Source organism: Apium graveolens, chromosome 2 (assembly GCF_009905375.1).
Source record: "Apium graveolens cultivar Ventura chromosome 2, ASM990537v1, whole genome shotgun sequence".
Classification (NCBI taxonomy): domain Eukaryota; kingdom Viridiplantae; phylum Streptophyta; class Magnoliopsida; order Apiales; family Apiaceae; genus Apium; species Apium graveolens.
In genome coordinates this window covers 236,201,637-236,273,725 of record NC_133648.1, presented here as the reverse complement: position 1 = coordinate 236,273,725, position 72,089 = coordinate 236,201,637, and positions in this window count along the sequence as shown.

The following is a 72,089-nucleotide window of genomic DNA, read 5'->3' as shown; positions in this document are numbered from 1 at the left end:
TTTACTTATCCAATTATCGGATTTATAAATGTTTTGGATTTTGAGAAAAGTTATTTGGTTGCGAATATTCCTACCTAAGAATTGGAGGAATAAAATTATTTCGGGTGTTGAATATTATGACCCCTTTTTCAATAAAATGTTTTAATATTGGATGGTTACTGATTGCGTAAGAGGCCGAGGCACCGGTCCAGCGTGAGCTATTATACAGAAGTGTAATACGGAAGTATAATATCTTACAAGGCTTGTTATGCCTTTTCTGGCGCCCTATAGGTACCGTATGGTTGCGGGATACGGGTAGTACCTATATTTACGGTATGGCTGCGGGATACCGGTGTTGTTTCGTGACTGATCATCAGGAACAGCATAGTGCATAATTGGTTCCAATCTAAATAGATATCTAAAATTCTTTATTGTTTTGATAATCATAGCATAAATGATTTATCAACTGATTCTGTTTTGGATTAAAAGTACTAATTTCGTTTTGGATTAAAAGTGAATTGTGGCTTTGATTCAGTTTCTGATTTTGTGGATACTTAGGTTGTTGTTAAATATCAAAGGTGGTATTAGTATAGATGATTGATGTTGACTTCAGTATGGGATGTTGTGAGCATTAAAGTTCGTAGTAATATCTAATTTGATATGACAGCAAAATAAGTATTAATTTGAAGAGTTCGGTTTGAGTAAAGTTTACGATTCAATCCATAATCATTGTTTCATGTTAGAATTGTTTACGATATTTCCGTAAACACTGTTTTACGAGTTTTATTCTCGTCAAGATTCAAAGTAGTGCTGAAGCATTTCGCTTGAAAATATCAAAAAGAGTTTTATGATTCAGCAATTATGATTTCGAAATGTTCTGCACTGATGCAGATGTCGGTTTTATATCAAACGACCCTATATTTACTATAATGATCTTGCTGAGCATTTCTTCCGCTCATACTTGCCTGTTTTTAAATTTAACCTCCAGTGAGGATTAGCTTGCTGTTTAGCCGCGTAATTCGAGGAAGCAAAGAAGAAGCTTTTGGAAGGTGGTTGGTCCAGGGTTTGCGGACTAGTGTAAGTTTTATTATGTAAAGTTGTTTATATTATATTATATATAGTTGTATATTTTATTTGGGCCTAGTATACTTCATTTTGAAGTTATACTAGTGGGTTTAGTTTTGAGTTGGAATTTATTGAAAAGAGTTTTAAAAGAAAGTGAAAAATTTATTTGTGGAATTTGGATTTCTTGTTTCTAGAACTGTAACCTTAAAAGATCTTGGGGTAGTTTGGGGTCATTTATGATAATTATCTTCCGCTGGCATTTGTTTATTAATTAAACAGGTTAATTTGGATTGAAGTTTTATAGTGACGACCAAATCCCCTGACCCCGGATTTGGGGGCGTTACATTTATGGTATGATCAAGACTCATGAACTTGAGATGGATCAAAAGAGCAAAAGGCATGGAAGAAAGTCAAAGACAGTTGCAATTAAAGTTGAGGAGGAATCTCCTAAAGTGGTTGCCTCAAAGAGGGGCAAAGGAAAGGCTCTCATCATACAGTCTAATTCAGAGTCATCATATTCTGATGATGATGATTCAATTATCTGAAAATTTATCTGAAGTGGATGTTGATGCAGAGATGATGCAACTGTGTGCTCTTATGGTGAAGGGTATCACAAAGATAGCCTACAAGAAATTCAGAAAGGGTAAGAAGTTTTCCAGGAAAGGTGGAAGTTCTGAAAAGAAAGGGTTCAGAAAGACTGAAGGCAAAGGAGGAAAGTCTGACAGAGGAGACAACTCAAATGTCAAATGCTACAATTATGGTGAAAGAGGCCACATCTGTCCTGACTGCAAGAAAGGAAAAGGTGATAAAAGCCTGGCACATATCACAACAAAGAAAATATGGGCAGACACTTCAGATTCCGAAGAAGAGGTGAACTATGTTTTGATGGCAAATGCTGATAGCAGTTCTGGAACTGCTGAATTGAAGGTACCTCATTCAACTCTTGCTTTTCATACTGATGATATTTCTGGGCTAAGATTATATCTTAAAACCATGTTCATTAGTTTTAGAGATCATACTTTAGAAAATAAAAGATTAAAATCTGAAAGTCTTGCTCTTAGAAACAGAAATGACTACTTAGAAAAAGAGTTAGTTATATTTCATCAAACTCAGAAAGAAAGAGATGAGGCTTTGTATGTTAAAGGTGAACTGCTAAAATTGAATAAATCTCTTAAATATGAACTAGAAAAGGAAAAGGAGATAATCATAACTTGGACTAACTCTGGAAAAACAACTCAGAAAATCTTAGAAAGTGGAAATTGGAAAGAAGGACTAGGTTACCTAGATGATAAAGAAGAAAAGGAAACTGTGTCTTCTAAACCAAACTTTACCAAGAAAGTTGAAAAGCCTAAAGTTAATCCTGTCAAGTTTGTGTCAAATTCAGACAAGTCAAAATCTGAAAAGATAAAAGACTCTAAAACAGAAGTCAAAGAAAAGTCAACTTCTGACAAATTAAAAGAGGATAAACCAGCTGTAGTAAACATTGGCTTAATGATAAAGAAACAGCTAAAGTATAAGCTGAAAGAGATTAGAAAAGTGAACAAGGTAGAGGAAGCTATGAAAAATAAGAATGGAAAGAAAGGTGTGAATAAAAGCAATAAATATATGCCTTTTCCTAATGCTCCTAGAAAGAAATGCTATAATTATGGAAACTCTAACCATCTTGCTTCTTTTTGCAGGAAAAATAAAGATATAAACTTTTTACCTCCTAGATCAGGAGTTAAGAGTCAGTCTGTAAGGTTTAAACCACAAAATCCTTGTTTTCATTGTGGTAGTTATGGCATTATATTTATACTTGTAAGGAATATCATAGTTTGTACTATGATTATTATCAAATAAAACATTCTTTAAAGAAAGTTAGTGTAATTCCTTCTAGTGTAAATTCTGATGCAAAGTCTAATATAAAGTCTGATAAAAAGCATGTTAGCATAAACTCTGAAACTAAATCCGCTGCAAATGCTAACAAACTTAATAAGGCCAAAGGATCCAAGCAAGTCTGGATCCTTAAAACTAACCAATAGTGGTCTTTGTGATTGCAGGGCAACAGGAAAAACATCCTGGTTCTGGACAGTGGATGTTCAGGACATATGACTGGAAATAAAGCCCTGCTATCAGACTTTGTGGAGAAAGCTGGCCCAGGAGTTTCTTATGGAGATGGCAACATGGGAAAGACTCTGGGATATGGAAATATCAATCTTGGGAATGTCATAATTGAATCAGTAGCTCTTGTCTCAGGACTTAAACACAATCTGCTAAGTGTGAGTCAAATATGTGACAGAGGTTATCATGTGGATTTCTTTGAAGAACACTGTGAAGTTGTAAGTAATTCTTCAGGCAAAGTAGTTCTGAAAGGTTACAGACATGGTAACATATATGAAGCCAAACTTTCAACAAATTCTAATGGTTCTGCAATCTGTTTGTTAAGCAGAGCATCAATTGAAGAAAGCTGGAATTGGCACAAGAGACTCTCTCATTTAAATTTCAACAACATAAATGAGCTAGTAAAGAAAGATCTTGTGAGAGGACTACACAAAATTAGTATTTGCTCCTTATGGTCTTTGTGACTCATATCAAAAGGTAAAACAAAAAAAATCTTCATTTAAGAGCAAAACTGAATCCTCAATTCTTGAGCCTTATCACTTACTGCATGTTGATCTATTTGGTCCAGTCAATGTCATGTCCATTGCAAAAAAAGACATATGATATGGTTATAGTGGATGAGTTCACAAGATACACTTGGGTGTATTTCTTGCACAAGAAGAATGAAACTGCATCTACTCTAACTAATCATGTCAGACAGCTGGATAAGTTAGTCAAAGAATTTGTTAAAATAATAAGAAGTGATAATGGCACCGAGTTCAAGAATTCAATCATGGAAGAGTTCTGCAAAGAGCATGTAATAAAGCAGGAATTTTCTGCACCTGGAACTCCACAGCAGAATGAAGTTGTAAAAAGAAAGAACAGGACTCTTATTGAAGCTGCACGAACTATGCTTGATGAAGTAAAGCTACCAACCTATTTTTGGGCTGAAGCTGTGCAGACTGCTTGTTTTACACAGAATGCTACACTCATTAACAAGCATGGAAAAACACCATATGAGATGGTGAATAAAAAGAAGCCAAATCTGAAATACTTTCATGTATTTGGATGCAAGTGTTTTGTTCTTAAGACTCATCCTGAACAGCTGTCAAAATTTGATCTAAAAGCTGATGAAGGAATTTTTGTTGGATATCCACTTTCCACAAAAGCCTTCAGAGTCTACAATTTAAGAACAAGGGTTGTCATGGAATCTATCAATGTATCTTTTGATGATAAAAAGATTATTGGACTTGAAGATTTCAATGATCATGATCAGCTGAGATTTAAAAATGAAGATATAAATTCTGGTTTTGTAAATTCTGATGACCTAAATCCTAATTCTGTAAGTTCTGACGGGTTAAATTCTGATGTCATTGAAACTGTGGTAACTACTCCAAAGGAAAATGCATCTATTCAGGGGGAGCAAGCTGATGAACATACCACATCTCAAGACTCTCAAGAAGCATCAGAACCAATCACTGGCTCTTCAAGTTCTGATTCATCAAGTGCTGATGAGCCAAATTCTGACAATTCTGGAAACTCTGATTCTTCAATTCCTGAAGGATCCAACTCAAATTCTGGAATCTCAGAGAGCATAACTTCAGGGGGAGCATCAGAAAATGCTGATAGAGATGTCATGGATCATGGGGGAGGATCCAGTTCTAGAGATCAACTTCCATCTGCAAGGAAGTGGACTAAATCACATACACCTGACTTAATAATTGGAGATCCTAAAGCAGGTTTCAGAACTAGAATAGCAACATCAAATGAATGTCTCTATCATTCCTTTCTATCTCAGACTGAATCAAAGAAAGTGGAAGAAGCTCTTAAAGATGCTGATTAGATGCAAGCAATGCAGGAAGAGTTAAATGAATTGGAAAGAAATAAAGTATGGACCCTAGTGCCAAGACCAAAGGACAGATCCATTGTTGGTATAAAATGGGTGTTCAGAAATAAAACTGACAGTGATGGCATAATTACAAGAAACAAAGCAAGGCTGGTTGCTAAAGGTTACTCTCAACAGGAGGGTATTGACTATGATGAAATATTTGCTCCAGTTGCTAGATTGGAAGCCATAAGAATCTTTTTGGTTTATGCTGCTCACAAGAAGTTCAAAGTCTTTCAAATGGATGTGAAAAGTGCTTTTCTCAATGGAGAATTAGAGGAAGAGGTATATGTTGAACAACATCCAGGATTTGTATATCCAAAATTTCCAAGTCATGTCTACAGGCTTGACAAAGCACTTTATGGCCTTAAGCAAGCTCCTAGAGCATGGTATGAGACTCTGACTCAATTCCTTCTGGATAGTGGATTTCACAGAGGCACAACTGACAAGACTTTATTATACCTCAACCATGGAAAGGACTTACTTTTGGTAAAGATATATGTTGATGATATCATCTTTGGCTCTAGAAATACAAAATTTTGTGAAAGATTTTCCAAATTAATGCAGTTAAGATATCAAATGAGTATGATAGGAGAACTTAGCTATTTTCTGGGACTTCAAGTCAAGCAAACTGAAGAAGGTGCTTTCATAAATCAATCAAAGTACACCAGAAATTTACTCAAGAAGTTTGGAATGCAAGACAGTTCTATTGCATCAACTCCCATGGCCACTGCCACCAAGTTAGATAAAGATACTGGAGCATCAGCAGATATTACTAACTATAGAGGTATGATTGGCTCTTTACTCTATTTAACTGTAAGTAGACCTGATATCATGTATGATACCTGTCTTTGTGCAAGATTTCAGGCTGATCCAAGAGAACCTCATCTAATAGCTGTGAAAAGAATTTTCAAGTACCTCAAGGGTATAGCTGATCTAGGATTGTGGTATCCTAGGGAATCAGATTTTAAGCTAATAGGTTACTCAGATGCAGATTTTGCAGGATGCAAAATAGACAGGAAAAACACCAGTGGAAGGTGCCAATTTCTTGGAGGCAGATTGGTTTCTTGGTTTAGCAAGAAACAGAAATCAATTTCCACATCAACTGCAGAAGTAGAATATATTGCTGTAGGAAGCTGTTGTGCACAGATTCTTTGGATGAAGAATCAACTACTAGACTATGGGTTAGAATTTTCTAAAATACCTATTTACTATGATAATCAAAGTGCTATTGCTATGACAGGAAATCCAGTTCAACACTCAATGAAAAAACACATCAGCATTGGGTACCATTTTATAAGGGAACATGTGATGGAAGGTACAGTGGAATTGCATTTTGTTCCAACAGATCAACAACTAGCAGATATCTTCACAAAACCACTATGTGAAGCTACTTTTACAAGACTGGTAAATGAACTTGGAATGGTTTCAGGTTCTTTCTCAAAATCTATTTAGTTTTTGTTCTCATACATCAGACTTTATGATCAGTGTTTACAGATTTTCTTATCTCAATATAATATGTGCTTAAATTGTTACATATTAAACACTGCTTGTTATCTGATGTGATTCTATAAACTCTGAAAGTGTTTTGAATGTTCTGTGACTATTCAATCCAGTGAGGATTATCTTTTAGATGCTGACTTAGTAGTCTTTAACAAACTATGTATCCCATGTTTGAATTAGTTGTTTATGTGGAAATCAATAACACAAGCAAACTTTGATTTTGATCTTAGTTAAATTTACTTTGTGTATCTTATTACTAAGTCACAAACTAGATTATTGCTTCTTATCTGTCAAATTCTGATGTCAGTAAATTTTAAGGATGAACTACATGCTTGATAAGCATCACTTATCTGAAGAAAACAAAAGAAAAGAAGAATTGAAATCAGGTACTCCTTTGAGATCTAGAGTAATTTATGTGAGAGGGAATATCCAATTGCATTGCTGGTATTAAGTTATATGCATTAGAAAAGCAAATTGATTTTTCTTGGTGACGTTTCAAATTCTCTGATTACTGGAGAAATATTCTGATAACAGCATAAATTCTGATGGAAGTTGTAACTCATTTACACTGAGAAGCCACTGTCTAAAGAATTTCAAAAGATGCATAAAATAAGCACAAACAGTTGATGTGGATTCTTGCATAACTTTATTCTACAGTAGACTTTACAATTCAAGATAGATTTTAAGCATTTTTCTTAGTTATGCCTTATTTCTAAGATATACTAAAGTTTATCAGACTTTAATCCTTATCCGATCATTTGCACATACACACAGTATCACTCCATATGAATGATGAAAATTACTGGGGTGATTAAGTTGTTTCTGATAAATAGTTAAGTATTATTTGCATAAATTCTGAGGACAAGTTCTGATTATGTTCTGTTGATTAAACTCTCAAGATACCAGTCAGTATTCGTGTGAAGAATCACAGAAATAATCATTCACTTTTTGAGTACAGAAGCCATGTTCTGATGACTGTTAAATTCTGATAAGAGTCAATTTCTGATGCAAACTCTGATGCTTACGTGTCACATTTTAATTACTTGACTTATTTTTTAGTATTTACTGTAACGGTTATATTTCACAAGAAAGTAATTAACTGGAGATAAAAACAATGATAGTCATTTGGTTAATGGGTTGCGTGTTTGTTTTGGTAACCACATGTGAGCAATAATTACTGCACGTTTACCATGCCCACTAATAATGTTTTGACTGTTTACATGCTGCCAGGTGTAAAATGTTGGTTTTACTTCCAAAAAGAGCCGTCGAGTGGAAAGAGTATAAATATTAGAGATAAAAGATTATCAAATATTTTAACTTCTCTCTTATCTTATCTTTTATTTCTTTTACTCTCTCTCTCTCTCTCTCTCTCTCTCTCTTTCTCTCTATTTTCTGACGGACTTTCTTACAGGCATTTTATCAAACACCTAGCAAACACACAACTTTTCACTTAGTTTCTCATAGAAATGGCACCAAAGGACCTTATCTATGATGGAGCCAAGTTTGTTCCCAACAACTACATGGCTATTCTCAACAAGGACGAGGCTCCTTCTGAACTTCACTTCATTCAAAATTTTCTTGCTCGAAGTGAAATTGGTTATTCTCTGACCCAACCACAGACTCTCTCAGGCAAGCAAATTCTAGAGTTTTGGAGGTCTGGAGTCTATGATGATGGTGGTGAAGTTGGGTCTCCAAGCATAATATTTACAACAGGGGAAGATGAGCACCTGGTTACCTTGTCAACTGTTCGACAAGCATTGCATCTACCAGAAAACTGTACTTACTGTTCACAAGTTGGAGAGTCAGTACTTCAAAACATGATGGCAAATATTGGCTATGAGAAATCTTTGTCCAAGCTGGGACAACTGAAGAGGCCCTACATCAGGAGGGAGTGGAGCTTCTTTTTCGACTGTATTACCAAAGCCTTTGCCAACAAATGCTCTAACTTTGATGTTATTCCAATCATGAGTCATCAAATTGGGTATGATCTTCTTAATAAAACTCATTTTGATTATGCTAGTGTTGTGCTAGGTTTTATTCGGGATAGGATGAAAGAGGACCCAAATACTGTTTATTTTGCTAGGTTCTGTCAGCTTATTTACAGTTTTGATAAGCCCCAAAACTTTAGTGAGACAATTGAACCCTTTAAACTTCATAAAAGGGCTTTCACAGACTTATTATCTGCTGATAATAAGAAGGATATACTAAGACCCCTCCAAATTCCTCAATCTGTAAAACAGTTCTTAGTAAATTCTGATCCTCACAAATACACAACCATATATCCTGATGTTGCACCTACACAGCTTTCTACTTCTCAACCTCCACCAACACAGCCTTCCAATACTCAACCACAACCTACTATCAGAACCTACTATCAACCAGCACAATCCTCTCCACCACAACCATCAGCACCTACTATCAGAACCTCACCTCTCAAATCCAAAACCAAATCAACCACTGGTACTTCTCAAAAGATGCCAGTTGTAAAATCTGACACATCCTCTAGGCCCAAAACCAAAAGGACTATCTTTGTGCCTAAATCTCCACCAAGGAGAAGAAGAAGGATGATTCTGAGAGATGAATCTGATGAGGATGAACAAGTCCAGGTTCCTGCATCAGAACCTGTGACAGTAGCAGCTGGAGAATCAACTCTTCAGAAGGAGAATGAAGCTGAGGGTTCTGGGATTTTGAAAAGGAAAATATCTTTAAATTCTGATACCGATCATATCACTCCACCATTTAGAAGATCAAGGAAGACTAGAGCATGTGTGAAAATTACACAATCTCAATATGAAGATGCTAAGGAAGGGGATCAGGAATCTCTGATATCATCAGAACCTATTGTAATTGAAGCCCTTCCAGTACCTGAAGACACTGTTCAAGACACAGTGATCACACCTCCTATCTCTACATTCAAAGAAACATCTACAGTTGAAGATTCAGGGTTAAGTCCTGAAATTGACATTCACAAGCTGAATATTCCAACTGTCTTGTATCTGGAAGCACCACCAGCAACAGAGTCAATTCCACCTGTTTCTCCAATGCTAAATGCTGAAGTTCCTACTACACCAATTCTGGATTTGGAACCTGAAACGGATGAAGTTGTTCCAGAATCTCCTTCAGTTACACACACTCTGGTGTTATCAGAAGATGATGAGATGTTATCAAATTCTGGAGAAAGTGCTTCAGCAAGTGCTCCAGTCAGTGCTCTAATTCTTGGAAAGGAGGCACTACTTAAGTTTGTTGAAGAAGATGCTCCTGTAACTTGGGAAGAGATCTTTAGAGGAGTTGAATGGACAAAGAAGTGGAATGAACCTGACTTCATTCCTAGCTCACATGTTATGTCAGAATATATTTCAAAAGATGATGAGTTGCTCACAAGTTCTGATTTCAAGCAACAACTTAAAGTCACTTGTCTCAGTACTAAAAATCTTCAAGGTCTACACTCCATGACTCATGAAAAGGTTGATAAACTTCAGGAAGATGTCGATAAGCTGGACCTGATGCTCAATCTAGACAAGAATAGGTTTATCAGACCAATTCATGAAAAAATGGAAGCTATTGAGAAAGTTCAAACCAAGCAGCAGGCTCAACTGGATGAGGTCTTGCAGAATCAAGCCTCTCAACAAACACAGCTCAATAAAATCCAATTTTCAGTGGAACTCCTTCTTTCTCTACTCCTGTCAGATGATGCCAAAAAGGGGGAGAAGGTAGTTAAGTCCAAATGCTCACCAAGCCAAACACTAAAGAAAAAGGATGATTCTGAAAATGACCAGGGAAACCCTAGCAAGGGCAAAGGTCAAGGTCAAGGCAAGAAAAGCAGCAAAGTTTCTTCAGAGAAACTAATTTCTGATTCTAGCAAATCTTCTACACAGAAGAATTCAAGTTCTGAAGCTGTGAATGCTCAAACTCTGATAGCAAGTTTTGATAATCAAATTCTGATGACAAATCTGATGTTCTGATTCAGTCTCGAAGTCAAGACTCTCGGAAGTTTTTATAAACTCTGAAGCTTAAGGGAAGGGAGACTACTGTCTACTATAACGATCCCAAGATTCAGATTCTTGATGAAGAAATTGCTAAAAGATTGTTTCTCAAGCATAATCCTGGAATGTATTTAGAGACTCTAAAGGAGGAAGAAGCTAGATTTGCTGCTGAAAAGACAAATCCTAAATCTAAAGCTTCTAATGCAAAGAAGCCTCCCAGACCTAAGGAGAAAGGTATAGTGATAAAATAAAGATCTGCCACAGAGATTCCTATATCAAGGACTGGATCTCAAACTATTAATGATCCCAAAGAAAAGGGAAAAAGAAAATTTGGGGAGACAATCAAGAAGCAGAAAATGAAGATTCCTCAAATTCTGATGGATCCTGTGTGTAAGATGGTTTAAGTCTTTGATGATACAGCTGCTGAAGATGAAAATGTTGAAACTCTGAAAAGAAGAAAGATGACATAAGAATCTAAGACAACCTCTGACATAGCTCAAGTTGTTCAGAGTGAAGATATTTCAGAACAGCAAGCTACAGAAGAATCTGCAAATCCTGAACAAAGTCATCAAGACATCAACCTCTGACAGAGCTCAAGTTGATTTGAACAAGATGATAGTTGCTGATATGAAGAAACTCCTATGAAAAAATGTTAAACCATCAGATCCTAAGAAAAGTCAACTGCTATATGATTTCATGACTGTTGGATTGAATGCCAGAAAAGCAAGGGACGGATCTGGGTTAGGATCAAGCGAACCCAAGATCAAAACATGAGTTGAAGTAATTATCAAAGATCCGTTTTTATTAACTGACAAACCACTTGAGGAAGTTACACAGAAACAACTTGACAAGGTTATATCTATTCAAGTGGTACTGGATATTCATGATAAGAGTAAATTCAAGGAAAAGCTGATTCTATTTCTTAAAGATGGAAGAACATACAGATTATCAGAATCAAATGTGCTAAACAAATCTCTTAAAGAACTTCAATTCTTTCATTATCTTTTGGAGATAAAGTCTGAGGTTACCAGAAGATGGTTAAATTTCATCATGAAGACCATAAGGGATAAAGCCAGAATCTCTGGATCAAAGGTTGTAGAATTTATTCCAAAGATGGTTGAAGATGATGGAAGAGAAATTCCAATGAAGAAGAATTCTGCTAAGATGGAAGTTATTATGAAAGAAAAATGTCTATGCTATAATGAAGACTCCTCTCATCCAAGGGTAATTAGACTTGGTGATGGATTGGAAAGAAATCACATTTTGGCACTTAGGATTGCCATCTACCAGATTGGAATTCAAGATGAAGAACTGAAGCAAGTCAAGGCTACATTAGCTCAAGTCCTGAGAAATACAGAAGAGAAGCTGATATCAAACTTTGTCAAGAATCATTTTGGATTCAGATTGATTCAGTAAGATTGGTAAAAGCTGCAAGGACTGTAAGTTGTAGTTAGTTGTCTAAATAAACTCTCATTGCAATTGTACTTAAATGTTTTTGACATCATCAAATCTATTAACTTGTATATTTTTCATAATTTACAAGTTGGGGGAGATTGTTAGATATATTTGTGATGTCATGACTAATCTGATGTATTTAGTTTCAGAACTTAATATCAGGACTTATCAGGACTCAGCTAGAAATCAGGATTTACTAAAGACAGGAAGATATCAGAACTTAAGGTATCAGAACTTGTGATATCAGAACTTAAGGAAGATATGCTTCAGAAGTAAAGTGCGGCTGATTTCTAGGAGAGAATCTGGACTAAACAAAAGAAGATATGCATGGAGAGTTGGACGATTAGAAGACTTGTAAAAAGATAATATCTTATTGATATATTATAGGAAGATATATATTTCATATCAATTAGAAGATATCTTGTAACTGTGTACTATATAAACACAGCTTAGGGTTTACACTATATGTGTTATCATTCACGAGGATATTATACTTTGTAACCCTAGCAGCTCTTAGTGATATCGTTCATCACTGAGAGAGTACTTTAACCTACTGTAACAGAGTTTATTACGATTGAATAAACTACTACTTTGTGTTCTAAATCAATTTGATTGTATAAACACTATATTCAACCCCTTTCTATAGTGTTGTGTGACCTAACACCGTGCTCATCTTTTCTACAGTTTTCTTATATTGACTCACATTTAAATCAATAGTGGTGAGAGTTGGTACATGTGATTTTCATGAGGATGACTCTCCTTGCTCCAAAGCCATTAGTGTATAATTTCCAACTTCCTCATCTTTATCATTATCAGAATCATCCCAACTCTTTCCCTTTACAATATAAGCTTTGCTTTGTTATTTCTTCCGAAGAGCTTCATACTTTGCTTCCAATTCAAGATAAGCTTTGTCTTTCTTTTCTTTCTTGGGTTTCCTGCATTCTGTAGCAAAATGGCTTAGTTCATCACAGTTGTAGCATATTATCTTTGATCCATCAACAGATCCAGATTTGTAACCATTTTTGCTATCAGATGTGTACTTCCCTTTTCCTTTCCAGCTGTTGTCTTTGTTGAATGATTGTCCTTTACCCTTGAAGAATCTTCGCTTCTTTACTCTAATGTTAGAGAACTTTCTTGCCAGATAGGCCATTTACTGATCAAGCTCATCAAGTTCATCCAGGGTGTAGAACTCATCTTCTTCCAATTCCAATAAGACTTGTTCCTATGAATCATTATTTATTTGCTCACTTGTTGAGGCAACTGGAGTCTGGGATCTTGGCTCATCATTAGAGGTCTGGCTTTCGCTGACAATTAGAGCACTTGAGCCATCTACAACATGCCCTTGACCAGCTCTGAATGATTTCCTTTGAATCATCTCTAATTCATATATTTTTAAGATTCCATATAGAACTTCCAGATTTATTCAGCTCAAGTCTCTCCCTTCTCTGATTGCTGAAATTTTATGTTCCAAATGGTCAGGGAGTGTAAGCAAAAACTTCAAGTTCACTTCTTCAGCTTTATAGTATTTGTCATGCAGCTGCAAATCATTTATCAGCTTGTTGAACCTTTCAAACACATCAATGATGTTTTCTTTTGGCTTAGCCATGAAGCCATCATACTGTGAAATCAGTATCCTTATTTAATTAGATCTAACTTCCTCAATTTCTTCACAGAGTATTTCAATCTTTTCCCAGATCTACTTAGCAATGCCATAGTTGACAATGTTATTGTACATTACATTGTCAAGTGACTCAATTAGGATCAACTGCAAGCCACTGTCCAGGGAGACTTTTTCTTTTTCAGGCTTAGTGTACTGAGAAGTATCTTTAGGAGCATAATGAGCTGGGATGACCATGTCTCAATCTGTAGATTCCTCAACTCTAACCATAGAAGTAAAAGGCCCATTTTTGAGAATCTGAATATATAATGGATTGGCCATCCTGATAAACAACAACATTTTCTTCTTACACGGAGTGTAGTTAGTTTTATCAAAAGTAGGAATTTTGATGCTACTGATTTTCTGTGTATTCATTCTTCCAAGATCTTGAATATGTTTGCTTTCATAATTTGCTCTGATACCACTTGCTAGATAATGAATTACACACAGGGGGTGAATGTGTTTTCTGTTTTTATGCTTTTCTTGAAAATTTAAGGTGGTGAACAAAGTAAATTAAATCTTTAGTGAGATGTGTTAATACTGAAATTAAACAAGCAATAACAGTGAACACAAATATTTCAAAACTCACTTAATTTTATATTAAAATTAAGAATGTTTTGTTACAAAATTTCTAGGATCTTTGTTGTTAAAGAACTTAGCTTCTTCCTTGATAGAATACAAGATTTTTATGATCTAAATTGTTACTTCTAACAAAGGACCAGTGTTAACTTTATATAATAGTTAACAACTGGTTTACACAGTGTGTAATAAGAGATGCTATTCACTTATTGAGGATGTTTTGTGATGAAAATGGGATCATGCATTAGTTTTCAACAGCAAGGACTCCATAATAAAATGGAGTAGTGGAAAGAAAGAATAGATCTCTTATTGAAGCTGCAAGGACAATGCTATAAGAATCAAAGTTACTAAATTTTGGGCAGAAGCTGTAAATACTACATGCTACACTCAGAATATTTCTTTGGTCAATCAAGCAAAATGCATGACTCCCTATCAATTGTTCAAGAACAGAAAGCCAACACTAAACTTTCTTCATGTATTTGGCTGCAAATGCTATATTCTAAGGAACCAAACTGAGCAACATGGAAAGTTTGATGCCAAAGCAGATGAAGATATTTTTGGTGGGTATGCAGTTGGAAAAGCATACAGAGTCTACAATCTCAGAACCAACATTGTTATGGAATCTGTACATGTTGTGTTTGATGATAAGAAGATTGAAGGACTACAAGATGAAGGTTTCCATGAAAGCCTCAAATTTTACAATGTCGAGATGATCTGTGATGACAGTGATGATGAAAATGATCAAGAAATAATCTTTAGAGAAAATGCAGATAAGTAAGCAACAAATGAAGCACATAATTCTGCATCCGTCGAAAGACATGATGCATCATCCTTTGATAGACAGACTGCATCATCCGTCGAAAGGCAAAACTCAACATCCGTTGAACCATCAATAGGAGTTAAAAGTCAATATAGATCACACACAGAAAGGACCCTAACTTCAAGTCAAACATCCATAAACTCAGGGGGAGTTTCCTCTAATCCAAACTTAGTCACACATCAAGACAACTTTGAGGCATCTTCATCTTGAGCTAACCTACCACAATAAAGAAAATGGACTAGAGATCACCCATTTTAACTAATTATTGGTGATGCATCTTCAAGAGTTTAAACAAGGAAAGAAACTCAAGAAGAATGTCTATATAGCAGCTTCCTGTCTCAGGAAGAGCCAAAGAAGGTATAAGAAGCCTTGTTGGATCCTGACTGGGTTTTAGCTATGCAGGAAGAGCTAAACCAATTTAAAAGGAATATAGTATGGAAGCTGGTACCCAAAACTAAAGGCAAGAATTCTATTGACACCAAATGGATATTCAGAAATAAGGTGGATGAAAATGGCATAATAGTCAGGAACAAAGCTAGATTGGTTGCCAAGGGCTACTGTCAACAAGAAAAAATAGATTTTAATGAGACTTTTGCTCTTGTTGTAAGATTTGAAGCCATCAGAATTTTTCTATCCTATGCAGTCCATGCCAATTTCAAGGTCTATCAAATGGATGTTAAGAGTTCATTTTGGAATGAAGATTTGGAGGAGGAAGTCTATGTCAGTTAGCCTCCTGGTTTTGAAGACCCCAACTTTCCAGATTATGTCTACTATCTTTTGAAAGCACTTTATGGATTGAAGCAAGCACCTAGAGCCTAGTATGACACTTTGTCAAAGTTTCTTTTAGAAAATCATTTTACAAGAGGTACGGTTGACAAAACTCTTTTCTTTAGAAATTTTAATGGGTCCATTATACTTGTTCAGATTTATGTAGATAATATTATATTTGGCTCTACAGATGAGAAACTTTGTAAAAAGTTTTCCAAATTGATGCAAAGTAAATATGAAATGAGCATAATGGGAGAATTAACTTACTTTTTTGGTTTGCAAGTTAAGAAAGTTAGTGATGGAATATTCATAAGTCAAACCAAATATATTTATGATCTTTTAAAAATGTTTGACTTCATGGATTGCACATCTACAAAAACTCTCATGGCCACTGCCACTAAACTTGAATTGAACACTACTGAAAAGTCTGTGGACATTTCAAGTTATAGAGGCATGGTTGATTCACTTTTATATTTAACAGCCAGTAGGCCAGATATAATGTTGCTACTTGTCTTTGTGCCACATTTCAAGTTGATCCTAGAGAATCTCATTTAGTAGCTATTAAGAGAATTTTCAGATATCTCAAAGGAACACCAAAACTTGGCATTTGATATCCTAGAGATTCTGGTTTTGATCTAATTGGTTATTCAAATGCAGATTATGAAGGTTGTAAAATTGATAGAAAAGTACAACATGAAGCTATCAATTTATAGAAAACAAGCTAGTATCCTGGTTTAGTAAGAAATAAAATTCAGTTTCTACTTCTACACCTGAGGCTAAATACATTGCTGCTGGTAGTTATTGTGCACATATTCTATGGATGAAAAATTAGTTATTGGATTATGGTCTACATGTGGACAAGATTCCAATTTTCTGTGACAACACCAGTGCCATTGCCATTACTGAAAATTCAGTACAACATTCAAGGATAAATCACATTGACATCAAGTACCATTTCATTCGAGAATATGTCATGAATGGTACTTTGGAACTTCATCTTGTTCCAAGTAAGCAGCAACTTGCAGACATCTTTACCAATCTACTTGATGAGTCAACTTTCACTAGGTTGGTAAGTGAGTTAGGTACGCTTAATTATTCCTAAATTCTTTTGATGTCTAAACAACTTGTAATGCAGCCAGAATCAAATTTGATTTTTCTTAAAAAGGTGAAATTTTGGCTAAGTCAAAATTTACCTCCAAACGGATGTTCATTATCCGTTGAAAGTAAATATCCGTTGAATTTCATTATCTCTTAAAAATCAAATATTTTTCTGGGTACTTTATATCTCGACGAATATCTTTTTAATCTATATCCGTTGAATTTCTTTAATCATAGCCGTTATTTCTGTACCTTATCCGTCGAATTTACTTAATGTATGTAAGTATATGTCGATGGATAATCTCTAGAATTTCTACAGTTTATTTCATTTTTAAACGGCTATTTTTGGGAAATTTTCATTAGGTACATTATTGTACTTTTTAATTTTTACTTGTTTATTTCTAGGAAAGTATAAAATCCCCCGTTCATTTTTCATTTTACTTTTATCTTTCTCAAAGCAATTTTACTCTCTTCATCTCTAAAACCAAAACTCTTTTCTCTATAACTACTTTCAATCACAACAATGGCACATGTAGTCAAAATAATGACTCAATCTCGATTTGTTTATGAAAAGAACAACTTCGTAGCACTAGTGAACAAAGATATTGCTTCTTTTGAGGACTATCACAAGATGATGAACTTATTCGAAGTTGCAAACTAAGTTATGCGATGCTTGAATCTCCAGTTATCTACTGTGAAGTTGTGGAGGAGATTTGGACTACTGCTGTGTACAACTCTAAAGATAAGACCATTGCCTTCTCTCCAAAAGGTAATGATTATTGCATTAATTGTGGTGAAATACAAGCATGCTTTCACTTGCCTAAAAACAACAAAAATATTCCACACACAGCCACAGATGTGAGCGCAATGCTTGTGTCTATGGGTTATTTTCTCAATCCTGCCAAATTAGGTGATGTTTGGAGAATGAGCCTTAGAAAAGAATGGAGCTTTCTCTATGACTCTTTTATAAAAGTATTTTCTGGAAAAATTAGCAATTTTGATGCAGTTACTTACTCTGGTTAATATGATTTACATGCTTTTAAGTGACAAGTACTTTAATTTCAGTAACTCTGTCATGATAGAACTAGGGTATAAGTTAGGAGACATTAAAAAGAGGTCAAAGAATATATACTATGCTAGGTTTCTTATGATTCTAGAAAATCATGTGTCTAAAGACATCTTAATTAAGAACCTAACAAATAAACTTAATTAACAGGAACAATCTCCACAGTGAAGTGGCTATCTTCTATTTGCAAATCATGGAGGCACCTCAGGTAAGTGAGGTAACTGTTTCCGTCTCTACTCTTTCCCAACCTCAAGTTTCCTTGCAAGCTACTGTGGCTATGGCATCTGTGACAATGACCAAACAGATGTCTCCCAAGCCACAAATTCCAAAATTTGAAAATCCAAGTCAAAGAAACCCCACTCTAGTTCCTCTGAAAAGAAACTAGTTTTAAAAACTACCAAAGCGCAAGAGGGGAGTGTGAAGGGTGGTAAGGAAGGTGAGGGACATGGTGAACATCAAAGAAACCCTAAGAATAAGGAGAGTGAGGTATGTGTGACCTAAACCAGCCACATTGCAGTCTCCCAACAGACTGTAGTAATTAATAAGGAAATAAGCTCATTGCTAGTTACATCCTCCCAAAAGGATATGACTATTGAAAAAAGCTCTCAACCAAGAGCACAGGACAAAAAGGGAAGGGACACAGACCAACCTCAAACTTATATTAGAAAGAATAAATCTAAATAAATGGGGGAGTCACAGGGCAGACACATAGTGCCAACTGCAGTCAAAGACTCAGTTATTGCACCATCATAAATTCAGGTTGATGTGGCTCCAATAAATGTGGAGTCACAGCCAAAATCTCTCACAATTGAAACACCTCACACACACAATTCCCCCACAAACTCACTGGATGTGGACATGATAAACACATCAATTCCTGATTCTCCATCTTTGACACTCATGGAGGAGCCCAAATCTAAAGCAAGTGAGCATCATCTTATTAATGATTTGTTGGCTCACTTGCCATTTCTTTCTGAAGCTACTGAGAAATCTGTGCACAATTTCAAATCAATCACCACAGATTCTACAGTAATTTCAACTCCTAACTCTATCATTTCTACTCTCTCGACGGATATTCCTCATCCGTTGACAAGTGATTGTCTCTCGATATATAAGCTTCATAGAAATTATCCGCCGACATTCTCAACTGCTATTTCGATGGATATCTCTCATCCATTGAAAGTCTCTACACAGCTTGAAATTTCTAAACATGTGACTAGTATAGATGACTTAGTGGTTGTTCAATCACTCTTATGATTGAGGGAAAGGAGTGACTTGAGTGAGAGGCTGAGTTGCTCTCAGGAAAAATGATAGGAAAAGAGTGAAAAAATGCATGTTATTTCTTCCAGCATGGCAAAAGTGAGTGAGAGGAGTCCCACCTTAAATGGTGAAGGTGAGGGTGGGAATCCAAGGGGAGCTCTTGATGCAAGAAAAGAGAGATAATGAGAGAAAAGCAGGTACAACAGAATGGGAAGATCTCATTGCTAGTGAGTTAAAGGATGTCAATGATGCATAAAAAGAGCAACTATTTAAGCAAGAATATCAAGTTGTTTTAAATTCTCTTTCTTTTGATGCTGAGGCATTTACTCATCTTGTTCCAGCATATCAAATTCTAGCTGAACAGGGCAGTGAGGATGCTGAGAAGACTCTAAACTTGGTGCACACTACAGCTTCTATTCTAAGGGCAAATAATGCAATCAATTCACTTCCTTCTATAGCTGGTGATGATTTTTACTATCTTTCTGGTGCCTCTGGTGGTTCTATTGGGGATGACTCTCTTGGAGAGGATGCTGAAGATGTATGCAGGAACATAGGGGAGAAGCAGAAACTTCATCTTGGCTGTTTACAAAGGACTGCAACTATCATCACTTATAATCCACCTTGTTCAAACTTATTCATCAAACTCAAGATGCCATTCAATCCACCAACAATTTCAGCACCAAAAGTCTTCTACAAGCCCATCTAGAGTCTCTATAGTTGCACAAAATTTAAGTTCTCCAACATAGTCACATTGTAGATGAACTAGACATGATATTGAGCAAGTCAATGAGGGCATCTCTCAGAGACTGGATGCTAAACTTCCTGATTCTACAATGATAAGCTTAAACCAAAATCTGAAGAAGGAAAATGACTTGAGTTGGAAAGTTGAGGAATTGGGTTCAAGGCTGTCAAAAGTGGAGAAATCAGTTGCTCAAATTCTTTCTAATCAACAAAGTCAAACTCAACTACTACAACAACTAGTGGCTGCTCAAACTTCCAACCATGCTTTACTTGATGATAACAAAAAGGGGGAGAAGGATATGCATGTACAAGTTAGTAAGGTAATTGTTCCATCCATTACCTTATCAAAACCACCAGTGTTCGATAGTATTGATCTGATCAATATAGCAGCAACTGAACTCAAGCTGAAAGAACAAATGCAGAAAATTGATGAGAAAATTGAAAAGGTATTTGGTCCAATTGCAAATCAAGAAAAATCCGTGAAGCACTTCACTCAATTCAAATAAATTCCAATAAGTGAAATCATGTTGGGGAATATGGAAAGGGGTCAAACCTCATCTAAAAGACATCAAAAGGCCACTATGATTTTGAATCCCAAGAATCACTCATCAAAACATTCAAGTTAAAATCCATTGGACCTAGTCTATACAACTCCTCAACCTGATAAGAAGAAATTTCTTGGTCACTCTATTGCAAATCACAAAAATCCAAAAAATTCAGTCTTGAAGAAAAGGATAGAAAAAATCTACAGGCATGGAAAACTAATTTATGTGATGGCTGGACATCCTCAATTTGGAGAAGCCAAGAGAGAAGAAAATTTGAGGCTCAAGCATCAGAAAAGGCAGGCTGCTTTAGAAGCAAAGAAACAAGCTGAAAAGCCTTCCACCAAGTCCGAAAGTGAGAAGCCTGCCATCATAACTGAGACTGAAAAGTAGGAGGAACCAAAGAAGAAATCCGTAAAAAGAGTAAAGGAAAGAGCCAAAAGGAAGCTGGTATTTGAAGAAGAAAAGGAAGAACCAAAGCCAGCTCAGTCTACTACTACAAATCAACCAAGTATGCCCACAATGGAGCAAGTTAAAATCAAGGCATCCTGGTGTGAATTTTTATGGTGAGCCAATCATTCCTAAGGATGAACCAATAGACTGGGAAAGCCTACCTATTCCTGAGCTATACATCCCAATACCAACCACTTCTAACAGAAGAAAGAATATACAAAGAAAGCCAGTCAAGTCTATCCCATCCAAAACCTTACCTAAACTACAACGACTCGTATATTTTATTATTAATTAAATGTGTAATTATTGAATAATTAAATGAATACATATGTGTATGGGTTTCGTCAACAGGCTATTACCTTGTTATGATTTATATGCGATTACTGGTGTGTGGGATTGAAATGCGTAGTTAATTATTGGATTGTATTATTTTGTTTCGCTTTGAAAAGTGATTTTATTGCAGTTTTATTTTTCAAAAATATCTGGGTTGTCCCTAAAATTGATTTTCTGACTTTATAATTTCAATAATTATTTTTAGGATTTTATAAAATTGAGAAATCAATATTTCATAAAGTATTTATCTTTAAATGATTTTTCGATTGCATTAATTTGTAAAATCTGTATTTAATTCCAGAATTCTTCAAAAATTGCGAAACTCATATTTATTTAAGTTTGGAATATTCCGAGAATTTTAAAATTATTTTGGAAATTTTTGGAATTAATTTCACCCTTCGTTTAATTGATAAAAGCGGGTATAAATTATGTTTTAGAAATTGATTTAAAATTACAAAATTTATGTTTTTATTAACTTCGGGATATTTATAATATTTTAAGATTATTTTGGAATCGTTTTGGTTAGTAATTATTCGCACCTTATACTGTTAAACAAATTAAAATGGTACAGAAACGGGGTTATTCAGATAAGTAATATACGTGTCCTGCAACCAAATGGACACGTGTTAGATATATTTGAGATGTCATGTCTAATATGATTTGTGTTTAGTTTTCAGAACTTAACAACAGGACATATCAGGACTTACTGAAATCTGGACTTACTGGAAGTCAGAACTTAATATTAGAACTTAAGGTGTCAGGAGATACATATCAGTACTTAAGTACGGAAAGACTTTCAGATAAGGAATGCGGCTGATTTACAGGAGAGAAGATCTGGACTTAAACAATAAAAGATATGCATGGAAAGAGTTAGAAGACTGGAAGACTTATGGAAGATATCTGATTGATATATTTTAGGAGACAGAATTGTATTCCATATCAATTAGAATATATCTTGTAACTGTGTACTATATAAACACAGGCTTAGGGTTTACACTATATGTGTTATCATTATCGAGAAAATTATACATTGTAACCTAGCAGCTCTTAGTGATATTTGTTCATCACTGAGAGAGAACAACAGTTCATATTGTAACAGAGTTTATTGAACATACTTGATCTTTGTTACATACTTGTGTTGAAATCGATTTGATTGTATAAACATTGTATTCAACCCCCTTCTACATTGTTGTGTGACCTAACAAGTGGTGTCAGAGCTTTTCTGTTAACACACATACAGTAAAGATCTGAACAATCATGTCTGAAGAAGCACAAACCCCAACTAAGCCCACCAAAACTCAAGAAACTCAAAACACTCAAACCCACAGTCGATATGAGACTATTAGGGTTCCCATACTGAGACCTTCTGAGTATCCCATATGGAAAGTGAAGATGGCTATGTTTCTGGAAGCTACAGATCCTGAATACCTTGATAGGATTAATGAAGGACCATATAAGCATACCAAGCTCTCTGTTGCAGTTGCAGATCAACCAGTAAAGTCCATACCAAAGGAGAAAGGTGATTACACAGCTGAAGACATCTCATCTATTGCCAAGGATGCAAGGGTAAGGCATTTGCTGCTTAGTGCCATTGATAATGTCATGTCAAACAGGGTAATTCATTGCATGACTACAAATGAGATTTGGGATGCTTTGGAGACAAGATGCTAGGAAACTGATGCAATCAGGAAGAACAGGAGGACTATACTCACTCAAAAGTACGAGCACTTTGACTCAAAAGCTGATGAGTCATTAACTGACTTATATGACATGTTTGTCAAACTCTTGAATGATATGTTACTGGTGGACAAGGAATATGATCTTGAAGATTCAAATCTAAAATTCCTTTTAGCTCTTCCTAAAAATTAGGATTTGAAGTCTACTACCATAAGAGACAACTATGACCTTAATGAAACTACTCGTGATGAAATTTATGGCATGCTCAAGACTTATGAACTTGAGATGGATCAAAGGAGCAAGAGGCATGGAAGAAAGTCAAGGATAGTTGCTCTTAAAGCTGAGGAGGAATCTCCTAAAGTGCTTGCCTTAAAGAGGGGCAAAGGAAAGGCTCTCATCATAAAGTCTGATTCAGAGTCATCAAATTCTGATGATGATGATGATTCAGAAACTGAAAGTTTATCTGAAGTTGATGTTGATGCAGAGATGATGCAACTGTGTGCTCTTATGGTGAAGGGTATCGCAACAATAGCCTACAGGAAATTCAGAAAGGGAAAGAAGTTTTCCAGGAAAGGTGGAAGTTCTGATAAGAAAGGTTTCAGAAAGTCTAAAGGCAAAGGAGGAAAGTCTGACAGAGGAGACAACTCAAATGTCAAATGCTACAATTGTGGTGAAAGATCACATATCTCCTGACTACAAGAAAGGAAAAAGTGACAAAGGCAAGACACTTTTCACAAAGAAGAAAAGCTGGACAGACACTTCAGATTCTGAAAATGAGGTGAACTATGCCTTGATGGCAAATGCTGATAGCAGCTCTGAAACTGCTGAATAAGGTACCTCAAACAACTTATGCTTTTCATACTGATGATATTATTGAGTTGAGATTATATCTTAAAACCATGTTCATTAGTTATAGAGATCAGACTTTAACATGTGAAAGATTAACATCTGAAAATCTTGCTTTTAAAAATAGAAATGACAATTTAGAAAAGGAGTTAGTTTTTCTTTATCAAACTAAGAAAGAAAGAGATGATGCTTTGTATGTTAGAGATGAAGTGTTAAAATTGAATGAATCTTTAAAAGCTGACTTAGAAAAGGAAAGAGAGATTATCAGAACTTAGACTAATTCTGGCAGAACAACTCAGAATTTACTAAGTAGTGGAAACTGGAAAGAGGGCTTAGGTTATGGAGATGATAAAAGTGAGAAAGGAACAGAGTAAATTGAGCCAATTGTTGTTAAACAGATTGCTAAGCTAAAGGTAAATCCTGTTAAGTTTATAGCAAAAACTGTAAAGTCTGATTCTGAAAAGATTAAAGAGTCTAGGACAGAAGACAAGGAAAAGTCAACTTCTGACAAATTAGAACAGGATAAACCAGATGAAGTAAACATAAGATTAATGACTAAGAAGCAGCTTAAGCATAAGCTGAAAGAGATTAGAAATGTGAACAAGGTAAAGGAAGCTAGGAGAAATAGGAATGGAAAGGAAGGTGTGAATAAAAACAATAATTATATGCCTGTTCCTAATGCTCCTAGAAATAAATGTTAAGAGTCAGTCTGTTAGGTTTAAGCCACAATAATTATCTTGCTTCTTTTTGCAGGAAAAATAAAGATATAAACTCTTTACCTCCTAAATCAGGAGTTAAGAGTCAGTCTGTTAGGTTTAAGCCACAAAATCCTTGTTTTCATTGTGGTAGTTTATGGCATTCCATTTATACTTGTAAGGAATATCATAATTTGTACTAGTGATTATTATCAAATAAAACCTTTTTTGAAGAAAGTTAGTATTATTCCTTCTAGTATAAAGTCTTATGCAAAATTTGATATAAAGTCTGATAAACAGCATGTTAGCATAAACTCTGAAATTGAAACCGCTGTAAATGCTAACAAACTTAATAAGGCCAAAGGATCCAAGCAAGTCTGGGTCCTTAAAACTAACCAATAGTGGTCTTTGTGATTGCAGGGCAACAGGAAAAACATCATAGTTCTGGATAGTGGATGTTCAGGACATATGAATGGAAATAAAGCCCTGTTATCAGACTTTGTGGAGAAAGCTGGCCCAGGAGTTTCTTATGGAGATGGCAACATGGGAAAAACTCTGGGATATGGAAATATCAATCTTGGGAATGTCATCACTGAATCAGTAACTCGTGTCTCAGGACTTAAACATAATCTACTAAGTGTGAGTCAAATCTGTGACAGAGGTTATCATGTAGATTTATTTGAAGAACACTGTGAAGTTGTAAGCAATTCTACAAGAAAAGTGGTTCTGAAAGGTTACAGGCATGGTAACATTTATGAAGCCGAACTTTCAACAAACTCTGATGGTTCTGCAATCTGTCTGTTGGGTAGAGCATCAATTGAAAAAAGCTGGAATTGGCATAAGAGACTCTCTTATTTAAATTTCAATAACATAAATGAGCTAGTAAAGAAAGATCTTGTGAGAGGACTGCCAAAATTAGTATTTGCTCCTGATGGCCTTTGTGATTCATGTCAAAAGGCAAAATAAAGAAAATCTTCATTCAAGAGCAAAACTGAATCCTCAATTCTTGAGCCTTATCACCTACTACATGTTGATCTATTTGGTCCAGTCAATGTCATGTCAATTACAAAGAAGAAATATGATATGGTTACAGTGGATGAGTTCACAAGATACACTTGGGTGTATTTCTTGCACAAGAAGAATGAAACGGCATCTACTCTAACTGATCATATTAGACAGCTGGATAAATTGGTCAAAGATTCTGTCAAAATTATAAGAAGTGATAGTGGCACTGAGTTCAAGAATTCAATCATGGAAGGGTTCTGCAAAGAGCATGGAGTTAAGCAGGAATTTTCTGCATCTGGAACTCCACAGCAAAATGGAGTTGTAGAAAGAAAGAACAGGACTCTCATTGAAGCTGCACGAACTATGCTTGATGAAGCAAAGCTGCCAACCTACTTTTGGGCTGAAGCTGTGTAGACTGCTTGTTTTACATAGAATGCTACACTCATAAACAAGCATGGAAAAACACCATATGAGATGGTGAAGAAAAAGAATCCAAATATGAAATACTTTCATGTATTTGGATGTAAGTGTTTTGTTCTTAAGACTCATCTTGAACAGCTGTCAAAATTTGATCTAAAAGCTGATGAAGGAATTTTTGTTGGATACCCACTTTCCACAAAAGCCTTCAGAGTCTACAATTTATGAACAAGGGTTGTCATGGAATCTATCAATGTATCTTTTGATGATAAGAAGATTACTGGACTTGAAGATTTCAATGATCATGATTAGTTGAGATTTGAAAATGAAGATTTAAATTCTGATTCTGTAAATTCTGATGGCTTAAATCCTGATCCTATAAGTTCTGACGGGTTAAATTTTGATGTCATTGAAACTGTGGTAACTATTCCAAGGGAAAATGCACCTATTCGGGGGGAGAAAGCTGAAGATCCTACCACAACTCAAGACTCTAAAGAAGCATCAGAACCTGTCACTGGCTCTTCAAGTTCTGATTCATCAAGTTCTGATGAGCCAAGTTCTGATAATTCTGGAAACTCTGATTCTTCAAATCCTAAAAGATCCAATTCAAATTCTGAAGTCTCATAGAGCATAACTACAGGGGGGAGCATCAGAAAATGTTGATGGAGATAGCATGGATCATGGGGGAGGATCCAGTTCTAGAAATCAACTTCCATCTGCAAGGAAGTGGACCAAATCACATATACCTAACTTAATAATTGGAGATCCTGAAGCAGGTGTCAGAACTAGAACTACAACATCAAATGAATGTCTCTATCATTCTTTTTTATCTCAGACTGAACCAAAGAAAGTGGAAGAAGCTCTTCAAGATGTTGATTGGGTCAAAGCAATGCATGAAGAGTTAAATGAATTTGAAAGAAATAAAGTATGGACCCTAGTTCCAAGACCAAAGAACAGATCAATTGTTAGCACGAAATGGGTGTTCAGGAACAAAACTGACAGTGATGGCATAATTACAAGGAACAAAGCAAGGCTGGTTGCTAAGGGTTACTCTCAACAGGAGGGTATTGATTATGATGAAACGTTTGCACCAGTTGCTTGATTGGAAGCCATAAGAATCTTTTTGGCTTATGCTGCTCACAAAAAGTTCAAAGTCTTTCAAATGGATTTGAAAAGTGCTTTTCTTAATGGAGAATTGGAAGAAGAGGTATATGTTGAACAACCTCCAGGATTTGAAAATCCAAAATTTCCAAATCATGTCTACGGACTTGACAAAGCACTTTATGGCCTTAAGCAAGCTCCAAGAGCATGGTATGAGACTTTAGCTCAATTTCTTCTGAAAAGTGGATTTAACAGAGGCACAATTGATAAAACACTGTTCTACCTCAACCATGGAAAGGACTTACTTTTGGTACAGATATATGTTGATGATATCATATTTGGTTCTACAAATGTCAAACTCTGTGAAAGGTTTGCAAAGCAAATGCAGTCAAAATATCAAATGAGTATGATGGGAGAACTTAGCTATTTTCTGGGACTTCAAGTCAAGCAAAATAAAGAAGGTACTTTCATAAATCAATCCAAGTACACCAGAAATGTACTCAAGAAATTTGGAATACAAGAAAGTTCAACTGCATCCACTCCCATGGCCACTACAATTAAGTTAGATAAAGATACTTTTTCATCAGTAGATATTACTAACTACAGAGGTATGATTTGCTCTTTACTCTATTTAACTGCAAGTAGACCTGATATCATGTATGATACCTGTCTTTGTGCAAGATTTCAGGCTGATCCAAGAGAACCTCATCTAATAGCTGTGAAAAGAATTTTCAAGTACCTCAAGGGTACAGCTGATCTAGGATTGTGGTATCCTAGAGAATCATATTTTAAGCTAATAGGTTACTCAGATGCAGATTTTGCAGGATGCAAAATAGACAGGAAAAGCACTAGTAGAAGCTGCCAATTTCTTGGAGGCATATTGGTTTCTTGGTTTAGCAAGAAACAGAAATCAATTTCCACATCAACTGTAGAAGCAGAATATATTGTTGCAGGATACTGTTGTGCATAGATTCTTTATATGAAGAATCAGTTACTGGATTATGGGTTAGAATTTTCTAAAATACCTATTTACTGTGATAATCAAAGTGCTATTGCTATGACAGGTAATCTAGTTTAACACTCATTGACAAAGCACATCAGCATTAGGTACCATTTCATAAAGGAACATGTAATGGAAGGTATAGTGGAATTGCATTTTGTTCCAACATATCTACAACTAGAAGATATCTTCACAAAACCACTATGTGAAGCTACTTTTACAAGACTGGTAAATGAACTTGGAATGGTTTCAGGTTCTTTCTCAAAATCTGCTTAGTTTTTGTTCTCATGCATCAGACTTTATGATCAGTATTTACAGCTTGTCTTATCTCCATGTAATCTGTGCTTAAATTGTAATATATTAAATGCTGATTATTATCTGATGTGATTCTACATACTCTGATAGTGTTTTGAATGTTCAGTGACTATTCAATCCAATGAGAATTTGTAACGACGAGAAAATTACACTTGTATTATATTATAATAAAGATATTTATGTACATTATTATGTGATTAAATGTGTTGAGTCGTAAAACCCTAATTGATAAGTGTCATGTGTTATCTGTTTTGATCGGAACGTGTTTCAGATATTTATTGAATGTTTTATCGTAAGTTATATGTTCTATATGAAAAGCCCGTATTTCAAACAAAATTAGTGGCCCTATTTTGCCAAGAACAGGCTATACCATATCGCTATTCTGAACCCCTAGATGTTTTACAAATTTACCTTTTTCGCGAAAAATGACTTTTCCGGACCCCTTCAGGTACTAAAAACCCCACAAAAATCACATTTTTATTTTTATATGATCATGAAATTATCAAACATCATTTTTCTTTGCATTTTTGTAATATTCATAATTTTTGGGAATTTTTAGCATTTATTTTATATTTGTTGGATAATTAAAAATTCATTATTAATACCCAAAAATTATAAAAATTGGGGCCAATTATTTTTATTAGGTGTATTATTAGCCCCTTAATGTTATTTAGGGGTATTATTTTCCATAATATAAATAGCCTAATTTTCATTAATTAGTTATTAGTTAATCACAAAAATTCAGAAAATTAGTCAAAAATCCCCAAATTCCCAGAATTAGGGTTCTTGAGTTCTTGATTTCAATCAGAGATTTCAACGTGATTCCGACCTCCAAATCAAGCATGTAAGTACTCGTTGCAAAGCTTAATAATCCTATTTTATGATTCTGTTGTCGATTATATGTGTAAATAACTGATTTCAATTTCGTGACTTTTGGGTTTAATCTTGAATTGGGTACTTTTGATTGATGTTACTGAGATGATTTTGAGTATTGTAGGTGTATAGATCGTCAAAATCTGAGTCGATTCATCCTGGTTTCGACAGTTTTTGTTTCGATATTATACTCGCTGGAAAACCGCTGGCCCCGTCATCGTTTTCGTTTATTCCGGCTCCTGTGAGGGTCGTTTGTACGTTTACTAGGCTGTATGTGTGTTAAATAAGTGAGAGACTGAGTTTACACCAGGTTTTGTGAGTGTTCGGCGGAGTTGCCGTGTTTGTATCGCTGGAGACGGGCGTAGTTGGCCGGAGAAGTCAAGGTTGGCTTCTGAGACCCTGTTTGACGCCACGAGGTTGAAGCTGTGTTGATGGCGATGCGGAACATTGAAGGAAGGAGTTGAAACATAGCGTTTTTGGGGGTTAATTGATCCTGTCAGAAAATTCCACCAGCGGTGGTGTTCTTGGTCAACCCGGGGTCAACCCAGTTCCAACCCGGAATTCGACCCGGGTTTGATCTTCAAAACCCTAACCTGAAACCCTGAAATGTGTTTCTGCAAATTAGATTAATTATTATTATTTATTAAATCAGAAATTGATTTTTGTAAATTATAAAATTAACTAGAAATTAAATTTAAAATCTGGAAAAAAATATTGTAATTAATCGTAATTAATTTCTAAATTATTTTATTAATTTAGAAATTCAAATTTTAATTATTTATTTAGTTATTTAATTATTTATCTAATTAATTATTTAATTATCTATTATTTAATAATTAAGTAATTAATTAATCAATAAAGGTTAAATAATCGAATATTATGATTAAAAATTCGATAATTAGTTGAATAATACGAGTAATTGAACGATAAGTTGAATTACTATTATTCGAGCGATATTTTATTTATTCGAAGAATATTGTGATAATTATTTGTATCGAATAATTAATTATAGATGATCGATTTAATCATATAAGTTGTAATAACTTATAATTAATAGTAATAATTTGTAATTAATTAACAAATAGGGTTAAAAATAATCAAAAAATACAATCAATAATTCGATAATTATTCGAAGAGTGCGAGTAGCTCGTATTTATACGAGTAGATGATCGTTGAGTTGGAGCATTATTCGAACAATAAGTATTTATTCGATAAATATCGTAATAGTTAGTGGTATGGATTATTTATTTATAAATAATCGATCTAATCGTATAATTGATAATAATTTGTGAAAAATTGTAATAATTTGTAATTAATTTTAATAATTAAAGATTAATTATTTTAAAATATAATAAATATTAAATAATTATCTAAAAATATAATTAAGGATTATTTAATTATACTCAATTAATTATAATTGAATATTAATTAATTAAATCCTGTTTAATTCGTAGTAATTAAACTGTTAGTCCGATTTGAGTGAAACGAAGACCCTTACACTCAGAAAAATGAAACGAATCCATTAAAAATAATTATAAATCATAATTTCTTCCGAAAGTGAGTCGCCTTGTGATAGTTAATTGTTGGTAGGCCTTATTAGGTATCGAATCGAGCCTAATAAATCCTAAATAATTATAAATCAAACCAGATAGGGATAGTTAATACAAGTATAAGTCTGGTATCGATTTTAAAAATAATTAAGAGTCGAAAATCAATTACATGTCTTATGTTCTTTACGTGGTTATGTGAACCTTATGTGCTATATAATTATATGTTTATATATGCGAGTCTGATAAGATCGTATGGGTAGACGATTAGGGCTACGTGGTATCAATTTGAGATACGCGTATGAAGTAAGTTATCTAAACGAATATCTTTCCATGATAGATTCTGTATCAACAAGGCGAATCAAGTAGAAGACGAAAGGCGGTGAGTCATACGAGGTTAAGTACGCGCCAGACAAGTTTTTCCCCTATTTTAAGTTCAAAATAGTGAATATATCCCACTTTTCATATCAGTTATACTTTGATAATTCTTGTTCATATACATTGATACACAATTATTGATTCTTGTTCTATTTCATTTCGATTCTTGATTTCTCCCAATTTATTGAATCCACTATTCATATTCCAATACTTATACCCTTACTTACATATACTCTGATATATCCTGATGTTGGGATACATCAAAAGCATTCCGATTATTCCGGATGCTAAGCTATGGACTGGTTGGTTACGATACGGGTTGGGTATTAACCATACCCTTGATTATGAGTCCATAGTTGCCTGAGTACTCCTTATGTTGGTTGGGTCTATGCAGTTGGGTATAGATCTGTACTGTATCCTGACTGATCAGCTAGTTATAGTGCATATGTTGGTTCTTGCTTCCAGTCTTGTTCATTTGGCACTCGCCAGTAATGGAAAATTATTATTCTTTACAGTTTCAGAAGGTTGTTCAAACTAGTGAGCTACTGGTTTAGTTATTCATCTCTTTATATTATATATTGTTGCAGGCTTGTTGAGCAATTTTGGATCATCCTATTTTATTGTTATTCCCATTGTTTTTCAGTCAAGGTAGAGAATGAAACCCATCAGAACCCGCATAGTCAAGAAGCGAGTCAAGCAGCGGGACCCTCTTATACCAAGGGTGTTTATCCCTATCCCAGAAAAGAGCTTTGAGTTACCATATCAGGTGTAGCAGGATAAGTAGTAGTAATGGTTTAAATAAAAGTTGTTTAGTGTGAAATGTAAATAGAATAAAGTTTTATAACAAAGAGAGTTCTTGAGATAGATTATTTAAACTGGTTTGTAATAAAGTTGGTTTGTCGTTCTTGTTTTCAATCCTTAACCTTGAAAAGATCCTGAGTAGTAGTAGTTCGGGGTAATTGTTTTATTTATATTCTGCTTGTGCAGGATTAGTGAGTAGTTAATATTAGTAATGCCCCAAATCTATACCCCGGGTTTGGAGGGTGTTATAGTTGGCATCAGAGCTTAGGTTTTGGCCCTTGAAAACAAGAACATTAGAGTTAAGATAAGATAGGAAGATCATATAAGATGGAAGTAAGAATGTTAGGGTTGTTTATTTATGTGATTAGGAGTTGTGAGTTCTAGGATTGTGATTTGATTTTCTTCTTATTGTTATGATTATTATATTAGATGGCTTCTTCGGCGTCATCATCCGAGCGTACTGCATCAGACCCGGTATTGCCTCTAGCATCAGTCCATGAATTTCCTCCATTACCACCACCTCCACCTCTGCCACAGGGACCAGTGCCGGATCAGTTACCTGCACCCGAGGTACCAGATTTTGTTAATTACTTTCCTTATTTTGAGCCGGAGATACCAGACTTTCCTCCATTGGAGTTTCCTGCATTTGATATTCCTGACATGGATGATTTACCTCAGAGGGAGGATTTGGATCCTCAGGGTCCAGTGGAGCAGCCTCAGCTGCCACAGTTTGAGCCAGAGCCGCCGATATATGCACCTCAGGAGCAGCCTGTCTTATTCCCAGCACCATTGGCTATCTATGCCCCTGTGCCTGGAATATATCAGTTTCCGCAGCAGGAGTTTACGGACGAGGTTGTGGATTAGCCAGTGCCCTTGCCTTCTCGAAGTTCACGCACAGATCTTCACAAGCCCCATATGGTGTCTTATCATAGGTGTCAGAGTGAGAGGGAGGATAGAGTGAGATGGCAGGATCAGTTTAAGGAGATCCTTGGATTATTTGAGACACATGAGGATGGACCAGTCCGAGCGCTTCAGCCAGACTATGTACTAAGAGAGAGGCTTCGTCAGATCTACAGGGCCGGTTCTCAGGAGGTTATTGAGTTGAGACAGCAGGATATACGCACCGAGGTAGTGCTAAAGGCATTACAGCAGGAGCTGAGCCGTGTGCCACCCGGATTTTGATCTTAGTTGATAGTGGAGTGTTGTACCTTGTGTATTATGTATAGATAGACGCAGCATAGTATTATATGACTAGTTTGTATGCATGGAGCCGCTAGTTTTGACTGATAGCAGTAGCAGGACGACTGATATGTTATAGACTTTTGTATCAAGCATTGACACCTGCAGCTGGTGTCCTACCTATATATATTATGAACCTTTCCACATTTTCTTTATTTTATTTTTCCAGTCATTTAAGCATTTACATTTATTTTACTGTTTTACCGTTGCATATTCTAAAATGTTGTTTTTATTTACAACCATGTTGTACCCTTTATTTTTCCAAAATTTTCAATTATTTCAAAATGATTTATTTAAACCTCACACTATTTTTAACTACTTGTTTTAGATATTCTGTAAATTGTTTTTCTTTCCTATATCAACTGTTTAAATTTGTTTTAATACCATACAAGTTGTTTCTTTATCCATATCACATGTTTAATAAACTATTGTTTACAGATCCAATTGTTTTTTATCAGAACTATGGCACCCAAAATAAAAGTTAGACCTGACTCATCTAATGGAAATACTAAGGGTCAGAACAATAATAATTGTAACGACTGGGAAATTTGCGTCTGTATTATATTATATTTATAATAAATAAGGTATGTAAATATGTCATTTATGTGTAATTATATGTTAAACCCTAATTGTTATGTGTTACGTGTCTTCCGTGCCATTTCTGTATTTTAAGGTATTTTCCAGATATTTTATTTCACATTCATAGCTTTCATTTCAAACGTTTTACAACCCAAACAATGATTTTAAAGCCAGTATTTCAAATAAAATAATGGGCCTTATTTTTCATCAAACGGCTTTTACAATCGCATTATTCTGAACATCTAGATATTTTATAAATATTCTCGTTTTACGAAAAATGACTCTTCCGGGCCCCATTGGGTGTTAAAAACCCCACAAAAATCACATTTTTATTTTTATAAAATTATAGGACTTTTATTTATACCATTTATTTGTATTTTTGCATTATTCACAATTTTTGGGAAATTTTGGCATATATATTGTATATATAAAATATTTATAAATTAAATTTTAATACTCAAAAATTGTAAAAATTAGGGCCCAATATTTTTATTAGATGTATAATTAGCCCCTTAATTTTATTTAGGAGTATTAATTTTACTACTATAAATAGCCTAATTATTAATTAATTATAATTAATAAATTAGTTAAATTCAGAAAAATACAAAAATTCTCTGTAATTCGGGTCGGGAAGAACAGGGTCGGGTCGAGAATTCAAGCCGTGATTTTGAGCAGATTACAGCACCAAAACAAGCGATTCAAGTACCCAAATCGAAGGTTTCGATCTGTTCTTTCCATTTCTAGCATCAATTTCAAGTTTTAATTCATAGTTTTTGATTTTTGAATTCTAGGGTTTATGTTCGAATTAGGGCTTTTTGATTTCAGGGTTATTTTGATGTTTTGATGATTGATATAGCTTGGTTATGTGATTTACAATTGATTTATGGTGTTTAATTGATAAAACGATACCTAGATAGCAAAGTTCGATTATTAGGTTTTATACCGAATTTTCAAATTATAACTCGATGATTTCTGTGAATCTTTGGTTCTTGAAAGGTTAGGGCTTTGTTTGTATATGTTCTTAGCTTTAATTTGCACTACAGAATGTTAAGTTCCGTTTACAGAATCAAAAGATGGGTTTTTGGTCGGAGTTGAAGTCGGTGTTTGATCGATTTTGGCCGGAGAAGTTATTATAGGGATGATTCCAGGATGTTTTGCTTATGATTAGATTGTTGTGTTGATTTGCAATGAAAAGCACCCAAGAACCGTATCAAACGGTGTTGATTTGGGGCTGTAACTGATTCACCGGAATCCGGTGAAGTCGCCGGATTCTGGAAAAATCCGGTAATGTTCTTCATGACCCGGATGGTGACCCGGTTGACCCGTGTGGTTGACCGGTTTTGATCTGTTTTGTCAGATGGTTGGTTTCTGACAAATGTTTCTGGAATTTTAATTATTTAATTATATTTTATAAAATCAGAAATCAGTTTTTATTAATTCTGAAAATTAATTAAAAATCAGTTTTAAATTCTCAAAAATATTATTAATAATTCCTAAATTATTTCTTAATTTATAAATTCGGATTCAGTGATTTAATTAAGTAATTAATTAATTATTTATTATTTAGTAATTAAGTAATTATTTAACAATTAAATATTAAAATTAATCGAATACTATGATTAAAGATTCGATAATTAGGGGAATAAAACAAATAACTCGTAATTATACCAGTAATTGAACGATAAGTTCGATTATTATTATTATTATTATTATTATTATTATTATTATTATTATTATTATTATTATTATTATTATTATTATTCAGACGATAGTTAATTGTTCGTAAAATATCCTAATAATTACTCGTAGCGAGTAATTAAATACAGATAGTTAATTTAAGTCTCATAAATTGTAATAATAATCGTAATGTTTTGATAATTATGTGAGAAACGCGAATAACCCGTAGAACTACGAGTAGTGGATCGTTGAGTTGAAATATGATTCGAATAATAATTCATTTATTTAATAATTAATGTATCAGTTAATGACATCGATTATTTACTTATAAATAATCGATCTAATCGAATAAATAATGATAAGTTGTAAATATTTGTAATAAATTGTGATTAATCCTAATAATTAGGGATTAATTATTTTAAATTATTAAATAATTAATAATTAATTATTTATTAGTTATTTATTTATTAATTATTTAAAAGTGATTAATTATTTCGATAATTAATCACATAATTTTCAATAAATCATAACTTATTCATTTTAACTCCAAAAATTATAAAAAAATTATTTTTGACTTTGATTTTCTAAGATAAATATTTTAGAATTTAAAAATTTGTAATAATTACTTATATTGAATAATAAATTGAATTATCAGTGTTTAATTGATAATAATTCAACCGTTAGTCCGAATTGAGCGAAACGAAAGCCATTTTACTCAGAAAAATGAATTATTTTCATTAAAAATAACATTAAGACCTAATTTCTTCTAGAAATTAGTTGACTTTATTAATTGCTTGATTATTAGTCGAAATGCGTGCCGAGACGAGTTCGAAAAATTCCGGGAAAATGGGAAATGAAGCAGATGGCAAACAGCGGAGGAATCAATGAGTCGATTTTGATTCTAAAAATTATTTTAACTATAAAAATGATTATGTGCTTATGTGCTTATGTGTATTATGTGGTTAATCGAGTCTTACTTGTTTATATGTAATATAAGAGTCAGTCATAAGCGTATGGGTAGATATTAGAAATGACATGAAGTCGATTCAAGATGCGATTGAAGTACAAAATGACTTAACCAGTCTATTTTGCTAACAGAAGCTAAGCCAGCAAGGCATGTCGAGTAGGTGATAGACGAAAGTGATTTAATTGCAGTAAGTCGCGCAGAAGGCAAGTTCCTCCTCTATTCTACTTTCAGAATAGTAAAATTCATTTCGAATTCTTATTACGCTTATACTCCTTTAATTCTTTTATTTATATTTCAGTTCGATTCTTGAATTATTCTCTTCATTTGAATTCATTATTCATATTCCAATTGTTACTCATAATTATTGATATATTCTGGTGATTAGAATATATCAAAGCATACCGATTATTCCGGTTGCTATTCCAGGGACTGGATAATACTACTTTTGGGATTAAGTCTACTTAATCCTAAGGACCGGGACATAACCGGATCCTTGAGATGGGCCGTAGTGCCTGGGTGCCCGACGGGATCTATATAGTGAGATATAGATCTACACTGTATCCTGGCTGATCAGCAGGGTATAACTGCGAACTTGAGTCCAGTTTAGTTCGTTTGTAATTTCCAATAATGGCCTTCTTTCTATTCTCGTAGGGTTATGTCTTTGCAGATATACCTGGGTTACGGATTCACTTACATTGCTTTAACACTATTTATATTTTGTGGACTTGTTGAGCAATTTTTGGCTCACCCCTTTTGTTGTTATTCACCTTATTGTTTTTAGTTAAGAAGGAATATGAAACTCATCATGACTCGAGTGGTAAAGAAGCGGGTCAAGCCTCGGGATCCTCTCATACCCAAGGTGTTGATCCCAATCCAGGAAGAAAGCTTTGAGTTGCCCGAGCAGGTGGAGTATTGATAGATAGTATGTGTGTTTGAATAAAAGATGAGCTTAGTTTAAAATGAATTAGACAATGGTTTGTAATAAAAGAGTTTGTGAGATTTTGAATGTTGGTTTGTAATAAAAGTAGTTAGTAGTTCTTGTTTTCATACTTCAACCTAAAAAGGTTTTGGTTAGTGTTAAAGGGGTTTAGTTTCATTTCTTTATTATTTATTAATAAAATTGTACAGGTTTGGTGATTAGCTCGTAACCCCCAGACTTATACCCCGGGTTTGGAGGGCGTTACAGTTTGGCATCAGAGTTGTAGGTTTGGTCCCTGAAAACAAGAACATTAGGGTTAGGATAAGATAGGGAGATCACATATGATAGGAATAGTAAATAGGGAGATCACTGTTAGGATTTAGGTCAGGTTAGAATAGGAAAGTATAAATATTAGGATTGTTTAGTGACCTTTTCTTTCTTTGGTATATTATCAGATGGCATCTTCTGGTTATTCTACATCTTCCGAGAGGACAGTCACCGGGCCAGCAGCACCAGTTACACCTCCAGTATCTGAGTATATGTTTCCTCCTCTACCACCTCCACCGCCATTGCCACAGGAGCCGGTACCACCAGTACAGGGGATAGTTCATGACCCCATAGAGATGTTTGACCCATATGAGTTCTTTGAGCCGTCGTTCCTTTACCTGTTGAGCATCAGTTTATACCGGATATTGAGCAGGAGTTACCACCACTACCATTGTTACCTCATATATCAGTGCATGCGCCAGAGCCGGACATAGTTCAGATGATTCCAGTCGAGGGGATGGGAGAGCATAATGTGGATCTACAGTTAGGTTTACCACAACAGGGTGCTGGTATTCAGAGGGTTCCTTCACAGGAGTCAGTAGGTCAGGTTGCTCAGCCGTATATGGTACCATACCATGAGTATAGAGTTATGAGGGATGATGTGGAGTATTGGCGGGCATAGTGTCGGGAGATTATGCATCTGTTTGATCAGAGGGACAGAGGACCGTTAGCGGCCCTACAGCCGGATTACTATATGAGACAGCGATTGTAGTCAGTTTTGATGAGTGCCACTTGGGAGCTTGATGATTTGACCCATGAGGGACCACCTTCTTTCACAGAGTTCTACCGGATATTTCGCTTGGCACAGACTTTGGTCCAGGCACTTAGAGAGGAACTTAGGCGTATTCCGCCTGGGTTTTGAGATAGTGACAGTTGAGACAGTGACTTCAGAGTATAGATGTATATAGAGGCAGCATAATATAACCTAGTGAGTAGTGTGTATGCGTGTATTAGTAGATTAACTTGTAGTAGGATTTTGACCTGTAGTGGTAGTATGACTTGTAGCTGTAATGATTACCAGTTGCACGAGACTTTTTGTATCAAGCAATTACACCTGAGGCTGGTGTTATATATATAAACTGAACTTTTCATATTTCCTTTATTTAGATTTCAGTCTTTATAGTTGTTAGGAATATGTGTATTAGTTTGATGATAAGTTAAACAAAACACTTAAGTAGAAATCTAGTGTTTGTAACCTCAACGGATAAGACCATCTTGGCTATCCGTTGAAGGAGTAGCTTTACTTAGCAATAAGTTTAGTATTGTAGCACATTTCATTCTCTGGATTCAAGTTGTAATTCTTAGATGTTGTAGGAAATTATCAGTCATGTTGACTACTAGTGGATATGCAAATAGGAGGGCTAATTGTAAATATTTCATGCCTTGTAATTTTGTATAAGTGAAGAAGTATCAACTGATATTGAAGACCTTCAACGGATAAGAAACAAAGCTTCAACGGATGTCTCTAATGCTTCAACAGATAATATCCATCAACGGATAAGTGCTTCAACGGATAAAGACTTCAACTGATAATGCATCAACGGATAAAGCTTCAACGGATAAAGCCTCAATGGATAAGGCATCAACGGATGAAAGCTTCAATGAATGCTTAGTTCATTAGTAGTTGATAGTGACAATTCACAAGCTGATAGAGGCACATGGGTTGACAGAGACAAACTGGAATGTGGAAGCCTCTAGGAGGAATCAAGAAAATGCAGCATTTCCATTCTGATGCAAACAAGGGAGTATTCAAAGATTCACAGATTATCCTAGATTGCATTGGATAGAGAAATGAAGAAGAAACATGTGAAGAATCTTTTTAATTGTATTTTACAGTTTTGTCTTCACTTGTAAACTTGGTGATATATAAACCAAGTAGCAGCTAGTAATTAGATAAGAATTTTCCAGAGCTGTTTAGAAATATCCAGAGAGAAAATCATCTAGTTTGTACTAGGAAGTAGCTGTGATTTAATTCTTTGAATCACAGATTTTCTGAAATAACATATCTCTGGTGGAACAACAAATCCACCAGAAAAGTTTTTAAGTTCATTGTGTTCTTTACATTTGTGTTTGAATATATATCTGTCTGTATTAGCTTCAAGCAATTCACACACTTGTTCTCAAAAACACTTAGCCTTAGAAACTGCTCAAAACTTGAAAAAGTTTTGAGATTTACATTCAACCCCCCTTCTGTAAATCTCATTGTTAGTCCACTGGGAATAACAATTGGTATCAGAGCAAGCTCTTAACATACAAAGAGTTTAAAGATCTATTCTGCTAACATCATGAGTAAGAAGGATATTGGTGTAAAGATTCCAATCCTGAAAAGAGATAACTAGCATCACTGGAAGGTGAAGATGCACTTACATCTTCTCTCTCAAGATGAAAGCTACATCAACTGCATTGATAATGGTCCTCACATCCCACACAAGGTGGCAACAGCTGCTACTGCAACAGTTGCTGTTGGACAGTCTATTCCCAAGCCAAAGGCAGAATGGACTGTTGAAGATATTGAAGAGGTCCACAAGGACAAGAAAGCCATGAACATTCTGTTTAATGGCCTGGATCAAGATATGTTTGACAATGTCATCAACAGCCAAACTGCTAAGGAAATTTGGGATACTGTGCAGCTTATCTGTGAAGGCACTGAGCAGGTTAGAGAAAACAAAATGCAGTTTCTCATTCAATAGTATGAATATTTTCACTTTGAAGAAGGAGAATCATTGAATGATACCTTCAACAGATTTCAGAAACTATTGAATGGATTAAAGCTTTATGGGAGAGTGTACCAAGTCAAGGACTCCAATTTAAAATTTCTAAGGTCTCTACCAAAGGAATGGAAGCCTATGACTGTTTCTCTAAGAAATTCTCAAGATTATAAGGACTTCACACTTGAAAGATTATATGGAATTTTGAAGACTTATGAACTTGAGATGGAGCAAGATGAGCTGTTGGAAAAGGGAAAGAGAAAAGGAGGATCAGTTGCACTTGTAGCTGACAGTGAAAAAGTTGAAGCCAGGAATGAGGAAAAGACAATGCCAAGTCTCAAAATTGGCACAAGCAAATCAGAATCAAGCAAGGGTAAAGAGCAAGTTGCTGAGGATGAAGACAATTCCAGTCAGGATGAATCTGATGATATTGATGAACATCTGGCCTTTCTGTCCAGGAGGTTTGCAATGATGAAGTTCAGGAAAAATACAAAATTCACTAAGCCAAACAAAAACATGGTGGACAAATCAAAGTTCAAATGTTACAACTGTGGCATTAGTGGACACTTTGCAAGTGAGTGTAGGAAGCCAACTTCTGATAAAAAGAAATTTGAGCAAGTTGATTACAAAAAGAAGTATTTTGATTTGCTCAAACAAAAGGAAAGAGCTTTTCTCACTCAAGATGATTGGGCAACAGATGGGGTCAATGAAGATGATGATTTGGAATATGTCAACCTAGCCCTGATGGCTAATTCTGATGAAAATGAAACTAGTTCATCAAGCAACCAGGTAATTACTACTGATCTCTCTCAGCTTTCTAAACATGAATGCAATGAAGCCATAAATGATATGTCCAATGAATTATATCATTTGCGTGTTTCCCTTAAATCACTAGCTAAAGAAAACACTAGGATCAAAGAGAATAATGTGTTTTTAAGTGATAGGAATGTTGTGTTAGAGAATCAGGTAATTGAGCTTGAAAAGATTAAACTTAAATGCTTGACTGTTGAGAGTGAACTAGAAGAAGCTGTTAAGAAAGTAGAAATTCTTTCTAAACAGTTAGAAAGTGAGCAAGAGGTAATCAAGGCCTGGAAAACATCTAGGAATGTTAGTGTTCAAATTGCCAAGGTTCAGGGAATTGAATCATTCTGTGAGGCTGCCTGGAAGAAAAACAAAAAGGAGTTAGAATTAATTGATGGATTGTCAACGGATGTGGAATCAACGGATGATGAAAGTTATCCGTTGAAGGAAGAAAAGGAGCATCCGTTGAAGGCTCATCAATTGAAACGGGCAAGTAATTTTAAAAATAAAAACCTTAATAAGAAGAATGATTCAACTCTCAAGAACTTTGTCAAAGAAGGAGCTAGCACATCCAAAGATGCCAGTAAGGTGAATATAGGACACATGACTTTAGATCAGCTGAGAAATAGGCTTAAGTTGGTTGAGGATAAGAAGGAAACTAAAAGAAAATCTAAAAGAAATGGGAAGGTATGGATTAATAAACATAACAATTACACACCTGATAGGTATGCTCCTAGAAAAGGCTGTGTGCATTGTAAAAGTGTTAATCACCTATCTGATAATTGCAAATCTGTTAAAAATACTCCCATGCCTTCAAATCCCTCCATGCCTAACATGTCTATGTCACCTCTGCATGCCATGCTTGTTATGTCTCATCAGAATCCCCATGCACATTTTGCAAACATGCCATATATTAATAATCCTTATTTTACTGCATTTAGTATGCCTCAAATGCCATACAATATGCCTATGTGGAATAACATGTTTGCACAATCTATGCCTTATCAATCAAATGTGCTAAATGATTCTGTGACTAACCCTACACTTCAACCAACCACATTTGATATCAAGGTTGACCCAAAGTTACCTAAGTCAAAAGATGCAGGAGGAATGAAGTCTAGGAAAAAGACTAACAAGGCTGGACCCAAGGAAACTTGGGTACCAAAATCAACTTGATTGATTTTGTTGTGTGCAGGGACAAAGAAGGAATCTATGGTACTTGGACAGTGGCTGTTCAAGACACATGACAGGAGATTTCACCCTGCTCACAGAGTTTAAGGAGAGAGCTGGCCCTAGCATAACCTTTGGAGATGACAGCAAAGGATTCACTATGGGATATGGCTTGATTTCAAAAGGAAATGTCATCATTGATGAAGTTGCATTGGTTGATGGTCTCAAACACAACTTATTGAGCATCGGTCAACTATGTGACAGAGGGAATACTGTTTCCTTCAATTCTGAAGCCTGTATTGTCACAAGTAAAAAGGACAATAAAGTGGTTCTAACTGGAGTTAGAAAAGGGAATGTGTACTTAGCTGACTTCAACTCTACAGATGCAGAATCCATTACTTGTCTTTTCAGCAAAGCAAGTGCAGTTGAAAGTTGGCTATGGCACAAGAAGCTGTCCTATTTGAATTTCAAGACAATGAATGATCTAGTAAAAAAGGACTTAGTTAGAGGAATGCCTCTAGTTGAATTCACAAGGGATGGACTGTGTGATGCTTGTCAGAAAGGAAAGCAAAAGAAAGTATCATTCAGTAAGAAGCTTGAATCTGCAATTGATGAACCATTACAACTGCTACACATGGACCTTTTTGGACCAGTCAATGTATTGTCAATTTCAAGGAAAAGATATTGCCTAGTGATTGTTGATGATTTCTCTAAGTTCTCATGGGTCTATTTTCTTGGATCAAAGGATGAAGCTAGTGAAATCATTATCAATCATATCAAGCAAGTCAACAATCATCCTGATTTCAAAGTAAGGAATATTAGGAGTGACAATGGAACTGAGTTCAAGAATTCAACCATGAAGTTGTTCTGTGAAGAAAATGGGATCATGCATGAGTTCTCAGCTCCAAGGACCCCACAACAAAATGGTGTGGTGGAAAGGAAGAACAGATCACTAATTGAAGCTGCAAGGACAATGCTTGAAGAGTCAAAACTCCCAACTTACTTTTGGGCTGAGGCTGTTAACTGTGCATGTTACACTCATAATATTTCTCTAATCAATCAGGAAAAAGGCATGACTCCCTATCAATTATTCAAGAGAAGAAAACCAACTTTAAACTTTCTGCATGTCTTTGGTTGCAAATGTTACATCTTAAGGAATCAATCTGATCACAAAGGAAAGTTTGATGCAAAGGCTGATGAAGGAATATTTGTTGGTTATTCTGCTGGAAAATCATATAGGGTCTACAATCTAAGAACCAACATTGTCATGGAATCTGTGCATGTTGTGTTTGATGATAAAAAGATTGATGGACTAACAGATGAGGGACATCATGAAGGACTCAAATTTGACAACATTGAGATATATTGTGATGATAGTGAAGATGAGAATGATGAAGAAGGCATCTCAAGAAGAATTCAGAATCTGCCTTTGGATAATGCACAAAATGCTGCATCCGTTGAAAGTCATAATTCAGCTTCCGTTGAAAGAAGCAATGCAGCATCCGTTGAAAGACAAAGTGCATCATCCGTTGAAGTTCATAATGAAGCATCCGTTGATCACAGTCTGTCAACGGATAATCAATTCACTTCATCAGTTGATAGAGCTCCCAATTCCTTTCAAAGGATCAGCAACTCAGGGGGAGTTTCAACCAATCAACATTCTATCTCACATCATGAAAATACTGAGGCAACCTCATCTAGAGCTAATCTACCACCTCAAAGGAAATGGACCAAGAATCACCCTTTTGAACTGATCATTGGTGATGCTACATCTAAAGTGCAAACTAGAAGGGCTACTCAAGATGAATGTCTGTATAGTAGCTTTCTATCACAGGAGGAACCTAAGAGAGTGGAAGAAGCTCTATTGGATCGAGATTGGATTTTAGCAATGCAGGAAGAGCTAAACCAATTTGAAAGGAACAGAGTATGGAAGCTGGTACCCAAGCCAAAGAACAAGAGTTCTATTGACACAAAATGGGTATTCAGAAACAAGATGGATGAAAATGGCATTGTCATAAGGAATAAAGCCAGATTGGTTGCTAAAGGCTATTCTCAACAAGAAGGAATAGATTTTGATGAAACATTTGCTCCAGTTGCCAGACTTGAGGCCATCAGAATCTTTCTAGCCTATGCAGCTCATGCCAATTTCAAAGTCTATCAAATGGATGTCAAGAGTGCATTTCTAAATGGGGAATTGGAGGAAGAAGTTTATGTAAGCCAACCTCCAGGATTTGAAGATCCAAACTTTCCAGACTATGTGTATTATTTGTTGAAAGCACTCTATGGACTAAAGCAAGCACCTAGAGCCTGGTATGAGACTTTGTCAAAATTCCTTCTAGATAATCACTTCAAAAGAGGTACTGTTGACAAAACTCTCTTCTTTAGAAATGTTAATGGCTCTAAAATACTTGTTCAAATTTATGTAGATGATATTATATTTGGATCTACTGATGATAAGCTTTGTAAAAAGTTTGCTAAGTTAATGCAAAGTAAATATGAAATGAGTATGATGGGAGAGCTAACTTATTTTCTTGGTTTACAAGTTAAACAAGTTAGTGATGGAATTTTCATTAGTCAATCTAAATATATTTATGATCTTTTAAAGAAGTGTGACTTAATGGATTGTTCATCTGCAAAAACTCCCATGACCACTGCCACCAAGCTTGAATTAAACAAGGCTGAAAAGTCTGTGGATATTTCAAGTTATAGAGGCATGGTTGGCTCACTTTTATATTTAACTGCTAGTAGACCTGATATAATGTTTTCTACATGTCTCTGTGCTAGATTTCAAGCTGACCCTAAAGAATCTCACTTAGTGGCTATTAAAAGAATCTTCAGATATCTCAAAGGGACTCCAAATCTAGGAATTTGGTACTCTAGAGAGTCTGGTTTTGATCTAATTGGCTACTCAGATGCAAATTATGCAGGCTGTAAAATAGACAGGAAAAACACAACTGGCACCTGTCAATTTCTAGGGAACAAGCTTGTGTCATGGTTCAGCAAGAAGCAAAATTCTGTTTCTACATCAACAGCTGAAGCTGAGTACATTGCTGCTGGTAGTTGCTGTGCACAGATACTATGGATGAGGAATCAACTATTTGACTATGGTTTGACTGTTGACAAATTTCCAAAATTCTGTGACAACACAAGTGTCATTGCCATTACTGAAAATCCAGTGCAGCACTCGAGAACCAAGCACATTGACATCAAGTACCATTTCATTAGGGAACATCTGATAAAAGGTACAGTGGAACTTCATTTTGTTCCAAGTGAAAAGCAGATTGCAGACATATTTACCAAGCCACTTGATGAATCAACATTCACAAGATTAGTAAGTGAGCTAGGTATGCTTAATTATTCATAATTTATGTTCTCTATATAATCTGTCTTGAAGCCTGAAATGAATTTGCTGCAAGAACAAAGTTGGCTTTAAGTAAGACTTGTCCTATCAACGGATATTCCCTATCCGTTGAAAGCCAAAATTGTTCTATCAACGGATATTCATTATCCGTTGAAAGACAAATACAGTTCTGGTAATTTTATCATTCAACGGATAAAATGGTGTTGATCATCAACGGATAACTATTTACCTTATCCGTTGAAGTGTCACATCAGTTACTATAAGTGAGTCACAGCCGTTGATTCTTTTACTCAACCGTTGATACAGATATACACTGTTGTATGTATTTGTGTTAAAGGCAGTTTTCAGAATTTCTACAGTTTTCTTTCCTCTTAAACGGCTGTAATTTATTTAAAAGTATCATTTAATCATTTTATTTTCGTTTTAATTCAAGAAAGTATAAAAGCCCAATTGAACTCTTATTTTCACTTTACGCTTTCTTGCAATTCTTATTCTCCTTCTCTCCCAAAATTCTCAAGTTTTTCTCTGCAACCTCTACTCACAACAATGGCACCAGTAGTCAAAATTATGTCTCAAACAGGATTTGTTTATGAAAAGAATAATTTCGTAGCCTTGGTTGAAAAGAATGAAGCCCATTCTGATTATCACAAGATGATGGACTTCATCAAAAACTGCAAACTAAGCTATGCAATGCTGGAAGCCCCAACCATCTACTGTGAGGTGATTGAGGAGATTTGGACAACTGCAGATTTCAACTCCACAGATATGACTATTGCCTTCTCTCTCAAAGGTAAGGATTATTGCATTAACTGTGATGATATACAGTCTTACTTTAAGTTGCCTGAGAATAATGCCATAACACCACACACTGATAAAGATGTATCTGCTATGTTAGATTCCATAGGCTATGCTTTTGATTCTGCTAGTTTAGGTAGCATTAGAAGGAAAGGCCTTAGGAAAGAATGGAGTTTTCTTGGAGATGCCTTTATTAAGGTTTTCTCTGGGAAAATTAGCAATTTTGATGCCATAACTTCATCTCTTGTTAATATGCTTTATATGTTAGTTTCTGATAGGTACTTTAATTTTAGCAACTGTGTCATGCTAGAATTAGGTTCCAGATTAGGTAAGAAAGCTAATAGACCACATAACATCTACTATGCTAGATTCTTTATGTTATTGGCTAACCATGTTGCTGAAGGATTGGTCATATCAAATGAGAATAATAAACTCAAATGCTGGGCACAAGAGAAAAGGGTCCTTGCAGACCTTTTGGGAATGAACCTCAACAGCCAGGTGCCATTGGTATATTTGCCAATCATGAATGCACCACAGGTAAGTGAGGTAAACACTTCTATAACTCCTACTATCTCCAACCCCATTATTTCTTTGTCTTCAAGTGTGGCAATGGGATCTGTGTCTTCGCCCAAACAGGTTCCTACCAAAGCCACCAAAACTAAAGTTTCAAAACTCAAGTCAAAGAAAACTACCTCTGTTGTTTCTCAAAAGACAACAGTTGTAACAACTACCATAAACCCTGAAGGGAGTGAACAGGGTGTGAGTGGTGAGGGGAGGGGTGAACATCAAGAAACCCCCCAGGATAAGGTGGGAGAGGTGAGTGGTACCCAAGCCAGCCAAGCCACAGTCTCTCAAAAGACTGTGGTGGTTCAAAAGGAGTCTAACACATCCCTAGTTGCATCCTCCCAAAAAGGTGCAACTATTGAAAATAGTCCCCAACCAGGGACACAGACCAAAAGAGGGAGGGACACTGAAGCCACACATTCACCAATTAAAGCCTTTTCAAGGAAGAAGAAGACCAAGACCCTAGTTTCCACACAAGGGGCACACACAGCACAGATACATCCACCTGTATCTGTGCCTTCACAAATTCAGCTTGATGTGATTCCAGCAAATGTGGAGTCACAGCCCCATTCTCTCATAATAGAAACACACCAATCATCAAACTATCCATCACCCTCTCTGGATGTGGATATGATATTCACATCAATTCCTGATTCTCCCTCATTAAAACTCAGGGAGGAGCCCCACTTAAAACCTGATGATCATCATCTTTTAGATGATTTGTTGGATCATCAGCCAATTCTTTCAGATGTAGTTGAAGAATCTGTGTTACCTCACTTAAAATCAATTCACACAGATTCAACAATTATGTCACTTTCTATATCTACATCTTTTCCTTCTTCAACGGATATCTCTCATCCGTTGACAAGTGGTTGTTCTTCAACGGATAAGCTTAACATCAGTTATCCGTTGATACCATCAGTTTCCACTTCAACGGATACTCCCTATCCATTGATGGTCTCTACACACATAACAGAAACAATTCCAACTGTAGAGGACATGGCTACTGTACAATCACTTTTAGGTTTGAGGGAAGGGAGTGATCTTTTGAGTGAGAGGCTGGGTTGCTCCCAGGCAAAAGGAGAGGTTGAGAGTCACCATATGCATGCTATTTCTTCCAGCATGGCAAAAGTGAGTGAGGGGAGTGCCACCTTAGAAGGTGAGGGTGAGGGTGTGAGGGTGTGTGTGAGCCAGGGGGAGCCCCTGATGCAAGAAAATAGAGAAAAAGAGAGAAAGGCAGGTACAGAAGCTATAAGGGTGGATCCAGCCATTGCTAGTGAGTCAATGAAAGTGGATGATGCAGAAAAGGAAAGACAATTTCAGCAACATTACAAAGCTGAAATTGATAGCATTTCCTTGGATGCTGACACTTTTACTCATCCTGTTTCAGCCTATCAATTATTGGCTGCTCAGGGCAATGTGGAGGCAGAACAGACATTAAACATTGTACACACTTCAGAATCTCTTCTCAGAGACAAAGCTGCTGTTAACAAGCTGCCTTCTCAAGCTGGTGAGCCATCTGAAGAATTTGGAGTAAATTCTAATGATGATGACTCTGATTATTTGGATGAGAGCATGAACTTAGGGGGAGTAGCAGGCCCAAGTTCTGTTCCAGATCTTCCTGAATGGGCATGGGCAAAAGCATCAACACCATGAGAGTTTGGTGTCACTTTGGTCAGATAAGTCATGACAATTCAGAAGGCCCTTCAGGAGACTACAGATGTTGGTACCAAGGCAATTCTTCAAGCTCATCTGGAATCTCTGCATCTCCTGCAGTTGCAGCACTTCAAACAAAATCTAAGTGTGGATGAGCTCAAGCGGGATATTGCTGATCTAAAATCCTACAATGCTGAGAAGTTAGATTCAGTCATACCTTATGGTACTATGCAAGATTTGTTGGGGAGACTGAGGAAAGAATCTGATGCTGACAAGAGACTGGCCAGATTGGAAACCAGAGTTCAGATCATTGAAGACTCTATGGTCACCATTCTTCAGAATCAACAAACTCAAACAAATCTACTCATGCAGCTGGCAAATGCACAAGGCTTGACCCCTACCCTTGATGATAACAAAAAGGGGGAGAATAAAGGGGAAGGGGAAGGAGAGCCATCAACAACAGTTCAAATTTCTCAAGTGCTAGTTCCTGTCATCACCACTTCTCCAATTATTCCAATCAAAGGAAAGCTTGATGGAATTGATATAATCCAGATAGCAGCAGCTGAATTGCAAGTCAAAGAGCAAAGGAAGAAGATTGATGAAAAGATGCAACAAATATTTGGTTCTACAACTTCTCAATCACAATCTGTGAAGCATAGTAAAAAAGTGGAATCAATTATTATGGAGCTCAAGCCAGTAGGGAGGAATAAGGTTGGAGAGACTTCTTCCAAGGATCTGAAACCTATGGTTCTCAAGCCCAACAACAGATCGAATAAGGACTCTACAAAGAATCCCCTTAAAGAAGTGGATTTTCCTCTTCCAAAGGCTGATGAGGACAAGCTTTTGGGTAGAAGTATCTCAAAACTCAAAGAGACCATGGATGTGGCTGTAAGGAGGAACATGGCTATTATCTTCAGAGAGGGAAAGAGCATATGTGTGATGCAAGGACATCCCAAATTCTCAATAGCCAAGAGGGAAGAAACCAGAAGGTTGAAGGAAGAAGCAAAACAGCTAAAGGCTGACAAAAGAGCACAAGCAAAGCTTGAAAAACAGCTAAAGTCAAGTCAGGCTGAAGAACAGAAAGAAATTGAAGACAAAAGTGAAGATGAAGCTATGGGGGACATGGTTAATACTGATATGGAGGAAAGGAGTAAGGGAAGAGAAGAATGGCAAAAAGGGAACAGAAAGAAGGTCAATACAAAGAGAAAGATGGTAGATGAGGCTGAAGAAACCCAATCAATATCCAAACCACTACCCTCTATTCCTGAACCCATTGTGCCTGACCCCTTCATGAATATTCATGGTGAAACAATCATTCCCAAGGAGGAACCAATTGATTGGGACACCATCAAATTGCCCACCTTCCTAACCTCTTCTCCACCATCAAAGAAGCAGAAAAGAAGAATCAAATCAATACCCTCTAAAGCCTCAATCAAATTCACACAGAAGCCTAAGCCTAAGCCTCAAGCCTCTAAGGATGATTATGTTCACATCTGTGACATAAAAGAATTTTCAGACATTGAACTCTATCTGGATGAGCTGGAGGAAGTAAGGGGAATAGCTGCCTACAGACAGCTACCAGAAAGACTAGTGTTCAAATACAAAGGAGATGGGGAAAGAACCTGGCCTCTTTACAGAATTCTGAATGAAGGCTACTCTACCTTGATTAGAGTCTACTCAGCCATACAAAGGGATTCTGGCTTTACCAGGACTGCCAAGACTGAGATTCTCAATAAGATTGCCAACATAAGGAAAACTTGGAGGGAGCCCAATGCTTTGCCTAGAACATTACTCATTCAAGAAAGAGGAATTACAATTCACAAATCACCTCATTGGCTGATGGAGTTCAGAGACAACAAAGGAGTCAGAAGATTTTTCAGAATTGAAGATCAGCTCAAGATTGCCAGTAATGAAACTCTCAAGGATATGCAATCTAAGTTAGACATCAATGAAGAAGATGAATTCTACAGACAACTTCAACTTCAAATAGAGGAGAATGACAGGAGGCTAGGAAAGAAAACAAGGAATCAAAGGAAAAGAAACTAATCTGCTCAGGCTAAAGGAGCACCCTTGGAAACAATGTAACTCTTCAATTCCATCTCAGCATACACATTTTTTGTAGCACTTTTGAATTTCTGCTTTATTACAGTTTATATATTTGTCAAGTGTTTTGTTATCATCAAGCTAAACCCAAATTTATGCCTGCAGTTCTAGTAGACATAAATAGGGGAGATTGTTAGGAATATGTGTATTAGTTTGATGATAAGTTAAACAAAACATTTAAGTAGAAATCTAGTGTTTGTAGCCTCAACGGATAAGACCATCTTGGCTATCCATTGAAGGAGTAGCTTTACTTAGCAATAAGTTTAGTATTGTAGCACATTTCATTCTCTGGATTCAAGTTGTAATTCTTAGATGTTGTAGGAAATTATCAGTCATGTTGACTACTAGTGGATATGCAAATAGGAGGGCTAATTGTAAATATTTCATGCCTTGTAATTTTGTATAAGTGAAGAAGTATCAACGAATATTGAAGACCTTCAACGGATAAGAAACAAAGTTTCAACGGATGTCTCTAATGCTTCAATGGATAATATCCATCAACGGATAAGTGCTTCAACGGATAAAGACTTCAACTGATAATGCATCAACGGATAAAACTTCAACGGATAAAGCCTCAACGGATAAGGCATCAACGGATGAAAGCTTCAACGGATGCTTAGTTCATTAGCAGTTGATAGTGACAATTCATAAGCTGACAGAGGCACATGGGTTGACAGAGACAAACTGGAATGTGGAAGCCTCTAGGAGGAATCAAGAAAATGCAGCATTTCCATTCTGATGCAAACAAGGGAGTATTCAAAGATTCACAGATTATCCTAGATTGCATTGGATAGAGAAATGAAGAAGAAACATGTGAAGAATCTTTTTAATTATATTTTACAGTTTTGTCTTCACTTGTAAACTTGGTGATATATAAACCAAGTAGCAGCTAGTAATTAGATAAGAATTTTCCAGAGCTGTTTAGAAATATCCAGAGAGAAAATCATTTAGTCTGTACTAGGAAGCAGCTGTGATTTAATTCTTTGAATCACAGATTTTCTGAAATAACATATCTCTGGTGGAACAACAAATCCACCAGAAAAGTTTTTAAGTTCTTTGTGTTCTTTACATTTATGCTTGAATATATATCTGTCTGTATTAGCTTCAAGTAATTCACACACTTGTTCTCAAAAACACTTAGCCTTAGAAACTGCTCAAAACTTGAAAAAGTTTTGAGATTTACATTCAACCCCCATTCTGTAAATCTCATTGTTAGTCCACTGGGAATAATAACAGTTTTACAGTATTTATATTCACTTCAATGTTTTACAGCTTTCCATATTATAATCCTGGAGAGAGAAAAGAATAACTATTTTAATTATTTGCTTACATTTCAAGTTTTTATATTTAACAACTGTTTTTTTATTTAAAGCATTTTTGTTAATACAGAATAAATTGTTTTCTTACCTACTGTCAATTGTTTATTAAACTGTTAAAGAAATATCACCTGTTTTATTATCAGAAGAAGATGTCACCAAAAAGAAAGAGTAGGGCTGAGACCTCTAACAGCAATTCTGAAGGTCAGACTAATGAGACCATGAACCAAATGTTCCATCTGATGCAACAATAGATGGTTATGATGCAGCAGCAGACAGCAAATCCAACAACAAATGTTACAACCGCCACCTCGTCCTGAGCCTCAACTACCACCAGCATTACCTGTTGTTACTTTTAAGCAGTTTCAGGCAGTTAAACCTCCATAATTTGATGGATCTACTGATCCTATTAAAGCTACTACCTGGTTAAAAGATATAGAGAAAACGTTTACACTAGTGAAGATAGGTGAGGACCAGAAGACTGATTTTGCTAGTTATTTATTGAAAGGAGAAGCAAATTATTGGTGGGAATCTAAAAAGGCTTTAGAAGGTGAAGATGTTATTGCTTGGGATATGTTTAAAGAGTTATTTTTAGAGAAGCACTTTCCTTGCTACGTAAGGAATCAGATGCAGATAAAGTTTTTAGAATTGAAGAAGGGAAGTATGTCTGTAACAGAGTATGAAGCCAAATTTAATGAATTGGCTAGGTTTGTTCCGGAACAGGTGGACATTGAAGAGAAACGAGTTCAGAGGTTTCAAGAGGGATTACGACCATGGATTCGTGGACAGGTTGCAGTTTTTGAATTAACAACATATACCGCTGTAGTCCAGAAAGCCTTGATCATCGAAGGAGAAAGTGAAAGATCTCAAGGAGATAGAGGACAGGGAAGTTTCCAAGACCGTTCTAGCAGGAAGCCGGGATTTCAAGCCCGGGCAAATTTGAATTTTAAAAGGATAGGACAAGGTACACAAAAATTAGGTATTCGTTTCCAAGCCTCCAAACAGCAATGGATTGTTAAGGTTCCAGTGTCGTATTGCAAAACTTGTGGACGCAAGCATACCGACGTATATGTAAAGCAGATGTGACATGTTTCAAATACAAGCAGAAAGGACACTATTCTAACGAATGTCTAACAGGAAAAACAACAGAAATCATTTGCTATCAATGCGAAAAGAAATGGCATATCGCTAGAAATTGTAAAGGACCAGCCATGGAAGCCAGTATTCCAAAAGTATTGGCATTACCTCCGCCGCCGCCGAATCAACCCAAAGCAAGGACTTTTAACATGATAATAAAAGAAGCAGTGCAGAGTCCGAGTGTTATTGCAGGTACGCCTTTGGTGAATTCAGTAAGTTCAAAAGTATTAATTGATTCTGGAGCTACCCGTTCATTTATGTCTGAAGAATTTCTTGATAAATTACATTGCGAAATCGAATGGTTGGGCGAGACGTTAATTACAAGTTAGCGAATGACGACCAAGTTCCAGTAGATCGAGTTTGTCCTGCGTGTGATGCAAAAATAGCAAGACATCATTTTTCTGTAGACTTAATTCCTTTTAAGCTAGGAGAATTCGATATTATTTTGGGAATGGATTGGTTAGCGTGTCATAATGCTCAGATAGATTGTGCGAATAAGAAAGTCAAATTGCGAACTGCGGAAAATGCAACGGAAATATTCAAGGGCGAAAAATAGCGGAATAAATTTCTCACCGTGATGCAGACTAAACGATTGCTTCGACAAGGTTGTGAAATGTATATAGCTTACGTCTTAGATACTGAGAAAGGAAGTCCTAGAATAGAAGATATTCCAGTTGTGTGTGAGTTTCCGGGCGTCTTTCCAGATAAACTTCCAGGGTTACCGCCAGATCGAGAAATCGAGTTCACGATTAATCTAGCACCAGGCACAGAGCCAGTATCGAAAGCTCCATATCGAATGGCTCCAGTCGAGATGAAGGAATTATCAACGCAACTGCAAGATCTTCTAGACCGAGGCATCATACGACCTAGTGTATCCCCATGGGGTGCACCGGTGTTATTCGTGAAGAAAAAGAACGGCAGCATGCGATTATGCATCGACTATCGGGAGTTGAATAAGCTCACTATCAACAACAAGTATCCTTTACTGGGAATTGACGATTTGTTTGATCAGCTAAAAGAAGCTGCATGGGTTTCGAAGATAGATTTGTGATCAGGCTATCATCAATTGAAGATTAAAGCGGAAGATATTCCAAAGACTGCGTTTCGTACGAGATATGGACATTACGAGTTTTTGGTAATGGAATTCGGTTTGACAAACGCGCCAGCTGCATTCATGGATTTGATGAACAGGGTATTTAAGAAATATTTGGACAGATTCGTGATTGTATTCATTGATGACATCTTGATTTATTCCAAGATGGAAGAAGAGCATGCAGAGCACTTGACGATAGCTTTGGAAATTCTAAGGAAAGAGCAACTGTACGCGAAATTCTCAAAATGTGAATTCTGGTTAAAAGAAGTACAATTTCTAGGGCCTATCATTAGTAGAGAAGGCATTCAAGTTGATCCAGTAAAGATTGAAGCTGTGTTAAATTGGGAAAGACCAAGGACACCGACAGAAGTTCGAAGTTTCTTGGGATTGGCAGGATATTATCAAAGATTTGTTAAAGATTTTGCGAAAATAGCAACGCCATTGACCAAGTTAACTCGAAAAAGTGAAAAGTTCATATGGAATGATAAATGTGAAGAAAGTTTCCAAGAGTTGAAGAATCGGTTAGTAACCGCACCAGTACTAGTATTGCCAGACGAGCAAGGGAATTTTGTCATTTACAGTGACGCTTCATATCACGGACTAGGATGTGTATTGATGCAGCACGGTAACGTCATCGCATATGCTTCGAGACAACTCAAATCTCATGAACAGAAATATCCCACTCATGACCTGGAATTGGCAGCGATCGTATTTGCATTGAAACTTTGGAGACATTATCTCTATGGTGAAATATGAGAAATCTACACAGATCATAAAAGTCTGAAGTATTTCTTTACGCAAAAGGAGCTGAACATGCGACAATGTCGATGGCTGGAATTGATAAAAGATTATGATGTCACAATCAGTTATCATCCAGGGAAAGCAAATGTTGTAGCAGATGCGCTGAGCAGGAAAGAAAGATTGAATCAGTTAACTTCATGCGAAGAATTAGCTAGGGAATTCGACAAATTGGAGATCGAGATTCGTATTCCCAATGAATCTGTAGAAGCTATCTATGCTATGACTTTCCAACCAGAGTTGCTAAATAAGATTCGTCGTTGTCAAGAAGAAGTGATGAGTCAAGATGATGACCTAACAGGAGAAAAGATTACAACTCAGAAGGATAATGAAGGAATTTTACGCTTTGCATCGAGAATCTGTATCCCTAATGTGGTAGAATTAAAAGAAGAAATAATGCGAGATGCGCACAGTTCGAAGTATTCTATTCATCCAGGAAGCACACAAATGTATCGCGATCTGAAGGAAAACTTTTGGTGGCCGAACATGAAGAAGGAAATAGCAGAATGGGTAAATAAATGCTACACATGCCAGCGAGTTAAAGCTGAACATCAACGTCCGAGCGGATTATTACGACCGTTAGACATTCCAGAATGGAAATGGGAACATCTAGCGATGGATTTCGTAGTAGGACTACCGAGAACTAGGGCAAATCATGATGCGATATGGGTAATTATCGACAGACTCACGAAGTCGGCACATTTTCTATCGATTAACGAAAGTTTTTCGCTCGACAAGCTAGTGCACATATATCTCAAGGAAATTGTAATGTGACATGGAGTTCCAATATCTATCGTGTCTGATCGAGATCCTCGTTTCAACTCAAGATTTTGGAGACAATTTCAAGAATGTCTTGGAACTAAATTAAACATGAGAACAGAAGATTTTGAGTCCAGAATTAATCCAACAAACTAAAGAAAAGATTGAACTTATTCGGAAACGACTCGATGCAATACAAAACATGCAACGCAAAGATGCAGACCAAGCAAGGAAGGATATGAACTACCAGGAAGGAGAAAACGTATTACTCAAAATATCGCCCTTGGAAAGGATTGACCAGATTTGGCAATAAGGGTAAATTGAAGCCACGATACGTTGGACCATTTAAAATTTTGAAGAAAGTGGGAAAAGTTGCGTATGAATTAGCTTTACCGCCTCATATGCAACATATTCACAATGTGTTTCACGTGTCGATGCTTAAGCGATATAATCCTGATTCTAGGCATGTAATAGAGTATGGACCAATAGATATCCAACCTGATATGTCTTTTGTAGAACAGCCAATAAGAATTTTAGATCGGCAAGAGAAAGTATTGAGAAATAAGTCTGTATATTTAGTGCGAGTGTTGTGGAGAAATCCTATGGTTGAAGAATCAACCTGGGAACTTGAAAGTGAAATGTTAGAAAAATACCCTCATTTGTTTTCGTAGAAGATTCTGAGGACAGAATCCTATTAAGGGGGGAAGAATGTAACGACTGGGAAATTTGCGTCTGTATTATATTATATTTATAATAAATAAGCTATGTTAATATGTCATTTATGTGTGATTATATGTTAAACCCTAATTGTTATGTGTTACGTGTATTCCGTGTCATTTCTGTATTTTTAAGGTATTTTTCAGATATTTTATTTCACATTCATAGCCAGTATTTTATTTTTCAGATATTTTATTTTAAACGTTTTACAACCCAAACAATGATTTTAAAGCCAGTATTTCAAATGAAATAATGGGCCTTATTTTTCATCAAACGGCTTTTACAATCGCATTATTCTGAACATCTAGATATTTTATAAATATTCTCGTTTTACGAAAATTGACTTTTCCGGGCCCCATTGGATGTTAAAAACCCCACAAAAATCACATTTTTATTTTTATAAAATTATAGGACTTTTATTTATTCCATTTCTTTGTATTTTTGCATTATTCATAATTTTTGGGAAATTTTGGCATATATATTGTATATATAAAATATTTATAAATTAAATTTTAATACTCAAAAATTGTAAAAATTAGGGCCCAATATTTTTATTAGATGTATAATTAGCCCCTTAATTTTATTTAGGAGTATTAATTTTACTACTATAAATAGCCTAATTATTAATTAATTATAATTAATAAATCAGTTAAATTCAGAAAAATACAAAAATTCTCTGTAATTCGGGTCGGGAAGAACATGGTCGGGTCGAGAATTCAAGCCGTGATTTTGAGCAGATTACAGCACCAAAACAAGCGATTCAAGTACCCAAATCGAACGCATCTATTACACCCGGCATTTCTGTGTAATATTAATTGTAAATTTAGTACAACTTTAAAAGCCGAATGCCAATATATGCAACTATTGTATGCTTGTGTGAATGAGAACTCTGCGTCTTAAATTTTCGTTATGTGGTATATGAATTTTCAAAGCAAAAGTTATTTATTTCTTTCATTTTTGATTTATAAGGAATATTTTAAACCTTGAATAAATTTCTCTTTAAAAGTTATTTTGTTCACAAATTTCAAAAGTAGTTTTATAAAATTTCTAAAAATCCAAATTATTTTATGGTATAAATTTTATAATTTTTGAACTTGTGTTTTATTTTATAAAAATAAATCTTTATAAATATTAATTATTATAATTAGAAAATTACATAGTTGTCCTTGCATGCAAATCCTTTCTATTCAATCCAAAAGGGCTAAAGAGACAATTACCACCCCACTAACTCTTATTTTTCTAGCCAAATTCCTCCTTTACCCTTGCATGCAAAATGATCCAAGTATAAGTGGAATGGTAGTCATGTCAATTCCTATTCCCACTCACATTTGTCAAAACAAAAACCATAAAACAAGTAAAAGACATGATCATTTCACACATCACCCACACCACACTCTTTCTTCTCTCCCTCACTCTCGGCTCCTACCTCTCACTCTCAGCTCCTACCCCCTCACTCTCGGCTTTTCATCCGAAACCACCCCTCCTCCCCATTTTCTTTCTTTCTAAATCAAGTTCCCACCTCCTACACAAGTAAATGTTACTTCCCATACCATGATCACATATATTTCAAAGAGTTTTGAGTAGAAAGTTTAAGTTTTAAGGTTGCATGTTAAGGTTTTAGTTGAAACTCAAAGTACAACCTTGATTCTTGTGAGTTTAAGGTTGTTTTTGAGAGGGCTACAAGGAATGGTGAAGTGCCAAGTCTTGAGAAGGAAACTCTTGATGTTAAATGGCCATTCCCTTCCATTTCATTCGGTCATGACCATAGGGGAGCCGAATGAATGGTTCTTGAGACCATTCTTGTTGCTTTGTTCAATTTTTGCATGTTTAAGTGATAATGGCTTGAATTTTGTAGTAAAAATTTGATGAAACTCCTTGCATGCTAAGTGATTATCTAGATATAGCTCATGCTAGGCTTGCATGTAAATTTCTTGGTAAAACATATTTAGAAAACATGTTGTTTGGCTTGCAAAACTCGAAGACATGCATGCATGTGGATTTCACTTAGAATGTTATAAGATTTTGATCATTTGGAAAGATTTTATTAGTAAGCTTTAATTTCAGTAGGAATAATGTGTTAATATTGATTAATGCTTCTTGATGCATGGTAATAAGTCGTGTATATCTTTTATAAAATGCATAACTTGTTGTTTCAAAAACTTGATAATTTGTGAGTTATGAAATGTGGTTTCTTTTGTTTTGCCATGATTGCACCTTAGGTAAGGATGATATCCACCAAGATTATTTTGAGTATAAGGGAGTTAATTTAGTAGATCACCATGTTTAAGTCTTGGTTTGGGTGTTGGGTTATTGGTGGTTGAGTTTGTCAAGTCAAAACCTTGGAAAAAGGAGAGTTATAATTTCTGCAGAAAATCAGTTTAGTACCCTGAGGTTTAGAGTGAGTTTTGACCATGTCATTGATGTGCACTTTGAGGCCCAAGCCACCAGAAGTTAGTATTGGGAGTATAGGTGTTGGTTGGAGGTTTGCATGTCATTTGGTTAGGTGCACAAGTAGAATAACAAAATCTGTCCAGCAGGGGACAGTTTTGTTGGAACTTAGAAATAGGGAGATTTGACCATGTCATGGGTAGGCCCTCATTAGGCCCTAGTGGGCCTTAGTTAGAGGGAGTGTCATAGAAGTGTTTCCAACCATAGTTCATAGGATATAAGTTAGAACCATGTGTCACAAGTTAAGTCAAGTTAGGGTGTTTTCTGCCCAGGAAAATAGGGGAACCATGGACTTTGAGCTTAGGCCCAAGAAGGCCCAAGCCAGGCCCTTGAGCCACATCAAGTTTGGGAGATGCCCTTAGGTCAGGAGAGTCTTGTATAAGAGTTTTGAAGGAAAACCTATAGTTTAAAGGTGTCAAATGCACTCAAGAAACCATAGATGTCATTCTGAAATTTGCACCAGTGAACATTTTCACTCATCACATAGTTTTAGAACACTTAGGAGTGAGGTCTTCGTTAACCACCATAGTTGTAAGATAGTATAAGGTCAGTAGAATAAAAGGCACAAGTGAGGTTCAGTAGGTCTTGGATAGTTTAGTAAAGGCACATCGAGTTAGGAGGCCAAAATTAGAAGATTTTGTCTAGTTTAGCGACCAAGTGACTTAAGTTGGGGGATCGAGATCATCAAAGCCTAGTGTTGCATTATGGTGTATATGGTGTTATTTGGTATTAATATATGATATGTGATTATGTGGCTATGTGTGTACAATTATAAATTAAAGGTGAATATAAATTAAGTGCATATAGGCATAAGTGCCATCCATGTTTAAATTCGGGTTGTAAATAGGTTAAGTTGGTGAGAGTATATTATAATGAGGATTATTATTATTTATGTAGGATCTCGAGTCGAGCGAAAACTTGCCATAAAGGTCGAGTGAAGCTCCAGTTGCTCCTACCAGTCAGACCAGACCAGCCTTTCTCAAGGCAAGTGATTCAACTTGTCCTTCATATTTACTGCTAATAGTTCATACATTGCTGCAACTATCCTGTGTCATTTGATATATTAAATCAAGCGTAACTTATGTTTATCTTTGAATTATATAAAAATGCCATGAACCATCGAGTACGTATTACAAAATGGTCTTATCATGATAGTATATTAAAGTAATTCGAATGCCAGGATAAAAGAAAGGGTAGTTATAACTCTTGGTTGATTCTCTTGATTAACATGCTGATGATTCCTAAGTATTGATATCTCATCCTGATACTTGAACCCCTATAGAACATTACCTTGAACCCTAAAAGCCAGATACTTATCAAAGTGATTCCTCATTGATTGATAACCCTCTTTCTTATCCTGAAGCTTGACAATTCTGATATATCCTGAGTTAAAGATCATTTTTGCATACCTTAACACCCTTAGTATTCATGAAGCTTATCTTCTTGATGATCCAGCACTTGAACCTTGATGAGAAACCATTGCTTAAAGCCCAATTTGGCATTACCCTTTATAATATCCAATAGCCTCACTAAATCCCCTTGTCCAATCTTTGATATATGAAAACCATTCAGTTACTTTAATAGAGTATAGTTTTGTGAATCATGGCCCTGAGATTTAGTACCATATTTCCCGTGTTTCAAGTTGATCTATAATCCCTTGATAAAAAAATGTTTACTGTAAAAGAGATTTTGTTATAAATCGGCATCAGTTTTTGAAATAAATAAAATGTGGGTTTTCAGTCCCAAAGGGGGATAAATGTTTTCTTTGAATAGTGGATCTGGACTGAGACGCGAGTCCTTTCCACACTTATATTAGGCTTAAAAGTTGCCTAGGGATTCCCATTAATGTTTTAGAACCCAGCGAGGTTTGGGATTACTTCGCGGCTGATCACCGGCTGTAATCCGTAGTGTCATAAAATAATTTTGATAAAATATGTTTTTTTGATACCAACAAAATAATGCCATCACCCAAAGTTTTATCTCTCATAATCATTGGTCATGTCCTCCCATTGACATTCTTTAATATATATCTCGATTTATATTTTGTATCGTATTGTTTAGCACTTGTTGAGCATTTGGCTCACTCCTTGCTTTACCCTGATATTACAGCTAGCAGGTATGGTTAGATTCAAGCAGACTGCCCGTAAGACCTATAATGATGATGCCTATGTTCGAGCTCAGGTAGAATAAGTGATAGTAGTTTGTGTGAGGACTCGGTATTTAAAATCAGTTGTAATAAATGGTAGTGTTGGGCTGTTCCAAATCCTAAACTGTAAGATCTTGGATTTGGGTATGTTTATTTATTATTAAATGTTGTAATAGTTATATTTAATTTGCTGTTTAAGTTCGGGTGTGACAGTTTCGATCTGTTCTTTCCATTCCTAGCATCAATTTCAAGTTTTAATTCGTAGTTTTTGATTTTTGAATTCTAGGGTTTATGTTCGAATTAGGGCTTTTTGATTTCATGGTTATTTTGATGTTTTGATGATTGATATAGCTTGGTTATGTGATTTACAGTTGATTCATGGTGTTTAATTTATAAAACGATACCTAGATAGCAAAGTTCGATTATTAGGGTTTATACCGAATTTTCAAATTCTAACTCAATGATTTTTGTGAATCTTTGGTTCTTGAAAGGTTAGGGCTTTGTTTGTATATGTTCTTAGCTTTAATTTGCACTATAGAAGGTTAAGTTCCGTTTACAGAATCAAAAGATGGGTTTTTGGCCGGAGTTGAAGTCGGTGTTTGATCGATTTTGGCCGGAAAAGTTGTTATAGGGATGATTCCGGGATGTTTTGCTTATGATTAGATTGCTGTGTTGATTTGCAATGAAAAGCACCCAAGAACCGTATCAAATGGTGTTGATTTGGGGTTGTAATTGATTCACCGGAATCCAGTGAAGTCGCCGGATTCTGGAAAAATCCGGTCATGTTCTTCATGACCCGGATGGTGACCCGGTTGACCCGTGTGGTTGACCGGTTTTGATCTGTTTTGTCAGATGGTTGGTTTCTGACAAATGTTTCTGGAATTTTAATTATTTAATTATATTTTATAAAATCAGAAATCAGTTTTTATTAATTCTGAAAATTAATTAAAAATCAGTTTTAAATTCTGAAAAATATTATTAATAATTCCTAAATTATTTCTTAATTTATAAATTCGGATTCAGTGATTTAATTAAGTAATTAATTATTTTTTATTATTTAGTAATTAAGTAATTATTTAACAATTAAGTATTAAAATTAATCGAATACTATGATTAAAGATTCGATAATTAGGGGAATAAAACAAATAACTCGTAATTATACGAGTAATTGAACGATAAGTTCGATTATTATTATTATTATTATTATTATTATTATTATTATTATTATTATTATTATTATTATTATTCAGACGATAGTTAATTGTTCGTAAAATATCGTAATAATTACTCGTAGCGAGTAATTAAATACAGATAGTTAATTTAAGTCGCATAAATTGTAATAATAACCGTAATGTTTCGATAATTATGTGAGAAACGCGAATAACTCGTAGAACTACGAGTAGTGGATCGTTGAGTTGAAATATGATTCGAATAATAACTCATATATTTAATAATTAACGTATCAGTTAATGATATCGGTTATTTACTTATAAATAATCGATCTAATCGAATAAATAACGATAAGTTGTAAATATTTGTAATAAATTGTGATTAATCCTAATAATTAGGGATTAATTATTTTAAATTATTAAATAATTAATAATTAATTAATTATTAGTTATTTATTTATTAATTATTTAAAAGTGAAAAATTATTTCAATAATTAATCACATAATTTTCAATAAATCATAACTTATTCATTTTAACTCCAAAAATTATAAAAAAATTATTTTTGAATTTGATTTTCTTAAATAATTATTTTAGAATTTCAAATTTTGTAATAATTCATTATATTGAATAGTAAATTGAATTATCAGTGTTTAATTGATAATAATTCAATCGTTAGTCCGAATTGAGAGAAACGAAAGCCATTTTACTCAGAAAAATGAATTATTTTCATTAAAAATAACATTAAGACCTAATTTCTTCTATAAATTAGTTGACTTTATTAATTGCTTGATTATCAGTCGAAATGCATGCCGAGACGAGTTCGAAAAATTCTGGGAAAAGGGGAAATGAAGCAGATGGCAAACAGCGGAGTAATCAATGAGTCGATTTTGATTCTAAAACTTATTTTAACTATAAAAATGATTATGTGCTTATGTGTATTATGTGGTTAATCAAGTCTTACTTGTTTATATGTAATATAAGAGTCAGTCATAAGCGTTTGTGTAGATATTAGAAACGACATGAAGTCGATTTAAGATGCAATTGAAGTACACAATGACTTAACCAGTCTATTTTGCTAACAGAAGCTAAGCCAGCAAGGCAGGTCAAGTAGGTGATAGACGAAGTGATTTAATTGCAGTATGTCGCGCAGAAGGCAAGTTCCTCCTCTATTCTACTTTTAGAATAGTAATATTCATTTCGAATTCTTATTACGCTTATACTCCTTTAATTCTTTTATTCATATTTCAGTTCGATTCTTGAATTATTCTCTTCATTTGAATTCATTATTCATATTCCAATTGTTACTCACAATTATTGATATATTCTGGTGATTAGAATATATCAAAGCATACTGATTGTTCCGGTTGCTATTCCAGGGACTGGATAATACTACTTTTGGGATTAAGTCTACTTAATCCTAAGGACCGGAACATAACCGGATCCTTGAGATGGGCTGTAGTGCCTGGTTGCCCGACGGGATCTATATTGTGAGATATATATCTGCACTGTATCCTGGCTGATCAGCATGGTATAGCTGCAAACTTGAGTCCAGTTTAGTTCGTTTGTAATTTACAGTAATGGCCTTCTTTCTATTCCCGTAGGGTTATGTCTTTGCAGATATACCCGGGTTACGGATTCACTAACATTGCTTTAACACTATTTATATTTTATGGACTTGTTGAGCAATTTTTGGCTCACCCCTTTTGTTTTTATTCACCTTATTATTTTCAGTTAAGAAGGAATATGAAACCCATCAGGACTCGAGTGGTAAAAAAGCGGGTCAAGCCTCGGAATCCTCTCATACCCAAGGTGTTGATCCCGATCCAGGAAGAAAGCTTTGAGTTGCCCGAGCAGGAGGGGTATTGATAGATAGTATGTGTGTTTGAATAAAAGATGAACTTAGTTTAAAATGAATTAGACAATGGTTTGTAATAAAAGAGTTTGTGAGATTTTGAATGTTGGTTTGTAATAAAAGTAGTTAGTAGTTCTTGTTTTCATACTTCAACCTAAAAAGGTCCTGGTTAGTGTTAAAGGGGTTTAGTTTCATTTCTTTATTATTTATTAATAAGATTGTACAGGTTTGGTGATTAGCTCGTAACCCCCAGACTTATACCCCGGGTTTGGAGGGCGTTACAATAATCATATGGACCAAATGTTCCACCCCATGTAACAACAGAAGATGATGATGCAGCAACAGATACATCAGCAACAGCAGCAGTTTCAACAGCAGATGTTACAGCAAACCGCTCATTCAGAACAACAAGCACCACCAGCAGCACTGGTAGTTACTTTCAAGCAATTCCAGTCGGTAAAGCCTCCGGAATTCGAAGGTTCTGCAGACCCTACAAAGGCAAGAGCTTGGTTAAAATAAATAGAAAAGGCCTTTGTGTTGGTTAAGGTTGAGGAAGACCAGAAGATGGATTTTGTTAGCTACTTTCTGAAAGGTGAAGCTAATTACTGGTGGGAATCGAAGAAAGCTCTGGAAGGAGAAGGTGTGGTGACTTGGGATCGATTTACTGATCTTTTCCTAGAGAAGTATTTTTCTCGCTACATGAAGAATCAGATGGAGATCAAGTTCCTAGAATTGAAACAAGATAATTTGTCGGTTGCGGATTATGAAGCCAAGTTCACTGAATTGGCCAGATTTGTTCCTGAGCAAGTGGATACGGATGAAAAGTGAGCTAAGAGGTTTCAGCAGGGATTGAAGCCATGGATTCGTAGCAGGGTAGCAGTATTCGAGCTAACGACTTACACAACCGTTGTTCAGAAGGCCATGATCATTGAAGGTGAAAGTGAAGCATCTCAGAAAGAAAAGGGACCAAAGAATTTTCAGAACCGTTTCAACAGAAGGCCGGGATTTCAAGCCCGGGGAAATATCAATGCTAGAAGAATAGAGCAGGGCAATCAGAGAACGGGTAACCGACTTTTAGCCCCAAATCAGCAGAGACTTATCCGACCGCCTATACCTAATTGCAGAACATGTGGTAAAAAGCATACTGGGATTTGCAACAAGCCAAATGTCACGTGTTTTAAGTGCAAACAGAAGGGACACTACTCTGGAGAATGTCCGATGGGAAAGGCAGAAGTCACTTGTTTCCAATGCAGAAGAAAAAGACACATTGCCAAGGACTATAGAGGAGCAGCAATAGCCGCTAGCATTCCAAAGGTTTTAGCATTACCTCCACCACCACCACCACATAATCAGCCCAGGTCAAGGACTTTCAACATGTCAATGAAAGAAGCAGTACAGAGTCTGAATGTGGTTGCAGGTACGCTTCCTGTGAATTTTGTAAATGTTCAAGTATTGATTGATTCAGGAGCTACAAGATCTTTTATTTTTGAAAGCTTTATTTTTAAGATAGATTGTGAGGTTCGGTGGTTAGAAGAGGTGTTAGTCATAAAGTTAGCAAATGATGATCAGGTTACTGTAGATCAAATATGTCCAGGTTGTGATATTGAGATAGGAGGATGTCATTTCTCAGTTGACTTGATACCTTTCAAGTTAGGAGAATTTGAGGTTATTTTAGGAATGGATTAGTTAGCTAGTAATAATGTTCAGATCGATTGTGCAAATAAGAAGGTAAAACTACAAACCAAAGAAAATGCAACAGTAACGTTCAAAGGTGAAAAACAAAAGCAGAGATTCTTAACAATGATGCAGACGAAGCGATTGTTATGTCAAGGATGTCAAGCTTATCTAGCCTATGTGTTGGATACGGAAAAAGAAAGCCCGAAGATTGAAGATATTCCTGTGGTTTGTGTGTTTTCCGATGTTTTTCCAGATGAACTTTCAGGACTACCCCCGGATCGAGAAATCGAGTTCACTATTGATTTGGCACCAGGGACTGAACAAATTTCAAAAGCTCCATATCGAATGGCACCTGTTGAAATGAAAGAATTAGAAAAGCAATTGCAAGATCTTCTCGATAAAGGAATCATAAGGCCCAGTGTATCCCCATGGGGCACACCAGTGTTGTTCGTGAAAAAGAAGGACAGGAGCATGCAAGTATGTATTGATTATCATGAGTGAAACAAGTTAACTATCAAGAATAAATATCATTTGCCTCACATCGACAACTTATTTGATCAACTTAAAGGAGCGGTGTGGTTTTCGAAAATTGACTTACGATCAGGCTATCATCAGTTAAAGATCAAGGCAGAAGATATTTCAAAGATGGCGTTCCGAATGAGATATGGACACTATAAATTTCTTATGATGGCATTTGGACTGACTAATGCACCTGCGGTATTTATGGACTTGATGAATCGAGCATTCAAGAAGTACCTGGATAAGTTTATCATTGTATTTATTGATGACATCTTGATCTATTCAAAGACGGAAGAAGAACATGCAACGCAATTAAGAACGACATTGGAGACGTTGAGAAAGGAACATCTCTATGCGAAATTTTTGAAATGTGAATTTTGGTTGAAGGAAGTACAATTTCTAGGACACATCATCAGTATTGAAGGAATTCAAGTCGATACAGCGAAGATTGAAGTTATTTTAAACTGGGAGAGACCGAAGACTCTGACAGAAGTCAGAAGTTTCTTGGGATTAGCGGGTTATTATAGAATATTTGTTAAAGATTTTGCAAAGATAGCCACACCATTAACAAAGTTGACCCGAAAGAATGAAAAGTTCGAATGGAATGAGAAATGTGAAGAAAGTTTCCAAGAATTAAAGAATCGATTAGTAACCGCACCTGTACTTGTTTTACCAGACGGTCAAGGAGATTTTGTCATTTACAGTGACGCTTCTTATCGAGGACTTGGATGTGTTTTGATGCAACATGGCAACGTAATTGCATACGCTTCTAGACAACTAAAGCCTCATGAGCAGAAATATCCCACACATGATCTGGAACTAACAGCAATTGTATTCGCACTGAAACTTTGGAGACATTATCTTTATGGCGAGAAGGGGGAGATTTACACGGATCATAAAAGCTTGAAGTATATTTTCATGCAGAAAGAACTCAACATGCGACATCGATGTTGGCTAGAACTAATCAAAGATTACGATGTCTCGATTAATTATCATCCAGGCAAAGCTAATGTTGTAGCAGACGCGCTGAGTCGAAAGGAGAGATTGAATCTGTTAACATCTTCAGAAGATTTGATCAAAGAATTTGATAAGTTGGAAACTGAAGTTCATATTCCAGAAAGCTCTACTGAAATGATTTATGCCATGACTTTTTAGCCAGAATTATTAGAGAAAATAAGAAGATGTCAAGAAGAAGTAATGAATCACGAAATCGACAATTTGTCAAGAGAAGAGATTACCGACCAAAAGGATGCCAAGAGAATTTTTCGAGTTGCTTCGAGGATCTGGAAACCTAATGTACCAGAATAGAAAGCGGAAATTTTACAAGACGCTCATAGCTCAAGATATTCAATTCATCCCAGAAGCACCAAGATGTACAGAGATTTGAAAGAAAACTTTTGGTGGCCAGATATGAAGAAAGAAATAGCGGAATGGGTCAGTAAGTGTTATACGTGCCAAAGAGTCAAAGTTGAACATCAATCCCCGAGGGCATTATTATAACCACTAGATATTCCAGAATGGAAATGGAAGCACTTAGCTATGGATTTCGTAGTGGGACTTCCAAGAACTAAAGCAAATCATGATGCAATTTGGGTTATTATCGACTGATTAACAAAGTCAGCACATTTCCTTCCGATCAACAAAATGTTTTCATTGGACAAGTTAGTGCACTTATATCTCAAGGAAATCGTGATGCATCATGGAGTACCTGTATCTATTGTATCGAATTGAGATCCCCGTTTTAATTCGAGATTTTGGAGACAATTTCAGGATTGTCTAGGAACTAAGTTAAACATGAGTTCCTCTTATCATCCACAAATGGACAGGGAAAGTCAAAGGACTATTCAGACAATTGAAGATATGCTACGAGTGCGCACAATAGACTTTGAAGGCAAATGGGACGAGCACTTACCGTTAGTGGAATTTTCTTATAATAACAACTATCAAGTGAGTATCGGGATGCCACCTTATGAAGCATTATATGGAAGAAGATGCAGATCACCTACATGTTGGGATGAAGTTGGAGAGCGCAAGATTCTAGGTCTAGAACTGATTCAGCAGACCAGGGAAAAAGTAGAAATTATTCAAAAGCGACTCGAAGCAGCGCAGAATCGACAGCGTAAATATGCAGATCCAGCCAGAAAAGATGTGGACTATCAAGAAGGAGAGCATGTACTGTTAAAAGTCTCACCATGGAAGGGATTAACAAGGTTTGGCAATAAGGGCAAGTTGAAACCTCGTTACTTCAGACCATTTGAAATTTTGAAGAGAGTCGGAAAAGTTGTGTAAGAATTAGTTTTACCACCCCATATGCAACATATTCATAACGTATTCCATGTGTCCATGCTTAAGAAGCATAACCCTGATACGAGGCATGTAATAGAATATGAGCCGATAGAACTTCAGGCAGATTTGTAATATGTAGAGCAGCCAATAAGAATTTTAGATCGGCAGGAGAGAGTATTAAGGAATAAGTCTGTACCGTTAGTGAGAGTTTTGTGGAGAAACCCAGTGGTTGAAGAATCAACGTGGGAGCTTGAGAGTGATATGTTAGAAAAGTATCCTCAATTATTCTCATAGCGTGATTCTGAGGACAGAATCCTATTAAGGGGGAGAATGTTGTTGTACACATGTTGTGAACTTGATGATTTCATTAACAAAACACCTTAGTAGATTTTACTTAGTGAAAAATGTAGCACTCGATGGATAAGAAATATAGTCCCGACGGATGACTCAATATAGTCCCGACTGATGATTATTTATTATCCATCGAGTGAGTAGCTTGTGTAATAATGAGTCTTTAGCACATTTCTACATACACCTTGTTTAGATTCTGTAGTAGCACTCAAGTCATGTTGACTTTAATTAGATATGCAGAATAGGTTGATTAATTGTACATAGATGATGTCTTGTAATTCTGCATAAATGAAATGAAGTCAAGTGCCAGATAGCTACCCGACGGATAAACAACGATGCCACTCGACGGATGATCAACAAGGCAACCCGACGGATGATCATGTACCCGACGGATAATCAATTCAAACATCTATTGACAGTGACAACACAGTCACATGTGTGAGTGTATGCAAAAGGAATGTGGAAGCCTATTCAACTGGGTTTTAGAGAATAAAGAAGTATTGCCATTTCTATGCTATTATGAAGATATTCAAATATGCTGGAATAGATTAATGGAGTAGCATAGTATTAGACTTGATAGGTTTTGTTTTATTATCTTGTCTTAATAAATTGTAATCTTGGTGATATATAAACAAAGAAGTAGCAAATAGAACAATAAGTAGAAGATTAAGAACATTATTTCAGAGAAACAATTGTAAGCTGTATCCTTAGCATTTCTCTGTAAACTTAGTTGTTCATATTTGTAAGCAGCTGTGAGCTAATTTTGCTACACAGAGTTCTCTTGATATAATATATATCTCTGGTGGATACATTCAAATCCACCAGAAAGTTTTTAAAAGACTTGTGGTTTTTTAATTACTTGTGTTTTGATTTTACTAACTTCTTATTCCGCACTTTGTAAATCAAACACTTATATATTATTAAGATAGAACATTTTATATTTTTGAAAAAGGTTCAAGAATTTCATTCAACCCCCCTTCTGTAATTCTTGTTGCATTGTTAGGGACTAACAATTGGTATCAGAGCAAGCTCTTGATAAACAAAGAGTTTAAAGATCACAATAAAACAACAAGATGAACAAGAAGGATGTTGGAGTCAAGATTCCTTTTCTGGACAAAGACTTTACCATCACTGGAAGGTAAATATGCATCTTCATTTACTTTCTCAAGATGAGGCCTATGTAGACTGCATAGAGAGAGGCCCTCATATACCAATGAGAGTTGCAACTGGAAACGAGCCATATGTCCCCAAGCCAAGGCATGAATGGTCTGATCCTGATATTGAACAATTCAGGAAAGATAAGAAGGCCATGAATATCCTGTTCAATGGAGTTGATGGTTACATGTTTGACAACATCATCAATTGCAAAACTGCCAAGGAAGTTTGGGATATTATATAGATCATCTGTGATGGCACTGAACAAGTTAGAGAAAACAAGATGCATCTACTAATTCAATAATATGAGCATTTCCACTTTGAAGAAGGTAAATCTCTCACTGATATCTTTAGTAGATTTCAAAAGCTACTAAATGCTCTAAAGCTGCATGGAAGAGTCTACCAAACCAAAGACTCTAATCTCAAATTTCTGAGATCCCTACCAAAAGAATGGAAACTTTTAGGAATATGTGTATTAGTTTGATGATAAGTTAAATAAAACATTTAAGTAGAAATCTAGTGTTTGTAGCCTCAATGGATAAGACCATTTTGGCTATCCGTTGAAGGAGTAGTTTTACTTAGAAATAAGTTTAGTATTGTAGCACATTTCATTCTCTGTATTTAAGTTATAATTCTTAGATGTTGTGGGAAATTATCAGTCATGTTGACTACTAGTGGATATGCAAATAGGAGGGCTAATTGTAAATATTTCATGCCTTGTAATTTTGTATAAGTGAAGTAGTATCAACTGATATTAAAGGTCTTCAACGGATGAGAAACAAAGCTTCAACGGATGTCTCTAAAGCTTCAACGGATAACATCCATCAACGGATGAGTGCTTCAACGGATAAAGCTTCAACTGCTAAATGAATCAACGGATAAAGCTTCAACGGATAAAGCTTCAACGGATAAAGCATCAACGGATGAAATCTTCAACGGATGCTTAGTTCAATAGCAGTTGATAGTGACAATTCATAAGCTGACAGAGGCACATGGGTTGACAGAGACAAACTGGAATGTGGCAGCCTCTAGGAGGAATCAAGAAAATGCAGTATTTCCATTCTGGTGCAAACAAGGAAGTATTCAAAGATTCATAGCTAAACCTAAATTGCATTGGATAGAGAAATGAAGAAAAAACATGTGAAGAATCTTTTAATTGTATTTTACAGTTTTGTCTTCACTTGTAAACTTGGTGATATATAAACCAAGTAGCAGCTAGTAATTAGATGTGAATTTTTCCAGAGCTATTTAGAAAAATCCAGTGAGAAAATCATCTAGTTTGTACTAGGACGCAGCTGTGATTTAATTCTTTGAATCACAGATTTTCTGAAATAACACATCTCTGGTGAAACAACAAATCCACCATAAAAGTTTTTAAGTCTGTTGTGTTCTTTACATTTGTGTTTGAATATATATATCTGTCTGCATTAGCTGAAAGCAATTCACACACACTTGTTCATCAAAACACAATAGCCTAGAGACTGCTCAAAACTTGAAAAAGTTTTGAGATTTACATTCAACCCCCCCTTCTGTAAATCTCATTGTTAGTTCACTGGGAATAACAATTGGTATCAGAGCAAGCTCTTAACATACAAAGAGTTTAAAGATCTATTCTGCTAACATCATGAGTAAGAAGGATATTGGTGTAAAGATTCCAATCCTGGAAAGAGATAACTATCATCACTGGAAAGTGAAGATGCATTTACATCTTCTCTCTCAAGATGAAAGCTATATCAACTGCATTGAAAATGGCCCTCACATCCCTCACAAGGTGGCCACAGCTGCTACTGGAACAGTTGCTGTTGGACAGTCTATTCCCAAGCCAAAAGCAGAATGGACTGTTGAAGATATTGAAAAGGTTCACAAGGACAAGAAAGC